The sequence below is a fragment of the Rutidosis leptorrhynchoides genome, chromosome 4, assembly GCF_046630445.1.
Source record: "Rutidosis leptorrhynchoides isolate AG116_Rl617_1_P2 chromosome 4, CSIRO_AGI_Rlap_v1, whole genome shotgun sequence".
Taxonomy (NCBI): domain Eukaryota; kingdom Viridiplantae; phylum Streptophyta; class Magnoliopsida; order Asterales; family Asteraceae; genus Rutidosis; species Rutidosis leptorrhynchoides.
In genome coordinates, this window is record NC_092336.1 from 581,835,450 (window position 1) to 581,907,538 (window position 72,089).

The 72,089-nt window shown below is 34.9% G+C and overlaps 2 protein-coding genes and 1 pseudogene across 2 annotated transcripts; 1 reads left to right on the plus strand and 2 right to left on the minus strand.

Annotated features, from left to right (window-relative positions):
- Positions 1 to 11,251: 11,251 nt before the first annotated feature.
- Positions 11,252 to 14,376, minus strand: LOC139842844 (triacylglycerol lipase 2-like; annotated as a pseudogene).
- A 29,130-nt stretch (positions 14,377 to 43,506) lies between these two features.
- LOC139845503 (E3 ubiquitin-protein ligase COP1-like) lies at positions 43,507 to 49,167 on the plus strand. Its single transcript, XM_071835756.1, has 13 exons — positions 43,507 to 43,868; positions 45,192 to 45,269; positions 45,538 to 45,693; positions 45,806 to 46,165; positions 46,329 to 46,486; positions 46,568 to 46,633; positions 47,136 to 47,214; positions 47,315 to 47,470; positions 47,626 to 47,724; positions 48,145 to 48,249; positions 48,338 to 48,517; positions 48,608 to 48,718; positions 48,822 to 49,167. The coding sequence occupies exons 1-13, from the start codon at positions 43,578 to 43,580 to the stop codon at positions 48,990 to 48,992; spliced, it is 2,010 nt and encodes a 669-aa protein (XP_071691857.1). The 5' UTR covers positions 43,507 to 43,577; the 3' UTR covers positions 48,993 to 49,167.
- Positions 49,168 to 49,414: 247 nt separating this feature from the next.
- On the minus strand, positions 49,415 to 51,321 carry LOC139845504 (1-aminocyclopropane-1-carboxylate oxidase 3-like). Its single transcript, XM_071835757.1, has 4 exons — positions 51,211 to 51,321; positions 50,407 to 50,633; positions 49,976 to 50,315; positions 49,415 to 49,902 (listed from the first exon to the last, which is right to left on the minus strand). The coding sequence occupies exons 1-4, from the start codon at positions 51,313 to 51,315 to the stop codon at positions 49,612 to 49,614; spliced, it is 963 nt and encodes a 320-aa protein (XP_071691858.1). The 5' UTR covers positions 51,316 to 51,321; the 3' UTR covers positions 49,415 to 49,611.
- Between the last annotated feature and the right edge of the window lie 20,768 nt (positions 51,322 to 72,089).

Here is a 72,089-nt window from a genome sequence, read left to right on the forward strand (position 1 = left end):
TTTCTGACTAGAAATGATAAGCACAACTTTTGACAAGCAGACATGGTCGAAGTCCAGACCCATTAATGCATCTAAACAACTATCAGTTAGACACACTAATGCAAGACCTGGTTCGCTAAGATCACCGCTCTGATACCACATGAAGCGACCCATCCTAATCCATAAGGATGACTACAATAACATATGATTACATCACGAGGTATTTGACCTCTATATGATACATTTTACAAATGTTGCATTTGTTTTTAAAAGACAACCTTTCATTACATCAAAAGTTGACAGCATGCATATCATTTCATAATATATCCAACTATAATTGACTTAATATTTGAGACGACCCGTCCCAATCCATTAGGACGAATACAATAACATATGATTACATCGCGAGGTATTTGACCTCTATATGATACATTTTACAACCATTCCATTCGTTTTTAAAAGACAACCTTTCATTACATTAAAAGTTGACAGGTATGCATACCATTTCATAATATCCAAACTATAAATGACCTAATCTGTCATTTACATAATAATAATCTCTAATGAACTTCAATGACTCGAATGCAATGTCTTTTGAAATATGTCATGAAGGACTCCAAGTAATATCCTTAAAATGAGTTAATGCACAGCGGAAGATTTCTTTCAAACCTGAGAATAAACATGCTTAAAAGTGTCAACCAAAAGGTTGGTGAGTTCATTAGTTTATCATAATCATTCATTTCCATCATTTTAATAGACCACAAGAATTTCATTTCCAGTTCTCATAAATATACGTCCCATGCATAGAGACAAAAATCATTCATATGGATTGAACACCTGGTAACCGACATTCACAATATGCATATAAGAATATCCCCATTATTCCGGGATCCTCCTTCGTACATGATATAAATTTCGAAGTACTAAAGCATCCGGTACTTTGGATGGGGCTTGTTGGGCCAGATAGATCTATCTTTAGAATTCGCGTCAATTATGGTGTATGTTCCCTAATTCTTAGATTACCAGACTAAATAAAAAGGGGCATATTCGATTTCGATAATTCAACCATAGAATGTAGTTTCATTTACTTGTGTCTATTTCGTAAAACAGTTATAAAAGCAGCGCATGTATTCTCAGCCCAAAAATATAAAAGGTAAAAAGGCAAATGAAACTCACGCATATAAGTATTGTAAAACAGTTAATAAAGTATTTGCATGTATTTTCAGCCCAAAAATGTAAAGAGTAAAAGGGGCAAATGAAACTCACCGTACTGTATTTTGTAGTAAAAATACATATAACATCAATGAACAAGTGTAAGGTTGGCCTCGGATTCACGAACCTATATTAATTATATATATTTATATGTTGATTAATATTTTCCTAATAATTTAGATTAAATCATAGTGTACCACAATCCTAATGCTCGAGTCTAATATGCAAAAGTTAACAAAAGTCAATTTGACTAGAAATGATTTCCAAAATTTATACATGATTATTATATAGTTTAAATATCGTCGTTTTTATATATTAAAATATTTTAAAAGATTTATTAGAGTAAATAATATAATTCATTTATTGATAAATAAAACTTTATTTAAAAATATACTTTTATATATCTTAAGTAATAAATTTATAAAGTTCATTTAACATCATAAAAGTATTACAATAGGTTTTATTAAAGTAGTTATATTATTTGTATTATATATTTATTTGATAAAATAATATTGATAATAATAACAAGTAAAAGTTGTATTATTTTGTAATATTAATTATTATTATTCTATAAAAAAAATATCAATATTTATATTTATTAAAAATGATATTATGATAAAATGATAATCCTAATTATAATAACTTTAATATTTACGATACTTTTTAATATTAACTTTAAAATAATAATTTTATTTAGAATGATAATAATAATAATATTTTATAATAACAATGACACTTTTATTAAAAGGATAATTTTTGTTAAAATAATATTTTTAATATTAACGATACTTTTAAAAATAATAGTAATGATAAGAATAATGAAAAACAGTAATTTTATCTAAATCACTATCTTACGATATTTTAATTTCGTCATGATACTCATAGTCATTATCTCCTAATTTATTCGTTTAATAGTTTTTAATCGTCTTTTATATCGTCTTTGTGTTAATGATAATAATAGTAATTATAATAATTAGGTGTTACTAATATTAGTTTTTAATCATAATAATACTAATGATAATAAATATTATGATAATATTAATGATAATTATAACGATAGTAATAATAATAAAAATAAAAATTTTTAATGATAATACTTTTTATTGATAATGATAAAAATAATAATAATAATAATAATAATAATAATAATAATAATAATAATAATAATAATAATAATAATAATAATTAGATAAAAATTAGAACGACGATAATAACGACGATAATAATAATCATTTTTAATAATAATACAAAAATTCAATTGACAATAACTTCTAATCCGTTCATCGAATCCATTCGATATCTAAATGAAAAGTTTATAGTTTTTCGCTAGCTTTCCAAGGACATGCATATCTTATACCTTATCTCAACCGTATGTGTAACTAATTCAAGATTCAATATAACCTATCTAAGGGCAATATCAAAAGTACAAACATGCATAATCCTATTTTCTCCAGCACTAGCCAGGGATACACTATTAATAAATAAAAGTTAAGTTATGAGTGCTCACGTATCAATATTGAGATTCAATATTGTAGGAAAGTACGTAGACGCAACGGAGATGATAAACACTAGATTGACCTCACGAGTATACCCATGAACATTTACCCATCACCTCCATAGTTATAACCCATAATTTCCTTAGCCATATCCCGCTCTCAAAACGTGTTTTGAAATAATTCGCGTGTACCCTTGTCGTAGTATTTTATGTAATATACTACTAATACTATTTTTAATACTACTAATAATAATATTTTAGATTAATAATAATAATAATCTTTATTAATAATAATAATAAATAAAATAAATAAGTATGTATATGTATATCAGAGAGTGAGATCGAGAGATTAGATAAATGAATTGCATTTGGACCGAAACGCGATTTTTAAAGGTAATTGGAGCTCACCTACCCACCCCATGCAAGTGCATGGGGTTTGTGTGTTAAAACCATGCAAGTGCATGGATCACTTTTCCAGCTCATATGCAAATTATCAAACTCGCTGCCGACACCTTTTTTACATACATTACACATATGTTACTTAAATTATATATTATTTAATATATATTATATTTAATCTTTAGAATTAATTAAATATTATATTATATTTACGCTCATGGTAAAAATATAATTTTTACAAAAATGACACGGTCGTGGTCTCACGACTCATGTACCACTTTTGGTTTTTCGAGCGCACTTTCATACGTTTAGAAAACCAGCCTTTTACGTTACGCGACGTGTACCCTTATTAATAATTTGACTTACTCATCAATAAATTTTCTTATAAAAAATGTAACTTATAAAATTTGAGCGTCGTGGTCATTTGCTTCTATAAATCAGTGACTCGTTGTTTACCAAAATATATTATTTTAAATTGGGACGTTTTATGACTAAGTTAAAAATATATATATGTTTTTATTTAAAATTGTAAGTTTGCACAATATATATATATTTATATATATATTTGAAATATTTATCAAATGATATAATATTTAGTCTTTCAAAACCAAATAGATTTCAAAGTTCGTTTTAACTCGTTTTTAAATAATAGTGGTTATTTTACTAAATAATGTTTTTAATATGAAAACTAAAGGGTTGCTTTATATAGGAACACGAGTTAATCAAGTAAAGTATATTTTTAAAATTTAAACGGAAATGATTACTAACTTTTGACTAATTCATGTTAATGACACTTTTGTAAATCACTTTTATCAAATATTCCGGATATCGTTAAAAAGGAAAGGTTTTCAAAATCAAAGTGGACCTCTTAACAGAGACTCGTAATCTTAATTCAATGTAACTGATAATTCAATCATTAAATCTTATCTTCTAATTTCATTGATAAACATATTGAAACAATTACGTCTATGTAAAATATTATACGTTTAATACTTTGTTAGTGTTTTCCAGTTTTACATATACACATATACATATATAATCACAACCGTTCATTTACTAGTTCGTGAATCGTCGGAGTTTGGTCGAGGTTAAATGAATGTATGAACATAGTTTAAAATTCTTGAGATTTAACTTAACAAACTTTGCTTATCGTGTCGGAAAAATATAAAGATTAAAGTTTAAATTTGGTCGGAAATTTCCGGGTCGTCACAGTACCTACCCGTTAAAGAAATTTTGTCCCCGAAATTTGATAGAGGTAGTCATGGTTAACAATGAGAATGTTATTATGACGAATATAAGCTGATACATCATGATTAGGAAATACGGATAAAATAATTCGACTTCCCGAAGCTTTTAAGTGAAGCTATCGTAAAAGAGTGAAATGAGAAAATAGATATTTGCTTTATCTTTTGACGTCATCACGGTTGACCTCCGGATTAAAGAAAATCTTTGTAATCTATACAAGATTTGATTTTTCGGCGATTAAGAAAATTAGGATCCGCTTTGATTTAATGCGATAATTCATCTTGGTTTCTTCGTCGGATATTTCACTATAAATTCACCCCCTTCATTTCCTCACAACTCACACCCTCTACTCTATCTCCCTCAACTCATATTTTAAAGCATTCCTTAATATGCTTCATCCAGTTCTGATTCTTGATATACTTCTAACCTTCATATCTGTCATTCTCCTCTTTCATCTACCACCGGAGGATTTTGTTTACTTCTACTATTACCTTGGGGTTATAGTATTGTTAATTCTCCCGTGCCTTTACGTTGCAATACGTATTGATATACACGGTTTGTAATTTCTGGTTGGTTGTCGGGTTTTATATCTCCTATTATATTTCGATGTCCCTGCTTCTGTCTCCCATAATCATTGTCATCTCCAGTTAATGCTTTCTTTTATTTGCTGTGATTTAGACCCCAAATTTCTGTTTCGGAGCTTTGTCCTTTCGTTTCTTCTTCTTGCGAGTAAGTACCGCTTATAATGGTCCATAATTCGCAGATATGTACTTTGGAATGAACATTGTTAATGTTCTATGAAGAAAATGGTAATGGTAATGGTACGATCTTGATTTGTTAAATTACCAGAATACCTGGGAAAAGAATGAATCATCAAGAAAAATATTTTTTCTTGATATAATAGAGGTTAATTAGAATATAATAATAATAATAATAATAATAATAATAATAATAATAATAATAATAATAATAATAATAATAATAATAATAATAATAATAATTATGATAGTATTAAAAAATGATAATAATAATAATAATTCTAATAATAATAATAATAATAATAATACTTATACTAATAATAATAACATACTAATACTAATAATAATAATAACAACAACAATAATAATAATAATAATAATAATAATAATAATAATAATAATAATAATAATAATAATAATAATAATAATAATAATAATAATAATAATAATAATAATAATAATAATAATAATAATAATAATAATAATGATAATCATGTTAATAACAATAATAATCATAATAATAATAATTATAACAAATAAAATGTAATGACTACCTTTAAGTGTGATTTCCAAGAAAAATTATGTCTCAGTCCAGAATCGAACCAGAGACCATTGCTAACCACGCAACACCCTAACCATCGAACCATATTCGCTTTTCTGTATAATACTCAAACCAATTTAATTATAACCCGTAATAGTTTGTTCCCTATTCTTCTTCACCTTAAATTCCAAAGTCGACCCAAGACCCAATCCAAATCAACACTAATAATACTCTAACTAACAGATTTTTGGTTCACCACTATAAATCGAAGTATTTGGTGTTAATCAATTGATTTAACAGATAAAAAAAATAGAATAAAAAAAAAAATGTTGTTGTGTTCATCACAGACTTAAACAACGATTTTAAGATGTATAAGGTTATAGACCCCGATTCCTACACGAAACATGTTGTAATCCGTTCCTAGAAACTATCTAAACTATTAATTAAGCATGAATTACAACAGAAAACTTGAATTTAATTGAAGAACATTCGTTGACTTTTTAAAACCAAACTTTGACTCCCAAAATTCCTTCTTGATACTAAAAATTAGGATTTGAATCTTTCCAGACAGTTTAAATAAATGATTTAGAGCTGAACTGCATCAACACTTTTTAAAATCAATAAAAAAATCGAGCTTTAATTAAAATTGAGGAAGAACAGGGTACGGTTCCTGCATTCTCAATTTCTGATTTAATTCCCTAGATTTAAAGGCTGTAAAGGGTATTTGTAATTGTTAATTGATAATGTGAATCATATGATATCCCATAACAACTTGTAAAGATCGTATTATATTATGAATTGCGTCGACAGAATCTGTGTTCAAGGACAGAAAAAAATTTAAAAAAAAAATAAAAAGGCGAAATGGATGGTTAACCGATTTTGTTGTTTATCTAAGTCTAAATTTGATATGTAACCAGTTAAGGGACACAAACAAAAATTTATCACAGTTGAGTGTGATGTGAAACCAAATTACGTATCCATTTGTATGTACCAGTATTTATGTGCATATATATATTTTGTATGTATTTTTATATATGTATACTGGTAATTTCGTAGATGTATATGTATTTATCTGATTATAACCTGTATTGTTAATCATATATCTGTATTAATGCTATTAATAATTATATACAATTTATAATAATAATAATAATATCAATAATCCTAATAATAATAATTATATTGATAATAATAATAAAAATGATTGTAATAATATTATTAATGATAATGATATTTTAGTAGTAATAATAATATAACAATTTATGGATCTCAAATCTTCATATTTATATATCATATAATAGTATTAATAATACTCATATAAATCTTATTATTAATATTAATATTAATAATAATAATAAAAGTAATAATATATCATCTATATTTTCTTGTAATTAATATTACATATCATTAAATTATGTAATATTACTAATTATATAATATGTATATAATAACATATATTGAAATGTTTACTTTTAATATAATTATATTATTTATGTGTTTGCATATTAAATATGAAAATATAATTGTCTTATATATATATATATATATATATATATATATATATATATATATATATATTTATTTATTTAAAATATTATGTTAACCGATAATAGAATTGGATATTGTATATTTCAACACATAATATCTATATCTTTTATATATTTTACAATATATTATAATAATTACGTATAGAAGTCATACACATACATATATTCAAACTACTATATATAATATTATGTTTTAAGATTTTAAGCAGATGATTAAATTAATTCTATATATTGAAGTGTAACGACCCGGATTTTTCCGATCGTTTTATACTTATGAGATTAATATTTACATAAAATAAACCTTACCAACATGATAAGCAATCCAAACTGGTGAGACTTATGTTTTTGAAAAGAGTTTCACACAACGTTTGACCGTCCAATTTGACCGATGATATCACGAACTATATAACACACGATAATTATACGATTATGTATATGTACATATCTATACATATTTAACATGATTTAAGGATGGTTTAACATTTCATTGTGAAATAACAACAATGAGTTATAAGTATACTTTGAGACCACTAACTTAAGTTTTCAAAACGATAACTATATGTAACGTTCTTTGACATATATACTTACAGTCTATAATGTGTTGGTGATCTATGTCACCAATATGATTTAAGTGTAATGGGATTAATTTGTAACCAAAATAATCTTGATAAATATCGAACAAGTTTGGGGAAGTGTGGAGTGCACACTTGTTTGAACTTATCTTGATTATGACGGGGGTTCGGGGGCAGCGCCCCCGATAAGCGGGGTCCAAGGGGTGGCAACCCCTGGCGGGGTCCAAGGGGTGGCAACCCCCTAGGGCTAACATTGCTTTATTAAAAATGTCTTAAAATTTTATTTTGGCCCGGTTTGACCCAAAAATAAAAGCCCAGTTTTGAGCCTCTTTTACAGTTATAAACCCGTCCATATTTGAATTCTCGTTCCGATTCCTCAAAATTTCTACAAGTATATCTAGGGTATATGTAACTGTATCATACCCAGCTTCTATACGTATTTACTATTGGTATATACCAACAATAAACTTCAATGATCAGCCACTAGACATGATGTTACATGTGGGAACCAGCCATTTAACCTCATGTGTGACTTTTGTGCAAGAAAACAAACTAAATCTCCTATATATCCATCCCATAATCATGCTATTTTGCACACACACACACACATACAATTCCATTTCCAATTTTCTTTCAAGTTAATTCACTCCCTAATCTCTCTTCATTTACCTACTCAAGAACGTATCAATATAGTCATCCGATTTCAAGGAGATTACTTCCAATCTTTCAACCCCACTCCACCACTCTTTTGATTCCAAGATTTTTCTTACCTTTTCCAGTAGCTTTGTCCAAGTAACTTGAGGTAGTAACCTTATTCATAACCTTATTCGATTCATATTTATATAGCTATCTTATTTTGTGTTGTAAAATTTTAACAACAAGAACATAGTTTGAGTGATTTCAAACTTGTTCGCAAACTAAATAGATCCTTCTAATTTGATTTTTAAAAACACTTCAAGACCTGTAATATATCATATTATGACAAAATCGGATTAATCATATCTTGGCTAATTAACATAATATTTAATATATATTTACTTATGATTTGATTTTATATATTTCAGGACCACCCGTAAACAACACGAGAAGATTAATCATAAGACCTCATGATTGTACGCAACACGTCATTTGACAACACGGTACTTTATGTACGCAACACGTCACTTGACAACATGGTACCATGGGTCGAGATTAATTCTGATCAATACGAATACGATGGGGTCTTTATTTATTTTATTTAAGCAACTAATTGTGGACCACTAACATCGGACTGCTAACTACGGACTAAGAAAATATTAAAAGTATTAAAAGTATATATATATATATATATATATATATATATATATATATATATATATATATATATATATATATATATATATATATATAAGAAAATATTAAAAGTATTAAAAGTATATATATATATATATATATATATATATATATATATATATATATATATATATATATATATATATATATATATATATGTAACGATTACTTAAAAAGAAAATATGTTGATATATTATATATATGGTTAGGTTCGTGATATCTATCGGAGACCAAGTCGAGTTAAATACCTTCAAGACAAAGGTGAGTATATAGTCCCACTTTTAAACTCTAAATATTTCGGGATGAGAATACATGCATTTTATGATTTACGTTATGGACACAAGTGATTAAAAATATATATTCTACGTTGAGTTGTACCACTGGCATACTTCCCTGTAACTTGGTAACTACTATTTACATGAGGTATTGTAAACGCGAATCCTGTTGATAGATCTATCGGGCCTGACAACCCCAACCGGACTGGACGACCAGTATTCAACGGTTGCACAGTACTTCGTTTCGGTGACTACACTTGGTACGGTGTAGTAAGATTTCATAATAAAGGGAATATGCGACGTTGATTAAATGTTAAGTATGGTTATCAAGTGCTCAACAACTTAGAATATTTTTATTAGAACGTTTATATATGAAATCTTGTGGTCTATATTTATAACGCTGCCGGCATTAAACCTATATCTCACCAACTTTATGTTGACGTTTTAAGCATGTTTATTCTCAGGTGATAACTAAAAGCTTCCACTGTAACATGTTGAATTTAAGCAAGATCTTGAGTATGCATATTTGTGTCAAAAATAAAACTGCATATCGGAGGATTTGTAATGTAAAATATGTTGGAAGTCGTATTGTTATTATCACATGTAAAGTTTGTAAGTCTAAGATTATCGCTAAACGATAATCATTATTAAGTTGTTTAAACCTTGTATTTGTAATAAAAGCTATGGTTTGTATTGTAAAAACGAATGCAGTTTTTGAAAAATGTCGCATATAGAGGTCAATACCTCGCGATGAAATCATATGTTATTGTATTCGTCCTTATGGTTAAGGTCGGGTTATGACATGAAGCAAATAAACTCAGAGTATATTATTTAATACTTTGTTACTGTTTTACCATATATATATATATATTTACATCTAAACATAAACTACTGTTCGTGAATCGTCGGAAATAGTCAAGGTCAAATGCTTTCCATATAAACAGTTCAAGATTTTGATATTCAATTAAATAGGCTTTACTTATCGTGTCGAAAGTAAATAAAGATCAAGTTTAAATTTGGTCGGAAATTCCCGAATCATCACAGTTGTATTTGGTATGTTTATCGCACGTGAAAAATATAAGGGGTCACTCTGAACACGTAACCCCAATGGATGATCCAATAGCCAAATTGATACGTGTCGTTAGTCTTTATGAAATCGTACAATATCGACCATGATCCATATATCGATATATCATCTGATTTATTATTCAACACTATTAATTAAAATGCATTCATAGTGAATAGACCGATCACCGATATGGCACGAGTTGAATGAATGTTAATTTAAATTTTAACAACAAAACCCAATATATGAGGTAGGGTTCCCCTATCAGAATAAAAAAAAAAAGTAAACCCTCTATCAGAGTGAAATACTCCAAGAGTAAAGAGAAATTCCCCTTTCAATGTTATATGGATATAAAAATTTGCTTTCGAATGACCTCCGGCCAGTAGGTATGTTAAAAAAAAGTGTGATATCCCTGAAAATGGTAGAATCATATTTTCATGAGTTTTAAACTTGTCTGAAAGGTCATTGAAATCACTTCTTAATTTGAATTTTAAATACAGCTTTAAAAGATGACAAGCACCTCAAATTGATTGATTTTAACACAACTTAACATCGGAAAGAAAGCAGTAGTGTGTGTTAATGATAAACTAAAAATGTTACTTCAACATCTTTGATTGTTACATTTCTGATAACATTACATCTCAAGGTCGTATTTATCGGTCTTCTATTGTTCAATTCTGTGATCCGGATGATCTATTTTTAATAATTCGATCGTAGCAATCTCAACTTGAATTGGTAGAAAAAATAGCGAATCTAACAATATTTAAAAAACTGGACAAATTTAAACTGCAAAAAAAAGATTCAAATCACTTTTTCTCATAGTGTTTTTCTCAATAACGTTTGAAAAAAGCCATAAGGGGTTCATACACAACTTGTTTAGCATCTGTTGCCATTACGAAATCTGCATGAGCATAACTATCTATAAATTGAACCACAATCTTGTCTCGATCGTGATCTTTGAGCGTTCTTAACAAATGCTTCACGTCTTCAACATCAGAAAGAGAATCAGCACCACCGTGACTGAGCAATAGTGGAATGTTTTTCGGTATGTTTGCCATGTTGTAAGCTGGAGGTGTAGATTGTCCATAATGTTTCTTATTTTGTTCTTCGTCTTTGTAATCATACATTTGGATCGTTCCTTCCCTTATCACTATCGAAAATTCCAAAAATGAACATATTTTGATATCGATAATATTGTATACAAATTTAGAGCGGAAAATTTAACTTACTTTGAGCTACATGCATCATGTTCTTTGTAGAACTTGCTTGTGGCTCGTGGTCTAGAAAAACGTCAACTATCGAAGGCTTCAAGCAACAGTTTTTCCCTAAATCAAGAAAGCGGTTAAATTCTCTAGTCTTACTGCTTTAGATGCCAAAAACAATACTTATATACTCGTATGATGTATACCTGTAAACGAGTTCAACAAATTAGTACAATCGATTCCTTCATGAGCACATATTTTCTTGAGAAACTTGGTTACCGTATCCCTGATCACATAAACATTAACAAATATGAATTAATATGCGACGAATTGAACCTATGTAATAACATACTAAATAGAGGTGAAAATTAGAGAGATTATGCTTGTTTGAAAGCCAACATAACTCCATAAGTGTACTAAAGATGCATAAAATCTTTTAAGCTGTTGTATTACAAAATCTTAAATTAGTAACATAGGTTTGATAATCATTTATGAAAAGGTAATATGTATAAAATCTGAAAAAGATTAAAAAACAAAAAAAAATTGTTTCTGAGTTAGCCAACCCAGCTCGTTTTCAGATGATAACCAGCCTACCCTGCCCAAGTTTAGCAGAACAAAAAAGTCACAATTCTCAACCTTTAGGGTTGAACTCGTGAATGCCCGACCATTTCAAAGCCTGTTACCGATGCAGGATATCAGATCGAATATCAAAAAAAATTATTAACATTTGATTAAAAGTAGAATAACTCTAATATTTACTTCAGCTATGAAGGTTTCAGCAGCAGTTCTGCCTAATGGTGATGTAATTTCTCCCACATAAGCAACGGGACTAAGCAATGCCGCTGACCTTAACATGCTTACAAGCTCCCCTTTTGATAATGCAGCCATTGCAGTCAAAGTACCCTACAAAAAATACACAAAAAGGGTCAAATCTTGATTTATCAACAGTCAAAGTAAATAGGCAACATTGTATATTTTGGCCTGAGTCTTACCAATGAGTGACCAACGTAATGCAGTTTTTGGCTCGTTTGACCATGAACATACTGAAATGTAGCTGGCAGATCATATGCAGCCAGCTCATCCCAACTCCAATCCCAATATGCCTAAAATTCATTGTTACCAATAATTTACTAAAGAACCGTTAGCATATTTATAAATATACTCAACGCCATGAGTACTCATGCTACTGTTCACAATGGCATGGGTGTAATTATACCTGGCAAACCAAACCCAAAGTGTTGAATTTGGGTCTAATGGGTTTTGCATATGGGTCAAACGGGTCGAGTTGTAAAGTTTCCAGTTATTGAAATTCACATCCCTAAAAATTGGTCCAATGAGTTTTTTTAAAACATATTGGGTCTTAGACAAAAAAAATAGAAATTGGTCGATCGGGTTCAAATCCACCAAGTTCAACAAATAGAGATGGGTCCAACGGGTCTTGTATATGAGTCCAACGGGTCGAGCTGTAAAATTTTGAACTTTAGTCGCACGATGTAAATTTTCAAAATAAAGTAAAAAATAATAAAATAATAAAAAAAATTGATAAAAAAAAAATGTAAAACTAAAATTTTATTGAATAAAATGGTTCTCGACCCGACCCGTTGGGTTTCGACCCACTCAGACCCAACCCAACCCGGGTCCCGACCCAACCCGTTTGACCCATTTAAATTCTGACCCATTTTGACCCATGACCCGTTTGGACCCAAACCCATTTGGGTCTCGATCCAACCCAACCCGTTTGCCAGGCATAGGTGTTATTATCCCCCTTCGGGAGAAAATCGGTCATTTTGCTTTCCTTTTTTTTGAAAAACATTTTTTATTCCTTTTTTTCCTTTCCTTTTACATTTTTTTTAATATTTAATCAACCGACCGTTAATTGTTCTTCCGTTAATCGACCAAAACCACCTCGTAACCAATAGTTAACTGTTTTTTTAAAACATTCAGTTGACCGACCGTTTACAGACCAAAACCACCTCGCACCGAAACTTGAATTTTTTATCCTCGTTATGCCCATTAGGCGAATATAATATGATCATATATATATTTTTTTGAAAGGCAAACGCACACCTAACTCGAGTTTTTACACGAACATATACATATTATCCACCCTAGGACTAGAACCCATGACCTCAAGGTCAGATGGGCACCCAATACAGCGAGGCTAATGACCCTTTGGTAATATACTAATATGGTTAGATATATGCAAAGCCATAAACAAACAACGATAACCTCATCTTCAGGCTTGAGAGATACATGACCACGGCTATATTTGGTTCCTCGTGAACTAACGATCCACATGTCAAACCCATTATCAGCTAACACTAAAGCCAACGACTGATCTGGGGGGCTTAACAGCCATGTTATACCGTCCTAGTTCATCATTCATCGTAAAGATTACAGGTAAGTTAAAAGAATAAACTAAACATAAATACAAGAATGTCAATAAGAAATTCACAAACCATTAAGAGACCATGTTGTAAAAGAACTGGGACCCGATTGTCCTTCGGACCACCTGCTCGTCCCAATGGTATTCTTTGTAAACTTAGTACATAACCATCTTTTGTTGTCACTTTGTGTTCTTCACAATTGTAGCCACGTGGCTGCACCATTACATTGCATATACCATCAGCGTTAGAAGCTGCAACAACTGCACTTGTTTCATTGAATGAGAAATATGTTCGGTTCGCAAAAGCAGATGAAGAAAACAGAATGAAACCACATGTGATTATTGTGAAAATTAAACTGTTGGCCATCTAAGATGGTTTTCTTGCATGTGACTAAAAGTAGAATAATCTTTGTATATTTTTATATGATTAGAAGAATATTACAAACAAAAATAAGTATCTATGAATATAAATATAATTACTACTAAAAGGACAAAAAGAACATCTCGGATGAGTTTATGCAATCAAGGTGTTGGATTATAGAATAATATATAGGATTCATCATTCATTCATTAAGGTTCTTGTTTCTAACTTTATGGATAAAGGTTATGAGTTACGGTTCATCTGTTTTTTGCATAGGAGTGTTAAAGATGACACATACTGGCAAAAATTCCACACAAACCATCATATGCGGAGTCCATATAAAGCAAGGCTCCAAGAGTTTAAGGTGCAAAATTCGGTTTATCTGAATAAACTAAATGGGCATATAACTAGTATACAGACAGTACTCAAACATATATAATATAATTCCAGTATGAATTAATGCAGAATAACACTAAATTTTATACTTACACTTCATGAGATGCAATAGAACTTTCTTCAAATGAATGTATCATCAGTTATACAAAAAAAAAAAAAAAAAAAAAAAAAAAAGATCGGTCGTTTATTAAAATAGCACTAAACTGGTTTCTTTGTGACTAAAACGTACATATCAAGTCATCACTTTTTTTTTTTTTTTTTCGAAAGGCAAAAACACACTCCCAACATTATTTTTTACACGAATGTAAATATATTGTCCTCACATGACTTGAACCCATCATATGAAGTCATCACATAATTACAGTCTTTAAATCATGATACGAGATCAAAGAACAAATGTTTGATGTTTGCCATAGATCAGTCCTCGTATCAAACTCAAAACATTCATCTGTTTGACGTAGTTTTCTCAAACCATGATTAAAAACATAACAAAGAGATAGACGTATACAAAATTAAGAATAATCAAAAATCAATTCCAAATATCAATATCAATATTAATATTAATAACTGTAATAATCAAATATGGTTAAATCAAAAATACTTACGTAAGAACAAAATAGATAAAAGAGATTGGAACCAAGGCTCAAGAAGAAAATAGTTATAAAGTTTTTAATTGGACCGACTATCAATATTTACCAAAGCGTATGTATATAAGACGTAGAAGTGAGCATGACCTCTGACATCTTAAATATGATCGGGCGGTTGACTTATGATCCCGTTAGTGACATTAAGGGGCGGATCTAGTTAAGGACGGGAGGGGGCACCTGCCCCAGTGGCCAAAAAATTTTCATTGTTTATAAAACAAACTTTCATTTACCTATTTACGTTTATTCCTTTTCTTTTTTGGCAAATTTTTTTAATTAAATAAGATTTTTCACTGAGTTGTCAAAAATCCACAATTACATTATAGGTCAAATAGACTTATAGTGTACCTTGTCCAAATGACCTGATGAAAAAATAGTCACAACGGGCAATCTACAAAGCGGAAACAAACCCGTTTGACCAACACTTTCCCGACCCGTATGAACCCGTGAGGAAACTAACAAACAAGCTATATCAAATCCAACCCAATTCAGTCCCCAAATCTGTTCCAAATCAGTAGCCAAACAATAATCAAGCACACACTAAATACACGCGACTTTTTACGTGAAAAACCCCTCAAAATCGAGAGTAAAAACCACGGGACTCGTAAGCCACTTAATGTTCCACTATCATCAACAAGAGAGCAATACAATAATCCTTCTCTAGCTCAACTAGAGGTATACAACATCATCATACTCTTGAACAACAATAATCAACAAGTATATGAAGAAATTAAAGACAAAAGATGAACAACACTACCAATAAACTGCCCTCTGTTCCAGCAGCAAGAACACGAGCTACAGACCTCTTTAGACAAATTCAACGGTTGAAAATGTTGGCACTGATGTCAGGAAGACACAGCCCAAAAATGAAGAAGATTCAACGGTCGGATCTCCGGGGATCGTCGATTTTCTGGCCTGCTGTCACTGTAGACGGAAATGGAGTTTCACTCTTTTTCTTGATCTATCTCTCTGATCTCTCTTGATAAATACAGCTGCAAACAATTAACATATTAATGCCCCCAGATGTTGACCAGGTCAAACTTCATCTTGGGCCTATTTTGTTGGGCTTGGGCTTCCTCATAAATGGAAAACTTAAATAAAACCCAACAAATCTCCCCCTTTCCAATTATGAGGAATGGATCGCCATCCCGGCGATCGAGCAACATACCTTGAGCTTCTCACTTGCTAAAGCCTTTGTGAACATGTCGGAACCATTATAATCGGTATGAACTTTATCAAGTTCAAACGAACCATCTTCAAGACGTCTCTAATCCAATGATACCGCACATCTATATGTTTTGTCCGCTTATGATACATAGAATTTCTAGTCAAATGAATCGCACTCTCATTATCACAAAGAACCACATATCGTGATTGCTTAAACCCAATGTCTTGTAGAAACTTTTTCATCCACAATAGTTCTTTGCACGCTTCTGTTGCTACCATATACTCAGCCTCGGTTGTAGACAATGCAACACACTTTTGTAACCTTGATTGCCATGAAACTGCTCCCCCTGCGAAAGTCATCATATATCCAGAAGTGGATTTCATGTTATCTTTGTTTCCTGCCATATCTGAGTCTGTATAACCAACAAGCATCGGCTTTCCATTTCCAAATGTGATACCTAATTTTGAAGTACCTCGTAAGTATCTCATAATCCATTTAACTGCTTCCCAATGCTTGTAACAACCCAAACCATACCGCGTATAAAACCCCGTTAAATTTCATGACAAAAATTTTTTTTTTGCTGACTGACCCAGTTGCGCGGCGCGCCAACAGGTTGCGCGGCGCGCAGAACCTGTCTGGCAGCCCGCTGTCCCGTTTTACTTAAAATGCCAAAATGTTTGACCCGTTCCCGACGTTTTTAGCCAAAACGCTTTTAACCATGAATTCATACTTATAAAACTAACACGTTTAATTAATAAAATTAAGTTTACGAAGCGGGTCCCACAACGACCCATTTTACCACCTTAAGTACCGAAATACAATATTTGACCAAAAGACTTTATTGCAATACAAAGCCGAGCATGGCGATTGGGGATACGCTACCCAATCCTAAATGATCCAAAAGCAAGTCACTAAAGCAACTATGCACGTCTTCTAGTCCTCGCGCTTACCCGAGCCACCATATCCGCATGCGATCTATAAAAAGAGTCAACAACGAGAGGGTAAGCTAATGCTTAGTGAATGATAACATACTACATACATATATATGTATAAAATGAATACGCCACACAAACAAATACCGCATACCGGGGCATCCAAGTATAAAGCATCTACACTAAGCATACCGTACGATCTAAGCAACGAGCTAAAGATACAACACAAAAGATAGTCCATCAACGACAAAGTAAACATCGCCAAATAGCTACACCCGGAGGGTTAGCTACAACACAACAACACATTAATATATATATAACAATATAAACGAACAAGGTTAATCCCTTAACCTCAAACACACGAACATTGGCCGAACAACCCGAGCCTTGTGAATTCGCACAACCCGAAATTCACTTCTCAACCATAAGATGACCGAACAACCCGAGTCATCATGAATCCGCACTACCCGAGATTCATTACCTCCAATAAGGTGACCGAACAACCCGAGTCACCATGAATCCGCACTACCCGAGATTCATTTCACAATACTAAAACCCACGGTCACGGGATTATAAAATCCACCACACAACCATATCAACCCTTCGTCATTAGGGTTATAACAACCAAATCACAACCAAGTGTGATAACGTGCACACAAACGTGTACTTCGCCAAAGATGGTCAACCAAGACGCACAAACGTGCCAATTGGACTCATACACAAGTCCTTCAAATCCACCTATATGTGAAGTGAGCTCTATAACCGAGAATCACTTCACCCGACCCGCACCCATCCTACACATACATATGCATATAGGATATTATCACTCACCTGAAGTCTTGAAGAAAGCTTCCAAGTAAACCGCAACTCGCCAATGGAAAATACCTATTCCATTATCACAAATACCACAACACAATTAGATTGGATTCACAAATTAACCCAATTCGTCACTTAGTGCCATTTCGACCCAAATGCACTTCCAAGCACAAACCGTACCCAAACCAACCAATAATCACTAACACAAGTGAGAATGGTCATAATATGCCAATTAAACCCGAACTCAAGTGTTAAACACGTGTCATACCCATTTTGACACTTAAACCCTAATTTTTGACCCATAAAGGCCAAAATCTCATCCTTTACAAGTTTTGACACCAAAACACATTTAACTCGGTTCTATACTTCAACTTAATCCATTTTAAGTTTATAAACCTCATTAAATCGCCAATCGGGTCATAGTCACCACCAAACCCTAATTTGACCCAAAGTCAAAGTTAGTCAACCAAACAACCTCCAATGGGTTCCAATACTTCCATAATCGCTAACTAAAGTGATTAAACTAAATTTCAAGTTCCAAACATGGCCAATTGTTCACCAACCCAAAATCCACCAACAATTAACAATAAACCCGATTACTAGCATCACTAAACCCATTTCATCACCTAAAAGGGTATTACAACAAATTAACTCAAAACCCTAACTTGAATATCAAATCAAATAGATGAAATTCGGAGTTTGAGCTTACCAATACTATCACCGCGTAGCCGAGAACGAAAGGAACAACTTTAAAACCCGAGACTTTGATCGATTCGAGCTTCTTCTTCCCCAAAACCTCAAATCTCTCTCTAGACCTCTCTCTCTCTCTCTAAGAATGGATGAGGATGATGAATGGATGTGAAATGATCCAAAGTTGGATCTAAACCAACTGATAATGCCCACAAATCCGGCCCCATGTGAAATTACCCAAATACCCTTCATTTAAAATAAATAAAACAAGATAGGTTCTGTCAGCGCGTTTGCGCGGCGCGCGGCCGCTTTGCGCGGCGCGCAGATTGACAGATTCAGCTCTTTTCCAATTTTAATATATATAAATATTCAACGAAGCCCGATCTCATATGCCTTTAATAAACAAGTATACAAAATAAATATTCGGGTCTTACAACTCTCCCCCACTTAAACTCGATCACGTCCTCGTGATCCTCATCACTTAACCAAACAGACCTCACCCTACGGTCCTCGACATAAGTCTCAATCCGACTTCCTAAGCAATTCTTTCCAACGAATCGCCTTCCACAACTAAATCGTCACCCGCGACTTCTCAAGTCCACAATCCGAGCACTAAAACCATGCTCCTACCCTAACATCGGGAAAACTCAACTAACCTCGTACCGAGATATCATTCCCTTAGCGTACTATTACCGAGTACAACGCTCAAAGCAACCAAGCCTCAACCTAGGGTCAACAACCCGAAACGATGAAACCGAACCAAACGAATCCTTACGGATATCACCTAATCATTAAACATCCCTTGTAGTGCGCAATACGACCAATACGCAACTACCGTAACAATACAATCCAACGGTTAGAAACCGATAGCGCCCAAAACGGCTATGGGAACGCAAATCCCAAGGGGTACGAAATCATCTATCGTCACACCCGTAACAAACATGTGAGCGAAATACGGCTATCGCACCACTAATCATACCACATGGTCCTCACGACCCCACCATCGACGCATAAAACGACCGATAGTTCCCACAACATGGTCCTCACGACCCCACCATTGGTGTATCAAACAACCAATAGATTACAACTCAACATGGCCGAAACAACCCGAGCCAAAACACATATGGAGGATGGTTGAAACAACCCGAACCTTAGTGAATTCGCACAACCCGAAATCCACCAACCCAATCCATATATCTCACAACGACATGACCGCAAAACCCGAGTCATCGTGAATACGCGCAAACCGATATTCACTACTACCGCCACATAGTATAACCGAGGATGGCCGTACAACCCGAACCTTAGTGAATCCGAACTACCCGACATTCACTACCTCAAACTATGAGCCCAACCAACAGGGACATTCGTACTACCCGAAATATTGTGAATACGAACAACCCGATATTCACGTCCCACAACACAACCCTCTTGATGAAGTCAGCGGACCCCGAAGGTCATGCTCCACCAATCTCAATATCGGATGAAGTCAGCGGACCCGAAGATCATGCTTCACCGATCTCAATACCGGATGAAGTCAGCGGACCCGAAGATCATGCTTCACCGATCTCAACACCACGCTCATGACGAAGTCAGCGGACCCTAAAGATCATGCTCCATCAATCACGTACTCCCATGATGAAGTCAGCGGACCCTAAAGATCATGCTCCATCACGCAACCATACTATAATGAAGTCAGCGGACCCCGAAAGTCATGCTTCATTAATCATCAATACCACGATGAAGTCAGCGGACCCTAAAGATCATGCTTCATCAACTACATACCATAATCGAGCAAGAACCACCTATATCAAACATAGGCACCGAACAAGAATTCTCCAAAAGAGAACCCGACACACACCTTCCTTAACCGAAGGATTTCACCTTGCTCACCAAACACGTCCATTATCTCTCAACGAGATTTACCACATTACCGCCTCGGTGGGATTCCAATCCAAACCATAAGTACAATTTATCCGAAATCGCACTCTACCACGAATCGACCCAAAACTAGGTCTCGGTAAAAAAATTCCAGATCTACCAAAATCATCATCCGAAATATCACACTAACACTTTCCTCGCGCAGGAGTGCGACTCCCCCACTTGGAAACACGTTCCTATATCACAACTCGTACACCCGTACGATGCTACCAAAGGTAGACTTTACCAACAATTGGGTACACACGACCCATCACCACACCTTGCTCTAACCTTGAGCACACGAAGGATTTCAATCAATCCTTAAACATTTCGAACGAAAAGTGTACCACGATTACACAAACCATACCCTCGCAATTATCCAATTGCTTTAGTTTGTCAAGTTTCACCTAGTCACTCATGTACCTACGGGTTTCTCCCGGTACCCTAAGTACAATGTAACCACAACACAATCGGAGTCGACACCACGCTAGTAGGTATAAAAGAGGCACCTAATGTCGCGTCATAAAGACTCCATTACCAACACACATCGAGATTTTAAACACTCGGCCTCAAAGGTTCCAATCACCCGACGAACCTCATGGTTCATCACTTCAACACCAAAAGCGAACACGCGCTAAACAATCGAACACCAAAACCATTTCCGTGGCTTGGTAGTAACATTCCCCAAATACTAAGGAATGCTTGGTTACACCAAGTCTTACGCCCTTCGTCCAACAACCAAACATCACCATAGGGTACTTCCGTTAGGAACGTCACCCTTAACCATAACATGCAAATCACTATGCAATTAACAAGTCCGAACATAAACGCCACATAAATAAATATTCAAAGACATATTTATCAAAACGAAACGTACCTCAACGTCTCCTTGCGGCATTCGCCGCCGCCAACTCGGGACAATCCGGCTTGCGATGTCCCTCTTTATGACAATAGTAGCACATTCCGCCTTCACTTCTCGGCATCGTGCATTCCCACAACTTGTGACCCCTAATGCCACAATTGAAACATCTAGGCGCACGAGATTCCACCGCGCCCTTTACCACTTTACTCGTACTCGCACTCGGACCCTTAGTCCTCTTACTCGGAGCACCATAAGAAACAACCCTTCCCTCACTTGAAGGTTCGCCCTTTTTCGATCGCGTATAAGACTCGAAACCTCTAGCCACCGCAAATAACTCCGCAAACGACTTCGCGTAACCCCGGCTAATTTTGCTTTTCAAGTCATCGCTCAAAGTTCGATAGAAATCCTCCATCAACAAACGATCGTTCCCCAAATATTCCGGGCAAAAACGAGCCTTCGCCATAAAAGTCGTCTTTAAAGTATTCAAGTCCATAGAACCCTGTTGCAAATTTCGCAACTCACAACGCAATTCCGATAAATCGGCTGAAGTTCGGAACTCCTCGAAGAATTCCTCCTTAAATTCGTCCCACGATAACGTCATAAACGTTTCACCACCGACAAGATCAATCTTGCCATCCAACCAATCCTTCGCCCTACCCCGCAACAAACTAGTAGCGAGTCTCGTCTTTTTCTCGGGAGGGCATTCCATAGTACGAAAACACCCTTCGACATCCGAAACCCAAGTCGTACTCACCAAAGGATCCGGTTTCCCATCATACATCGGGGGTCTAGTCCTCATGAAGCTCTTAAGACAACGCTCCATTTCACCCCTATTTTGGAATTCGGAATACTTCCCATCCATTTCTTCTCGAAACGCTCTCATTTGCTCCGCAACGGCGGCCGCAACTCTAGCGTTAAATTCCGTGTCATTCGTCTCGGTCTCGTTTCGCGTCGTCATTCTAAAGAATGCAAAACGATTAGTCCACGCACGTATAAAACGACACTCACAACACCACCCCATCTTGCTAAACACTCGTCGTACATCACTTGTTAGACACGATTTGCACCCGTAATAAGGTCTGCAAGTTCTTATTACGCACGCACGCCGCATCGACTCGTTAGTACAACGACCGCCTCGCTCGATGCTATAAACAAACACAAACAAAATTCTACGCGATAGAAGCACACGCGAGAATTACCCCACAACACAAATAATATATTAATAATATCCGCATTACTAATATAAACGTTAGTCAACCTATAAACAAGGCACTAACTAAACCCGTTCCTGACCCGTAATCCTACAAGTCCCGCAACAAATTACGCGCACACAAAAGTCTAAGTCTAGGCACTTATCTCAAGTCACCTAAATCCCTTAGACCATGCTCTGATACCACTTGTAACAACCCAAACCATACCGCGTATAAAACCCCGTTAAATTTCATGACAAAAAAAATTTTTTTGCTGACTGACCCAGTTGCGCGGCGCGCAGAACCTGTCTGGCAGCCCGCTGTCCCGTTTTACTTAAAATGCCAAAATGTTTGACCCGTTCCCGACGTTTTTAGCCAAAACGCTTTTAACCATGAATTCATACATATAAAACTAACACGTTTAATTAATAAAATTAAGTTTACGAAGCGGGTCCCACAACGACCCATTTTACCACCTTAAGTACCGAAATACAATATTTGACCAAAAGACTTTATTGCAATACAAAGCCGAGCATGGCGATTGGGGATACGCTACCCAATCCTAAATGATCCAAAAGCAAGTCACTAAAGCAACTATGCACGTCTTCTAGTCCTCGCGCTTACCCGAGCCACCATATCCGCATGCGATCTATAAAAAGAGTCAACAACGAGAGGGTAAGCTAATGCTTAGTGAATGATAACATACTACATACATATATATGTATAAAATGAATACGCCACACAAACAAATACCGCATACCGGGGCATCCAAGTATAAAGCATCTACACTAAGCATACCGTACGATCTAAGCAACGAGCTAAAGATACAACACAAAAGATAGTCCATCAACGACAAAGTAAACATCGCCAAATAGCTACACCCGGAGGGTTAGCTACAACACAACAACACATTAATATATATATAACAATATAAACGAACAAGGTTAATCCCTTAACCTCAAACACACGAACATTGGCCGAACAACCCGAGCCTTGTGAATTCGCACAGCCCGAAATTCACTTCTCAACCATAAGATGACCGAACAACCCGAGTCATCATGAATCCGCACTACCCGAGATTCATTACCTCCAATAAGGTGACCGAACAACCCGAGTCACCATGAATCCGCACTACCCGAGATTCATTTCACAATACTAAAACCCACGGTCACGGGATTATAAAATCCACCACACAACCATATCAACCCTTCGCCATTAGGGTTATAACAACCAAATCACAACCAAGTGTGATAACGTGCACACAAACGTGTACTTCGCCAAAGATGGTCAACCAAGACGCACAAACGTGCCAATTGGACTCATACACAAGTCTTTCAAATCCACCTATATGTGAAGTGAGCTCTATAACCGAGAATCACTTCACCCGACCCGCACCCATCCTACACATACATATGCATATAGGATATTATCACTCACCTGAAGTCTTGAAGAAAGCTTCCAAGTAAACCGCAACTCGCCAATGGAAAATATGTAACATCCCGTGTTTTTCCGTTAAATTTAATTTTAACACCGTCTTTTTTTTTAAAAACATAATCTTTCGTATTTAAATTAATAGTTTCCGTGAGTAACGTTCATTATATTTCCGCTATTTAATTTTGACATCACACATTTACTCGAGCGTTTTAAAAATATTCGATCGGTTAAATCCCGCACCCGCTTTGAAACTCGAGGGACCGGAGTTGCCAAATGGGCAAACTAGTTGACTAGGTCAACTAGTCAACCCATTTCACCACCATTCAATCCCTCCATCTCTCTCTTTTTCTCTCTAGCAAGAACACACACAAACCCCAACTTCATAGAATCATCATCTAAATTCGGGATTGGAAGCAAACTTCAAAATAAATTACATATTTGGAATCCTCTCTTCATCCTCTACAATTTGATACCAACTTCATCTCGTTTGGGTAACATTTCTAAAACTCTAGATTTCTCTAAATTCGTGTTTTTAATTTGAAATGGTGTTAGTTAGTGTCTATGGCTCAAGTCTAACATGAATATATGTTTGGTTTGCTCGATTTGTTGTTTTTGGAGTAACTAGCATGAACTTGAAATGGGTGTGCTTAATCCTTGATTTTGGGATGAGTTAATGTTGTTAGATTGTTAAAGTGCATGTTTTAATTGTGTTACTAGTATCACTAGCTTCGTTTTGATGCGTAGGTTGATTAAGAAAACTTCAAAAACCCGATTAATGATTTTGTGATGTTTGACTAGGGTTTGATAGTTCTTGACATGAACTTTTGGATGCTTAAATGCCATGGAATGTTAATTGTTAGTGTTTAGTAGTAATGTATGCTTCATTACCTTCAAAACGGCATATCGTATGTGTAAATTGGATTCCCGAATCATAAAATACGTTTTACGAACTTGAAACTTTGAAAATAAACCTTTCTTGATCAATTGACGAGTTTTCGGTTATTGTAAATGATGTTTTTGTGTGATGATTTGTGTTTAGTTGTGTTCCTTGTCAAAAGAGCTTTCCAACGGTATAAGATACGTCTTCTAATTGTTTGCGGTTTGCGTTTTGCGTTTGTTTGAAGTTTTACCAAGTCTTGAACATTTGTAACTGACAGACACCAGACCACGACCAAGGCCGCGGCGCGGCAACCCTGGTCGCGGCGCGACATAAGCCGCGTCCAGCTTCTGTCCAACTTTTCCATTTTATGAAAAATGTTTGCTATGCTATGGACCTCCGATTCACATGTAACTTGTTCTAACATGCTTATATATGATTAAAAACCTCAGAAAAATAGTTCGGGGTCCGACCCGAACGCGTTGACTTTTTCGTTGACTTTGACCAAGTTTGACTTTTAGTCAAACTTAACCAAACTTTTATACAATCATTCTAACATGCTTTTATACTTGTTTCTTGTATGAAACTTGACAACGTGATTCACATGCTATACTTAATCGAGTCGTAACGAGCCATAGGACTAATTGAACACGTTTCACCCGACCTTGTGTCGTAATCGGTTAATTGACACAACTTACTTGTTTAGGTCAAGGCTAAGCAACTTTCATGCATACGTTACTTTGTGAAGTACTTTTATACTCGTGCACTCGAGGTGAGATCATAGTCCCACCTTTTCAACAACTTTTTATACTTTTAAATTGTGGGCTGAGAAACATATACTTTGTTACATTTTGTACTACTTACTTTTATACTTTGAACACAAGTACAAGGAAAACAAACATTCTACAGCGAGTTTAGAACGAAAATCCTCAATTCGATTATCATTAGTTACACTTGCCGGGTGTAAGCGAGAACTTATGTTATATGGCCATATGGGTTGACAACCCTCATCTTTGACGGTTCGCTACCGTCTACGGATGAAATATATTTTCGAGAATCAGTGTTTGTTCTAGCACTAAGTGATGGGGTATACAATGGAAGGAATGTTAAGCTTTGATAATTGGGTGCTCGCGAACCAACTTTTGGAATGCAACTTTTGGATGATCAATTTATGGAAATACTAAATCTTGTGGTTCAAAATATAACATTTACTAATACACCTATGATTTCACCAACGTTTTTCGTTGACAGTTTTCTATATGTTTCTCAGGTTCATACTTGGCTACTTGATACATGCTTCCGCACTCTTTGATTACTTGATTGGAGTCAACCATGCATACATACGCTAGGGATAGCACTTTTGGATTCAAACTTTTGTTTACATACTTACGCTATTTATAGCAACTGTGTTTTTAAACTAATTATGTCGCAAGTTATTTCATTTATACTTTATGACTTTTGTAAACTTAGACTTGTTGTCGAACGGTTTTGTAAACTAAACTTGCAAGTCTTGTACCTTTCAAATGAATGCGACATAATTTTGGTCAAACGAGTCTCATATAGGGACTACGACCACGCAACGGGACCTAAGTTAACGGCGCCGTCAATAACGGTTTTGGTCGGGTCGTTACAGGTGGTATCAGAGCGTTGGTTGTAGGGAACTAGGACGTGCATTAGTGTGTCTAACAGAGTCGTTAGGACGCATTAGTGAGTCTAGACTACAACCGGATAGTTAGCATTTGCATTCTGACATACATTTGCTATAGATAGCACTTACTTGACTACTTGTGCATTATACTTGAATCATTCTTAGGCAAACTTTTTAATGGTACCCAACCTTCATCGTACGAACTCGTATTCCGCCACTTTTTGGTAACACACGTAAATTCATGATTCATACACGTATGGATGACGACGACTTCATTAGTCATACTTGTTCGGGAACTCTGTCTCCCGGATTGTTATTTGCCACCGTTTCAACTTACTATCGGTTCTCCACTGGTGTTTCTTACTATCTACTTTTTGGTGTTACTACCATCACTACTCTAGGTGAGTATCGTCATCACCATTTATCGCTACGGTTGCGTGCTACTCGTTATCATGACTCGTTACTCTTTTCATACCTGAGTACAATATCGTCTGACTCGAACCGATTTGACGTTAACAATCATTTATACACTTCCCGCGGGGAAACGCTTCTTTAGAGTTGTAGAAACTATTTCGATTTAATACGAGTCACGTTTGAGACGTCGTTACATTTTGTTCATTTTAGATTTTCGCGATGACACGAACTTGAATCTATGGAGTGATGTGGGAATGGAGGTATGAGTTAGCATAATATAACTACACTCGATCAACGTAGTTATATTACGGTAAGACATACCAAAGTTCTAGTGACGCGTGATGGTGGTTAGACTCGATCAACCTAAACACCACCATGTGCCATGTACATGACTTCATCTTTTCAGGTTTGGACATCCGAAAACTCCGAGAATATTTATAACAACCATACCGAGGACACACCTTCAATTATTGTCAAATTATATTTATGCTTCCAAATGAATTACCGATTCCATTCGACTTCAACCGTATGTCACACGGGTATACTAGCTCGTCCTCGCGCAGTCTTATTGACTAACTACAATTTACTCGTTATGCTCACATCGGGGCGGAAACTTCTTTTGCATCACCCTCGTACTTCCGGTTCAAGAGGTCCTTATTCTAAATTCCCAATGGAGAGAGACTCTCCACGTTATACTAGTATTCACCTCGAGGGTGAATAGTTCCGACGAACGTTTTTCTTTCAGAAACCGAGGAGAACTTGCCCCGACGAACATTTTTGGAAACCGATAAATCTTCCGCGACGCGAATTTTCTTGAGAAACTTGTCCTAGCTAACGTTTTCAATTCCTAGCAAACTTGTTCAATATGCCTTAGGGAAATGTACCTCGTTTCGGATCGAGATCCTCGTTTCACTTCTAGATTTTGGAGTACCTTACAAAAAGCCTCGGGACCGCGTTTAGACATGAGCACCGCGTACCATCCACAACCCGACGGACCGAACAAACATGCGATTTAAACCTTGGAAACCATAATACAAGTTTGTATTACCAACTTCAAATTTAATTGAGAAAAGTATTTTCCTTTAACCGAATCCTCGTACTACAATGATTTTCATTCGAGTTTTAACGTCACTCCTTTTGAAACCACATGTGACCGGAAACGTCATTCTCCTTTGTCGAACCAAGTAAACGATGATCAATTCACTGGGGCCGAGGTTATTCATGAGCAACCGAGAAAATTTGTTCATATTCAGGTAAAACCCTACGCGACTCGTACTCACCAAGAGCTACGCCGATGTTAGACGTAAACATTTCAAATTCCGCTTGGGAAACCGCGTCACGTTAAGAGTCGCACCTTGGAAAGGTACAATCCGTTTCGGGAAACGTAGGAAGCTAAATCCGCGATATTTTGATCCTTTAAATTCTTGGGGTGTTTTGGACCCGTCGCTAGCCGTTTAGACTTTTCCGACTCATTTTGGGTCTCCGTTTATCCTACATTCGATGTATCAACTCAGACGTGTTTTGCGAAACGAGAACTTGTTATCTCCTTTGATGAACTCACTATCGACGATAACCCTCACTTCCTAGGAGGACCGGTTGAAACCATAAATCGTGAAGCCAAACCTTAAAACAACACATGATCCCGACCGTCAAAATTCGTTGAAATACCTTAGAACGTACTTCTCCCTCATTCGTAGAATTGGCAACACAAGATCTCGAGGAAGATTCAACGACTACTACTTCCAACTAAATTTCGGGACGAAATTTCTTTTGAGGTGTGGATAATGTAACATCCCGTGTTTTTCCGTTAAATTTAATTTTAACACCGTCTTTTTTTTTTAAAAACATAATCTTTCGTATTTAAATTAATAGTTTCCGTGAGTAACGTTCATTATATTTCCGCTATTTAATTTTGACATCACACATTTACTCGAGCGTTTTAAAAATATTCGATCGGTTAAATCCCGCACCCGCTTTGAAACTCGAGGGACCGGAGTTGCCAAATGGGCAAACTAGTTGACTAGGTCAACTAGTCAACCCATTTCACCACCATTCAATCCCTCCATCTCTCTCTTTTTCTCTCTAGCAAGAACACACACAAACCCCAACTTCATAGAATCATCATCTAAATTCGGGATTGGAAGCAAACTTCAAAACAAATTACATATTTGGAATCCTCTCTTCATCCTCTACAATTTGATACCAACTTCATCTCGTTTGGGTAACATTTCTAAAACTCTAGATTTCTCTAAATTCGTGTTTTTAATTTGAAATGGTGTTAGTTAGTGTCTATGGCTCAAGTCTAACATGAATATATGTTTGGTTTGCTCGATTTGTTGTTTTTGGAGTAACTAGCATGAACTTGAAATGGGTGTGCTTAATCCTTGATTTTGGGATGAGTTAATGTTGTTAGATTGTTAAAGTGCATGTTTTAATTGTGTTACTAGTATCACTAGCTTCGTTTTGATGCGTAGGTTGATTAAGAAAACTTCAAAAACCCGATTAATGATTTTGTGATGTTTGACTAGGGTTTGATAGTTCTTGACATGAACTTTTGGATGCTTAAATGCCATGGAATGTTAATTGTTAGTGTTTAGTAGTAATGTATGCTTCATTACCTTCAAAACGGCATATCGTATGTGTAAATTGGATTCCCGAATCATAAAATACGTTTTACGAACTTGAAACTTTGAAAATAAACCTTTCTTGATCAATTGACGAGTTTTCGGTTATTGTAAATGATGTTTTTGTGTGATGATTTGTGTTTAGTTGTGTTCCTTGTCAAAAGAGCTTTCCAACGGTATAAGATACGTCTTCTAATTGTTTGCGGTTTGCGTTTTGCGTTTGTTTGAAGTTTTACCAAGTCTTGAACATTTGTAACTGACAGACACCAGACCACGACCAAGGCCGCGGCGCGGCAACCCTGGTCGCGGCGCGACATAAGCCGCGTCCAGCTTCTGTCCAACTTTTCCATTTTATGAAAAATGTTTGCTATGCTATGGACCTCCGATTCACATGTAACTTGTTCTAACATGCTTATATATGATTAAAAACCTCAGAAAAATAGTTCGGGGTCCGACCCGAACGCGTTGACTTTTTCGTTGACTTTGACCAAGTTTGACTTTTAGTCAAACTTAACCAAACTTTTATACAATCATTCTAACATGCTTTTATACTTGTTTCTTGTATGAAACTTGACAACGTGATTCACATGCTATACTTAATCGAGTCGTAACGAGCCATAGGACTAATTGAACACGTTTCACCCGACCTTGTGTCGTAATCGGTTAATTGACACAACTTACTTGTTTAGGTCAAGGCTAAGCAACTTTCATGCATACGTTACTTTGTGAAGTACTTTTATACTCGTGCACTCGAGGTGAGATCATAGTCCCACCTTTTCAACAACTTTTTATACTTTTAAATTGTGGGCTGAGAAACATATACTTTGTTACATTTTGTACTACTTACTTTTATACTTTGAACACAAGTACAAGGAAAACAAACATTCTACAGCGAGTTTAGAACGAAAATCCTCAATTCGATTATCATTAGTTACACTTGCCGGGTGTAAGCGAGAACTTATGTTATATGGCCATATGGGTTGACAACCCTCATCTTTGACGGTTCGCTACCGTCTACGGATGAAATATATTTTCGAGAATCAGTGTTTGTTCTAGCACTAAGTGATGGGGTATACAATGGAAGGAATGTTAAGCTTTGATAATTGGGTGCTCGCGAACCAACTTTTGGAATGCAACTTTTGGATGATCAATTTATGGAAATACTAAATCTTGTGGTTCAAAATATAACATTTACTAATACACCTATGATTTCACCAACGTTTTTCGTTGACAGTTTTCTATATGTTTCTCAGGTTCATACTTGGCTACTTGATACATGCTTCCGCACTCTTTGATTACTTGATTGGAGTCAACCATGCATACATACGCTAGGGATAGCACTTTTGGATTCAAACTTTTGTTTACATACTTACGCTATTTATAGCAACTGTGTTTTTAAACTAATTATGTCGCAAGTTATTTCATTTATACTTTATGACTTTTGTAAACTTAGACTTGTTGTCGAACGGTTTTGTAAACTAAACTTGCAAGTCTTGTACCTTTCAAATGAATGCGACATAATTTTGGTCAAACGAGTCTCATATAGGGACTACGACCACGCAACGGGACCTAAGTTAACGGCGCCGTCAATAACGGTTTTGGTCGGGTCGTTACAAAATACCTATTCCATTATCACAAATACCACAACACAATTAGATTGGATTCACAAATTAACCCAATTCGTCACTTAGTGCCATTTCGACCCAAATGCACTTCCAAGCACAAACCGTACCCAAACCAACCAATAATCACTAACACAAGTGAGAATGGTCATAATATGCCAATTAAACCCGAACTCAAGTGTTAAACACGTGTCATACCCATTTTGACACTTAAACCCTAATTTTGACCCATAAAGGCCAAAATCTCATCCTTTACAAGTTTTGACACCAAAACACATTTAACTCGGTTCTATACTTCAACTTAATCCATTTTAAGTTTATAAACCTCATTAAATCGCCAATCGGGTCATAGTCACCACCAAACCCTAATTTGACCCAAAGTCAAAGTTAGTCAACCAAACAACCTCCAATGGGTTCCAATACTTCCATAATCGCTAACTAAAGTGATTAAACTAAATTTCAAGTTCCAAACATGGCCAATTGTTCACCAACCCAAAATCCACCAACAATTAACAATAAACCCGATTACTAGCATCACTAAACCCATTTCATCACCTAAAAGGGTATTACAACAAATTAACTCAAAACCCTAACTTGAATATCAAATCAAATAGATGAAATTCGGAGTTTGAGCTTACCAATACTATCACCGCGTAGCCGAGAACGAAAGGAACAACTTTAAAACCCGAGACTTTGATCGATTCGAGCTTCTTCTTCCCCAAAACCTCAAATCTCTCTCTAGACCCCTCTCTCTCTCTCTAAGAATGGATGAGGATGATGAATGGATGTGAAATGATCCAAAGTTGGATCTAAACCAACTGATAATGCCCACAAATCCGGCCCCATGTGAAATTACCCAAATACCCTTCATTTAAAATAAATAAAACAAGATAGGTTCTGTCAGCGCGTTTGCGCGGCGCGCGGCCGCTTTGCGCGGCGCGCAGATTGACAGATTCAGCTCTTTTCTAATTTTAATATATATAAATATTCAACGAAGCCCGATCTCATATGCCTTTAATAAACAAGTATACAAAATAAATATTCGGGTCTTACAATGCTTCTTACCCGGATTTGACATAAACCGACAAACAACACCTACCGCATGAGCTATATCAGGCCTAGTACACACCATAGCATACATCAAGCTACCAACCGCTGAAGCATATGGAACTTTATCCATCTCCTCAACATCCTCCTTTGAAGAAGGGCAATCTCTATCTGTTAGCTTAAAGTTGTTAGTAAGAGGGGAACTAACCACTTTAGCATTCTCCATGTTGAATCTACTAAGCACCTTTTCAATGTATTGCTCTTGTGATATATGTAACGTCTTAGCACCTCTATCTCTAGAAATCCGAATGCCAAGAATCTGTTTTGCTGGCCCCAAATCTTTCATAGCAAAGGACTTGCTCAATTCTCGCTTCAACTGCGCAATTCTTTTAATATTTTTACCAACAATCAACATATCATCAACGTATAACAACAATATGATGAAATCATCATCACCAAACCTCTGAAAGAAAACACAATGATCTGAAGTTGTCTTTCGGTAGCCTTGCTTTCCTATAACCGACTCAAACTTCTTATACCACTGTCTCGGTGCTTGCTTCAACCCATATAGACTTTTCTGAAGTCTACAAACATAATTTTCTTTACCCTTAACCCGAAAACCTTCAGGTTGCATCATGTAGATTTTCTTATCCAAATCACCGTGAAGAAAAGCAGTCTTGACATCCATCTGTTCAACCTCAAGATCAAGACTAGCAGCTAACCCAAGAACCACTCGAATAGATCCCATCTTCACGACTGGAGAGAAAATCTCATCAAAATCAATACCCTTTTTCTGGCTGAATCCTTTAACAACTAACCTAGCTTTGTACCTTGATTGTGAAGTAAGCTCATCTGTCTTCACTTTGAACACCCATTTGTTTCTCAAAGCTCTCTTGCCTTTAGGTAACTTCACCAACTCATAAGTATTATTCTCATGTAAGGAATTCATTTCATCTTGCATGGCTTCACCCCACTCTTTCTTATGCTCATCTTTCATTGCTTCTGAATAACATTCTGGCTCTCCCCCATCAGTAACTAATACATACTCATCAGCAGAATATCTAACAGAAGGATGACGGTCTCAAGTAGACCGCCTAAGTGGGACAAATGGGGGCACATCTGGTACTGGAATCTCTACCTGCTCCGGAGCATCACCAACATCAGTACCATGTTCATCATTCTGAACATCATCTCCAACATGTTGTGGAGTAAATGGATCCAAATCAACGAGATCAGTACTAGGTTGAGGAACTGAATCTGTCTTCTCAACATCTTTTAACATCTGGTCTTCTGTAAAAACAACATCTCGGCTTCGTACAAGTTTCTTCTGAACTGGATCATATAACCTGTACCCAAAATCATCTTCACCATAGCCGAGGAATACACATGGCTTAGTCTTCATATCAAGCTTTGACCTCTCATCTTTGGGAACATGAACAAAAGCTTTACATCCAAAAACTCGTAAATGGCGGTAAGAACCATCTTTGTCGCTCCAAACCCTGTTAGGAACATCAAAACGCAAAGGAACACAAGGGGTTAGATTAATAATATGAACTGCCGTATTTAAAGCCTCACCCCAAAAGGAATCGGACAACCCTGCATGTGAAAGCAAACATCTAACTCTCTCAACCAAAGTTCTGTTCATCCTCTCTGCTAAGCCATTCAACTGAGGTGTCTTTGGTGGATTCTTTTGATGCCGAATACCATTCTCCTTACAGTAAGCATCAAATCTGCCAATGTATTCACCGCCATTATCAGTCCGAATACACTTGAGTTTCTTCCCCGTTTGCCTTTCAACTAGTGCATGAAATTCCTTAAACTTCTCAAACACTTGATCTTTTGACTTTAAGGTGTAAACCCACACCTTCCTGGAATGATCATCAATGAATGTAACAAAGTAGGAACATCCACCAAGTGTTCTAGTCTTCATAGGCCCACAAACATCCGAATGAACTAGATCAAGTATTTTCTCCATTTGAAAAGAAGAATGACTCTTAAACACAACTCTGGTCTGTTTCCCTGCCAAACAGTGAGAACACTTACTCAAATCAATACCACTAACACCCGACAACACATTCTTCTTGAACAAGATAGACATCCCCTTTTCACTCATGTGGCCAAGTCTTTTATGCCACAACTCAGTAGAATCAACATTGTCCACCGCGTTAACAATGTTCTGGATGATCTTCGGACGCGTGATGTATAATCTTGAGTCTTTCTTGCCTCTTCCCACTATCATAGAACCAAGAGTTAGTTTCCAAATACCATTACCAAAACCGTTATAATAACCATCATCATCAAGAATGCCTGTTGAAATAACATTAAGTCTCATATCCGGAACATGTTTTACATTATGCAAAACTAACTCCATTCCCGTGTCAAATTTCAAACAAACATCTCCAATACCAACGATCTTTGATAACCCGGCATTACCCATCCTAGCAAATCCATAGTCACCTGGAGTGTAAGATGAGAAGTGATCTCTACAAATTGCAACATGACATGTAGCACCACTATCAACAATCCAACTCGTGTCATCATGAGTAAGATTGATCATATCATAATCAATACAAACAAAGAACTCATCTGTGATAGCGTTAACTTCAACCTTATCATCATCACCACCATCACTTTTCTTTTGTTTATTCTTGTCATATGCCTTTTTCTTCTCATTCTTCAACTTTGGACAATACCACTTTGTGTGCCCCTTTTCATGACAATTATAACACTCAACATTAGCAAATTTACCTTTGCGTGAGCTGCTACGATGATTGCCTCTTTTACCCTGACCTCTACTATGACTTCTCCCCCGCGTTTCTGTGACCAAGATATCTGACTGTGAAGAGGAACCTTGTGACTTTCTTCTCATCTCTTCATTCAAAATACTACCCTTAGCCAATTCCATGGTGATAGTACCATTCGGTGCAGAGTTGGACAAAGATGTCCTAAAAGTCTCCCAAGAGTCCGGTAATGTACCAAGTAACCAGAGACCCTGAATCTCATCCTCAAACTTGATACCCATACCTGCAAGCTGATTTATAATACCCTGATATGCGTTTAGGTGATCTGTAATAGGAGTCCCATCATGATACTTCAAAGCCATCATCTGTTTAATTAAGAACAACTTGTTATTCCCAGTCTTTCGCTCATATAACTGCTCAAGCTTTTTCCATAAGGCTTTAGCATCAGTCTCCCCAGTAATATGATTCACAACATTATCATCAACCCACTGCCGAATATACCCACATACTTGTCTATGCAAAATTTTCCATTGAGCATCAGATTTTTCCTCAGGTTTATCCTCAGTAAAAACAGGCAAATAATAATCTTTCACATAAAGAAGATCCTCTATCTTGCCTTTCCAAACATGATAATTTGAACCATTTAAACTAATCATTTTACTTGTATTAGCTTCCATCTTTCACACAAGTCAAATCAAATAACCTAGCTCTTGATACCAATTTGATGAAAAAATAGTCACAACGGACAATCTACAAAGCGGAAACAAACTCGTTTGACCAACACTTTCCCGACCCGTATGAACCCGTGAGGAAACTAACAAACAAGCTATATCAAATCCAACCCAATTCAGTCCCCAAATCTGTTCCAAATCAGTAGCCAAACAATAATCAAGCACACACTAAATACACGCGACTTTTTACGTGGAAAACCCCTCAAAATCGAGAGTAAAAACCACGGGACTCGTAAGCCACTTAATGTTCCACTATCATCAACAAGAGAGCAATACAATAATCCTTCTCTAGCTCAACTAGAGGTATACAACTTCATCATACTCTTGAACAACAATAATCAACAAGTATATGAAGAAATTAAAGACAAAAGATGAACAACACTACCAATAAACTGCCCTCTGTTCCAGCAGCAAGAACACGAGCTACAGACCTCTTTAGACAAATTCAACGGTTGAAAATGTTGGCACTGATGTCAGGAAGACACAGCCCAAAAATGAAGAAGATTCAACGGTCGGATCTCCAGGGATCGTCGATTTTCTGGCCTGCTGTCACTGTAGACGGAAATGGAGTTTCACTCTTTTTCTTGATCTATCTCTCTGATCTCTCTTGATAAATACAGTTGCAAACAATTAACATATTAATGGCCCCAGATGCTGACCAGGTCAAACTTCATCTTGGGCCTATTTTGTTGGGCTTGGGCTTCCTCATAAATGGAAAACTTAAATAAAACCCAACATGACCAAGCCATACATAAAACTAATATTTGGCATACAAGCCTAAACTCACACATTAGCCTATTAAACATTACAAAAACCAAAAAGATGTCAAACACAAAAAATACGGTATAAATAAGAGCACTCCCAACAGTCCATCCCTCCCACCCGCCCACAGCACCGCCCACCTGAACGCTGATGGCAGCGTGGCGTCCAGGTATCCGCCCAGGGGGCCGCCCAGGGGGCCGCCCAGGTTTTCGTCCGATTGAATGCCTTTTTCAGATTTGTCGCTGGACGGAGGACCGGAGGAGTATGGTGGAGGAGTATGGTAAAATGTGTGGTACTTTTTGCTTCTTTACTTGTATATTTAATTAATTAATAAATGTAGTGGGTCCCAAATTATTTGAGGAGTATGGTAAAATGTGTGGTAGTTTTTGCTTATTTCCTGTAAGACCATGAACAATGTAATAAAAGATGGTCTATCGATTCAACATGATTCACACACCGTCCACATTGGTCATTCTCCCCATCTCTTAAACAATATAAATATTTCAAAACCGTTTTAACCAGAGTACCTCTATGTATTACTAACCAATGAAACATTGCCATTTGGGAAAAACATGATTATTCCAAACCATTTCAATCCCCGTATCCTTATTTTATAGCCATTGTTTGTCGAGTGTAACTGTGGGCTATGATGTAAACATATGATTCTAGCTCAGTATCGTTATGTTTCTTCTTTTGTGAGAACTATTTGTATTCTTTTGGGTTTATTTATATATATAATTGCCGTTCAAAAAAAAAAAAAAAAAAAAAAATTTCAAACCACTCAACTTCTACATCCAGACAACTGTCACTGAATATTTCAAAACATGCCCATTTTCCTTGCAACCATTATAAGTGCCAACATCAAAATTCCATGTAATTGATGTCTCTAACACAACACCATTATTAATACCACATCAATATTATTAAAATCCTACTGACAACTCAAACCTTCACCAACAGTAGCATTATTATGGCAAACGTCACCAATCCATTGACTTTCATCATCATAATCGGGTTTGAGCACAAAGGGAGCAATCAAGACAAGTAACCATCCTCATACTTTGGGCTTGTTGGGTTTTTCACTACTATCATACATTCCTTCCAAAAATTCGCCAAAATACCTCTATATCTCTAGCTTTAGACTTATTATTAGGATCTAGTAACTTACCACTAACCTTTGTTGGTTTACGAGGATAGCCACACGACTTACTAACTTGTGAATCATCATCATCATCTGAGAAATCATTCTCTACATAGTTCACTTCATCATTCAAATCCCTTGACTTGAATTTTTTCTTTTTGTGACCCTTGGAAACAGAGGCGAAGCCAGGATTCACGTATAGGAGATGCATTTCACAAAAGTTAAATAATAACATAAAATTTTCATACATACATCGTAATTATGAGATATTTAAGGATGCCTGTGTATATTATTTGGGGATATTGACAACTAATATACAATTTTTATACACACTATAATTCATTTATTTGAAGAGTTGGTGTTGGTTAATAGGATTTGAATGCCGGATAAACCTTTGAATCGTGTAGTCACTTTCGCGATAAAGTATTTCGACCCTATACATGATTGCCTTAGGGTTACACGAAATCTTTATTCGGGATAAGACAAAGGCACAACTCCAATATAGGCAATTAAAATTGAAGTCAAGAACATAGATAATTTGTATATTGTGGATGATCAATTTTCCATCATCTTGAAATGGGAGACAAATACTCTTATTTATAGATTATGAAAGGTTATACATTTTGGCTCAAAAGTACCATGAATGGTCACACCTTTTGGCTAAAAGGTGTCCATGAATGGTTATAACTTTTAATGAAAAGGTGCCATGAATGGTTATAACTTTTAATGAAAAGGTGTCATGAATGGTTACACCATTCCATGAAATCTTACACCATTTCATTAAGGTTTACACCATTTCATGAATAGTTGTGTCTTTTGGCCAAAAAGACACCAACTAACAAACACAACCTTTCAATTATATGACTCTAGTTAGCTTAAACAAGCGTGTACTCCACACTCTCCTAACTTGTTATAGAGCTTAACTAGAAATCCATTTGTCTCAAGTAAATCACCTTATCACACAAAATGTCTGATGACACTAAAATCACCAACAATCCCCCCCATTTTAGTGTAATCTTTAGATTTACTTAATAACTTGAACAAACACACAAACTAATGCGTAAATGGAAATGTTCGTGAAGAATTGAATTTCCACTTAGTATATTATTTACGAGAATTCGAAAATCAGGGTGTTCGTGAAGAATTGAACCCTTCAATTCATTTGAAAACTATAAAATAATATACACATCAGTTTCTTACATTTCTCTAATGTTCATCTTGACGCTTTTATAAGCCATGCGTCCATATCCTTTCATGAGTATATAGGAAGCCAAGTCCAAGCTTCTTTGAAGCGGCAAAACTTCATACTCACATAGGTAACTCTTTTCCATCTTGCACCCGCATATGCAATTTTTCAAAAGAACTATTAAGAAGTTAAACTTCAACCTAACTCCACTTACGGGTCTAAACACATACTTTGGGATCAGTATATTTATGTGTTTCAATCTTCAGAAAGTAAGCTTACCTCATTGAATTCAGCTCCTAGCGTTGTACTAGAAGGGAATTGGGCGTCTCACTTTGGAAGATCTGGTTGGACTTCAATCCCACATCATTAGCCTAATTTGTGCGCGCTTTCGGCTAATGTTTTGTCCAGTGATTTAGTCAAACTTTGTTGTGACCCAACAAAATTCACATACATCACTCCATTCGTAATCAACTCACGAAACGTGATATGTCTAAGGCATAAGTATCTAGATTTTCCCTTGTACATTTGACTATATGCCTTAGTCATAGGACATCCCATACCTAGGGATCTAATTGGACTTTACTCTCATTCACTTCGACTTCAATCAATTTTCTTTTGCAATCCTTTAACCAAGGATTTACCAAATTCTTATTTTACCATAAGAAACTCGTGTACACTCATTTATTCATTGATTGATTAGTCGACATCAAGTCCAACATTTTCACAACTCATCAATGTAAACCTATAATTTATACACTCTTGATAATGTATCCTCATTATCATTATGTGCAAATTATTACCATTACATTGGATAGTAAGATTATAATTAACAAAACATACATTAGTCAATGCACTTCTAAATCAAGAAGAAAGACATCAAGGTATAGTGTCTCAATAATTCAACATTATTGTCTTGATTAAAATAATTCATTTGCACAATTGTGGAATCCAACAACAACTTGTGGATACACAATCTTTTCCACCAAGAACAAACTTGTATCAACATGGTCATATTCATTATGAACCAAACCATAATGCAAAGGTTTTACAAGTATTATACAGTAATACTTAGATCTCAATCACATTTTTCAATATATATCACATGTTATTGTGAATCTGATCATAAAACAAAAGGATATGTAGCAACACCCTTTTAGTTTTATCATTGTAACCCACATAATCAAAATTACAAATTTTATATATTACACAGACTTTAAACCAAGTCAATATATTCCATGCCAAAACCTATTTGATCAGACAACCAAATAGAATATAGAGGGTTACAGTAAAATGGTAATGTCCCAACTACTACGCCTTTGTATAAGTTGTACCACCATTGTCCATTGCAATCCTTTCTATTGTCAAAATTGACAATTAATATAGTTTCCATGTCTCATAACTGACCAAAGTTATAATCGACATCCACAATAAATTTATTTGCAAAGTAGTTGCAACCTTAACAAATAATTGCCAAGATCATATCCGTTGGTTACGAATTTTAACCATTGCGACTATCAACTGTCACAACTATATCGTTAAACAACCAAATAAAATAAAATAAAATAACATCATATGATATGGATTTAGAACATGCGTATCCTTAAACACCAACTTTCGTTGGACCGTTAACCGACATTTGTTGCAATATACGTATAACAGTTGCTTTATAGACTTTAAAGCGATAGTCAAAGAATTCATTCATACATTTCGGATGAATACGTATATATACAGTTATACACCCTATTTTAGTTACACCAAAATAGAAACCGTTTGCAAAATATTACTCCAAAGTATCCAAAGTAATTCATGCAATTAATAATATAATGCAATATTTATTCGTGATCCCTTTACCGATTTTTAGAAAAAGAAAACGAAAGTCAAACAAAACCAGATTTCTGGGTTTACCAACCATGTAATTACCCACCAATTAATTGACACGGATACCAAGCAATTATCATATCCCATTAGTCCTTGGTAACCGACAACATGCAAACCCACACCATCATTCAACCATTCAACACAAATAATTTTTAATCTGTTAAATTTTACATGCAATTTAAGAATCTGTTAAATTTTACGTGCAATTTAAGAATCATAAATTGCATATTCATGTGCATATATATAGAATTATGCAAACTTCCAAATGATTGAATTGATGGTACATCCCTCCAAATAGACAAATATAAATATAAATATAAATATATACTATTATATACAAGATCTTTAAATGTGTCTACGTATTAATCGTCAAACTCATATCTACATTCAAAGATCTGTGTTTCATGCATGTTCTATTTATGTCAATTATGGCATAAAATTAAACAAGATGGATAGAAAATGCGTACTCGTAAGTTGATAGTTCTACCGTTGAATAAGTCTCCAGTCTGATCCCTTCCAAGATGGATCCATATTCGTTCAAACAATTCGGCAAATAAAGCCATCTGGCTTTGTCTTTGGACGAGAACAAGAAAGCAAATCAACAATATTTACTTTATTTTCCCTTTCGCAACAACCACGAAAATTACAAAATAACCATTACTTTCAAGTTTTCGGTTGACCCTTTTCTCACTGCCTCATCATTATTCAACACAAATATTTTTGTGTTACATTTCTTCCGTTCACAATTCTTAAGGAAGAAAAGAAATTATATACAGAATATAATATTGTATAACTTAATGATGCAAACAAAAGGAGTTGATCATGTATTTTCCAATATACAATTTACTGTAATTGGTATAACCCGAGATCCATGCACTTGCATTCATCAGAGGGTTCCATAATATATTATTTCCACGCCTATGTCTTTTCCAGATTCATCAAAGGTTCATCACCACGAATTACTTTATCGCTTTGTTGGTTAATAGGATTTGAATGCCGGATAAACCTTTGAATCGTGTAGTCACTTTCGCGATAAAGTATTTCGACCCTATACATGATTGCCTTAGGGTTACACGAAATCTTTATTCGGGATAAGACAAAGGCACAACTCCAATATAGGCAATTAAAATTGAAGTCAAGAACATAGATAATTTGTATATTGTGGATGATCAATTTTCCATCATCTTGAAATGGGAGACAAATACTCTTATTTATAGATTATGAAAGGTTATACATTTTGGCTCAAAAGTACCATGAATGGTCACACCTTTTGGCTAAAAGGTGTCCATGAATGGTTATAACTTTTAATGAAAAGGTGCCATGAATGGTTATAACTTTTAATGAAAAGGTGTCATGAATGGTTACACCATTCCATGAAATCTTACACCATTTCATTAAGGTTTACACCATTTCATGAATAGTTGTGTCTTTTGGCCAAAAAGACACCAACTAACAAACACAACCTTTCAATTATATGACTCTAGTTAGCTTAAACAAGCGTGTACTCCACACTCTCCTAACTTGTTATAGAGCTTAACTAGAAATCCATTTGTCTCAAGTAAATCACCTTATCACACAAAATGTCTGATGACACTAAAATCACCAACAGTTGGGGGATGCAAAGTATCCACATGCATTCCCATGTCTCCGCATCTGCTTAGAAAGGTTAGGATGTGTTGCAACACTGTTATCTTTTTTGAACGATATTTTAGATTTCAAAGCATTCTTTTAATATAAGGCACATGTCGATCTAAAATCAAGGGTGGGGTAACGACGTGCATCCTATTTTTCATGTGTAAATCTCGCTGAATGGAAAAAAGTAGCATAGTTTAGTTTTTTCACATTGAAATTAGAATTGGGGTTCGACTGACCAGGCTCATTTACCTTTGACCCATTCGATGTGGACTTATCTGCAAAAGGTGGGCCGTTTGGTTCTTTGTTGAGGTAACTTTATTCAGTAAGTACACACGTAAGGTCCTCCTCAGACACCTTAAAAGTAATATCTAAGTTTACATTAAGACAATCAAAAACCCTTTTTTTTAAAATAGCAGTCAACATTCATCTTTTCAAGCAAAGATATCTTAAAAAAGTTACCTGGTCGATGTCATCCCTAGTTGGGAGCACTCTTAGAAAAATACCAATAATTCTAATTGAATAATTCTAATTGTGTATTTTTAGTTGAGATAATAGAATAGAATGAATAGGGAATAGGGAAAGTAATTTAAATAAGAGAAGAATTGAATGGAGAGGGAGTAATTTAAAGGAGAAAAAAGAATAGTACAGCTGGCACTAATCGGATGCTGACGTGAACCAATCAGGATACGCTAGGTCACGTGGCCCAGCACGGGCCTGAAATTCGATTACAGTAGGCCACATCCTCCCCTCATCCCTTCCTTTTTTTTCTTTCTTTAGTCAATCTTCGTCTACAAGTTTCCATTTCGATCCCAATTCGAATCGCCGATTCAAATACATACATATATAACGATGGAAGAAGGATCAACTGGAGCTTTAATTCCGGCTGTAAGGTCAGAGCTGAAAACTGGTTCTTCCGATGAAGTTCCGGCCGAACTCATCGCCGGACCGTTGGAACCGACGGATAAGGAGCTATTATGCCCTATCTGTATGCAAATAATAAAGGACGCGTTTCTGACATCATGTGGACATAGTTTCTGTTACATGTGTATCATAACTCACCTTGATAATAAGAGTGATTGCCCTTGCTGTGCATCTTCACTTACTGCAAATCAGCTTTACCCTAATTTTCTGCTTGATAAGGTTTACTCTATTTATTTTTAGATTAGTACAGTAATAGTAATGAATTATGGTGATGACATTTATTATAAATTCCTGTTAGTAATTGAAATTTTGAATTGGATCTAATGAGGCATAGTTAGGTCTGCTGCATTAATTGTATACTTTTGTGAGTTATGTCTTTGAGTAGTGTACGTTTTAGTACTTTTATTACATCTTTGTAGCATTACAGTAAATTTAGGTTTGGTCAAAATTAATTAGAAGTACAGGCAATTGCTTTAGTTATACTATTGGAATTTTGGTATATGGTACAGCAGTAAAATTCCCCCGACTAGTCGGGATTTTGAAGTAGTCCGACTAGCCCCAACTAGTATCCGACTTGACCATTTTATCGGGTCAAATTTTCAGAAGTATAATTTAGTCCGTAAAGGTAGGTTAGGTCAAAATTAATTAGAAGTACTGGCATTTGCTTTACTTATGCTATTGGAAACTTGGATATTTTATGCCGTAAAAGTCCCCGATTAGTCAGAATTTGAAGTAATCTCAACTTGGCCGATTTATTCTGTCAAAATATTTTTAAATGTCCAATTTAGTGTGTAAATAAAAGTCGGATTTATTAGTTCAGAGTTGAATTTATTCGGTCAAAATTGGTTAAAGTAGGTCAAATGTGGTTAAAGTCAAATTTGGTCAACGTCTCTCTGATTTTGCCCATTAGTCTCTACAAGGTCGTGACCGACTAGTCCCCGACTAGGTACTTTTACAACCTTGCTTTTAGGTATGTTTGAGATCTAGTCTATGAGAGCTTATGCCTTGTAGGAGATTAAGCTTGTGTATTTTAAAAGCTAATCCGGAAGCCTTGTTTGGTATGGAAAAATGTAAGAGCTCATTAAATAAGCTAATTGAAGTAACTTATTTTGAAATTATAGAACTTATGGAAATTGTATCTGCCTATATACCCTTTTCTAACTGTTTGAGTTTTCCTTTTGTGTCCTTTTATGCCAATCTACATTTTTAAGATCCAATAAGCTTCCCAAACAATTATATAAGAAAAGTATGAACCCCAACCTTCAGCTATAAGCATAAGTTTCAACAACCAACTACTTTTGCTAAACACATCCATTATCTTACTTCTGCTTGTTAAAGTCTAGTTTTAGTTTTTAATGGCTGTCTTTTTGCTTGTTAAAGTTTGGTCTCTTAGGTAGTTCTAAGCGTACATGGTACTTGATAAGTGCCTAGATTAGCTGCATAATCTTTTATGTGATTCTATAATTAAAAATGGTTTGTCCTTTGAAAGGATTTTTATTCATAATGCAGCTTATTGTTAAAGGTTTTCTGTACCAAATGTAGCTATTGAAGAAGACTTCCGCTTCTCAAGTATCAAAAAGTGCATCCCCGTTAGAACAATTTCGCCAAACATTACTTCAGGTAAGTGCTCATTACCAAGTATGATCACTATACCTCAGATGCTTTCTGATGAGATAAATCTTTTTTTTAAATACTGGGAATCACTCTAAACTTTATTTCTATTCTCTATGTACCGTGTATTAAAATATGAAATGATTATAAATCTCACAGATAAAACCAAGAAAAGCTGTCATCTTTTTATACAGCTAAAGGTTGCTAATACATATATGAATTTTAATTCCCGTTCTTTTGCATTGCTATCGTGACACTTTTTTTGATCCTTAGACAGGGTTATGAAGTGTCGGTGAAGGAACTGGATACATTATTATCACTACTCTCTGAGAAAAAAAGAAAACTAGAGCAGGAAGAAGCTGAGAAAAATATGCAAAATCTTCTTGATTTCCTGCAGTGTTTAAGAAAAAGAAAAATTGATGAACTTAATGAGGTTTGTCTTATGAATGATCTCACATGCACTTTCGGATGTTGTTTAACTATCCTTCAATAAATGTTTTCTTGAAATATATGATCATGTTAATGGATTACAATCTCGTTTGTAGGTGCAAACTGACGTCCAGTATATTAAAGAGGACATTAGTTTGGTGGAGAGACGTAGGATTGAGTTGTATAGAGCGAGAGATAGATATATGATGAAAATGCAGATGCATGCCGGTGAATTAACGGGATCAAAATCTTGGTCATCTTCATCAATAGATAAAGAGAATAGCAATTTTATGTTTGCATCTGGGAAAAAATGTGGAGGCGTTCCTACAAGTGATTTGCAGTATATGAACGCAGATGGAAAATCTCAAGCTAGTTCAATTGGAACTCAGAGGAAAGAAGCTTCAAGTGGATTGAGTTCACAACATACTAGTCAATCAAGTCTCGCTGTTATGCGGAAGATACGTGTTAAGTCACAGGTCAGTCGTTTAATTGCTTATTTACTTGTAGCGTAATACATATTTTCACCTGTAAAGTCTGGCTATTGGGAACAAACGTATTGATCTATTTGCTATGAACTCGTCAGTTTTAAGTACAAATGTATAACATTATTGACTATCAACTGTTTAACATTGTATGTAGTTCAATGACCTGCAACAATGTTACTTGCAAAAGCGACGTCAGTTAATGAACCGAAAACAGAATCATGATAAAAATGATGTTAATGTCGAGCAAAGCGAAGGTTATAGTTCAGGACTGTCAGATTTTCAGTCTGTACTGTCTACTTTTACTCAATACAGGTATTTATGATCATTTCTATGTTTTAATTTGAGCTTAAAAAATATCACTAAAACTTTTGTATACCTTTTTTTCTCACACAGTCGACTAAGGGTGATTGCTGAACTTAGGCATGGAGAGCTTTTCCATTCAGCCAACATTGTATCTAGGTATGACCGGCTTTTATTCTACTTTTTCAGAGTCATGGGTACGGGTACCAAGTAAGATTTGAAAGCTTGTTCTTTTGGTAACATTGATCATATATGCTCTTAACTATAGTTGGCAATTGAGACCCATTATCTCAAATTTGGGTCAAATGGGTCAAACTTTTCGGGTCAATTGGGTCTTGAAATAAATTAGGTCTGGCAATGTAAACCAAAACTTAAAAAAAATGTCCATTGAGTTTTTCTCCAACCTATTGGGTCTTATACAAACTATAAAGAACGGGTCAAATGGGTATCAAATCCTAAAGTTCAATAAATAGAGACTAGTCAAATGGGTTTTGTAAATGGGTCGAGCATAACAAGTTTCATCCGTCAATCATTAACACAAACCGACCCAACCTGACCCATTTGCCAGGTATACTCCTAACATATATTCACCATATACAACTATCATGATGGTGTCCTGCTTTACAACACGCTGAAATTTGCATTATGTGCTTTACCACAGCATTGAGTTTGATTGTGATGATGAAATGTTTGCTACTGCTGGAGTTTCAAGGCGTATAAAGGTCTTTGACTTCTCGACGGTAAGCTTTTCCTTTGCATTATTAGTGTGAAATGCAAGTTATTTGTTTAGCGTTTGGATGTTTGTGATTGAAAAGACCTTGTATTACACGTTACTTTCAGGTTGTTAATGAACCCCCTGAAGCACACTGTCCTGTGGTGGAGATTCCCACACGATCAAAGCTTAGTTGCTTGAGCTGGAACAAGCATACAAAAAACCATATAGCAAGTAGTGATTATGAAGGAACAGTTATTGTCTGGGATGTTAATACTAGACAGGTAACTGGATGCTGGTTACTAATGTATTTCAATTCTGTTATATAAAATTCAACACATGTCATATTGCTTGCACTTCTGAATCTCTTGTATAAATAAGTAGTACAACCTCTCAGTTAAGATTTTTATTTTTACATTCGTTAATTTGACTTATTCAGAGTGTGATGGAGTATGAAGAGCATGAGAAACGGGTATGGAGCGTTGATTTTTCAGCCGTAGAACCATCAATGCTTGTGTCCGGTAGTGATGACTGTAAGGTACTGTTACACATATTACTCCTTACAAGCTTAAATTTCTTATAAATTTGTTTTATTGCTTTTTCGTTGAGTGATCTGTATTTGAAACACACTAAACTATGGAGTGTTACATTGTTTGTTTGTTTATCTGAAGTAAGGAGTTAGAGTTGGTGCATAATTTCTGCTTAATTTGATTTGTTTTTGAACAGATAAAATGACAGTAAATTTTCAAAGTTAATCTTTAATCTGGATCTATCAACTCTACTATGTAACTGATTATTTTTAACCACGCAATTAACAAACTCTGCTTAGAATTACAAGTACAATATAGTATTAATAGCTGAAAAGAAACTATCGTAGACACCAACATGAACATTGAAACTCAAAAGATAAGATTCAGCTTTTTAACTAATAGATTGCCTCTTGGATCTGGATTCACAGGTGAAAGTTTGGTGCACGAAGCAAGAATCGAGTGCTATTAACATTGATATGAAAGCAAACATATGTTGTGTTAAGTACAATCCTGGGTCGAGCACTCACATAGCGGTAACCTTCTTTTCTTTTATAAAAAGTAAAACATGCTGTATATGTTTTATATCTAGGAAAACAAAATTTGTAATATTGGAACATGCAGGTTGGCTCAGTTGACCATCATATCCATTACTATGATTTGAGAAATACTAGGCATCCTATTCATATATTCAGTGGCCATCAAAAAACTGTTTCGTATGTGAAATTCTTATCCAATGACGAGCTTGCCTCTGCATCTACAGACAGTACCTTACGTTTATGGGACGTGAAGCGAAATTTACCCGTGAGCTACTTTTCACGCGACTTTTTCCACTCAGCCTATATATAATTTCCATTGTTTTTAACACTTTATATCATTATTTAATGTTTTCAGGTTCGTACCTTCAGAGGTCACACAAATGAGAAGAATTTTGTGGGTCTCTCAGTAAATAATGACTTTCTTGCTTGTGGCAGTGAAACAAATGAAGTATATGGCTATCATAAGGTAATAGAAGTTGAGTGTTACTTTCTTTGATCACAAGTATATATAATATATAATATATATAACAATGAAGTATAACAATGGAAGTTTAATTAATGGTTTCCAGGCAATCTCGAAGCCATTAACATGGCATAGATTTGGTACGCCAAATGTGGAGGATAGTGATGATGAAGCAGGATCTTACTTTATCAGTGCTGTATGCTGGAAGAGCGACAGTCCAACTATGTTAGCTGCCAACAGTCTCGGCACTATCAAAGTTCTTGTTCTTGCACCTTAGAAGACCTTAACCCTTAATCTAATCCTTAAAGAAAACAAGGTTGTGACGGGATCAATATTGGATATGAGACATTGAAAAGCAAATAGAAATACATTCATCCTAATGCTTTTCATATGTACATACTCAGTTCTTCTGTAGAAAGAGAATAGTTTGTAGCAACTACACACCATTTTGATTGTAATGTATGTAGGAATAATTTTGACTGTAATGTTGTTAGTGTGGTAAATTATATGTATTTTTGTGATTACGTGAGCTAAATTAGTAACAGAGACTGTAAAATTGATACATAGTTACGTACCAACGTGCAAATGGTTATCGCTGTTATTTTGACTACATGAGAATCACTGCTAAATGGGTCAAACAGGTAAAATGCAAATAATACAAGACATCAAGTGTGTTATATCAGCAAATCATTAACTAGATAAGGGTGCTTTAATTGACAGAATAATAATTATTATATGCTCCAAGGTATTAAATAAGAACGAAAAAGGGAAATGCTACGCTTTTAATCACTCTGCATGAGATGCTAGCTAGCCATATTAAGCACACTTAACCTATTAAGATGAGTACAGTAATGTTGTTACAATGCAATACCCAACACCAATAGGACACTTGACCTTCAAGCTGTTGCAACAGGACCAGGTGTACTGTTTGCTTCTGCAGCCTTCATGGCTTCAAACCTTGGTTCTTTTGCCTGGAACTTCACTCCAGCATATAGCTTCATGTAATCCTCAAATACAAATTTCGGGTAAACTTGTTCCTTTTCTGTTTCTTTTTTCACCAACGCCGTTGCTGGATAGATCACAGCATCATCCCCTGGGTTGTAAAAGGATGCAATTGACATTCTTGTCCCATCTGTTTGCGCTAAAACTCTGTGCATCACACTCTTATACTTCCCATTCGTAATCACCTGTGATCCATATATAAAACATTAAACCATATATTCAGATTGTCTATTTTAATAATGAATTTTATTTTTTTACCTCAATCTGGTCACCAAGGTTGATGACAATTGAATGGCGCATGGGTGGAACGCCAATCCATTCGCCATCCTTGAGGAGCTGGAGCCCACTAACTTGATCGTCTTGAAACAGCAAAATGATGCCACCAGCATCGGTATGCGCTCTGAGTCCCTTGATCAAATCCGGGGTAGGGCATGGTGGGTAGTTGCTAACTTTGGTTCCGAAATTTGGACCTTTTGACTTTGACCCATAAAACGCCTTCTTTAGGTATCCTTTTTCTAATCCAAGATTCTCACATAACAAGTCTAGAAGTTCCTCGGCTAATTTTTCTAGTTTACAAGCAAAATCTCTCATTACATCCCTGCATAATCATGGCAACAAAACACAATTAGCACATAAAAAAGGTGATTAACTTAGTAAATGATATTTATACGTGTAATTATCTTGTTTACTTGTATTCGTCATTAAGATCAGGGATTTCAGAGATGTTGGAGGTAGGGAGATGACGCAGGAAGAAAGTGCTCTCCCAATCCAAATTATCAACTTCTGACGTAACGCCATTTAATGCTTTGGCTGCCACCATTTCGTTAAACCTTAACTCCATACACTTCTTGTAATGATTTTTGGTCAATTTTTCGACAGTGTCCAGTAACTCATGTGAAATTCCATGGTTCACCAACTACATGCATAAACAATATATAAAAGTTGTGATCATTAATTAAGGTGTTAAGTACCATTGGAGAAACCAAAATTTTTTTTTTTCACCGGGGAGATTTTTTTTTATAAAAACCGTTCGTTCACATTCACTGCAACTTTTTTTCTTCCATTCTTCCTTGAAAATAAACCTTCTGTGTCATGGCTTTTGAGTTGGGGCAAAATATGGACGCTTTTGGAAAAAAAAATAAAAATATATGAGGTCTTTTATGCGTGAAAAAAATCCACGGGGAGCAAAATAAAAAAATCCAAAATTTTAAGCCTAAAACTTCAAATCCACTGGGGTAAGGTGCACTGCCGCTTAGTATTTTTGCCCCTCGTGTTAACTAATAAATAAGTTTATATATAGCAAGTAATAAACTTTTATAAAGTAATTCATTTCTTTTGCAAATGAACTGAGTTGGCTTGAAGCATATGAGAACATTTTGGCTGGTTCTTAGTGCTTTTGATCTGTTGTAGAGTAAAAAAAGACAATTCAACTTGAATAAATTTGAAGTAAACGGGTATAAATCGCGAAGTTCAGTAAATATGAAGCGATATACCTCAAAGAATCCCCATTTTTCACAAGCTTCATGAATCATGTTCATGGTGGCTCCTCTCTCTTCACCATTAAGCTTCTCCATGTTGATCAAAGGAAAGTTTGCCATCTCTTTTTTTACAGATTATGAATTATGATTGATCTTTCTTCTAATCGATCACCCTTTTGTTATGTGTTATTGTGATAACTTTTGTGAAGAATGTGAAATGTTTGCCTTCTCATTTATAGGAGATTCATATTAATCTATTAAGATAAACAATGCATGCTGATGTAAGGTGGTGTAAATTTAGAATGAAAAAAATGATAGTTTTATAATACGGAGTAATTATTTACATGATATGGCCAATCTTTTCGACTCTTAGGAGCACTTGCTTTTACTTAACATGTTCATATTTTAATAGAATTGTTGTGTTATTGATCAACTACTTAAATCTCGACTACCGACATCAATGGAATCAGTGTATTATACTCGTAATAATTGTTAGTAGGAAGCTCAAGTTGGGATGAGATCATTCACCCTAAATGGAGATAATGTGTATCCGTTATATTGAAATGGAAAATAAATAAATTATTGCATTAATTGAGTAATAAATAAAGACTCTGTATTGTTGTGATTTGTAGAATGAGAAGTGATCCGTACATAACCAATTTCTTGCTGTAGACAACTAAACATGTTTTATGATGTTGTACACCACAATAATTCAAAGCATTCAAAACATGTTTGGTTGTGTATGGCTAAAAACTGGTTGTGTACGAATTACCCTTACCGAAAAGGAAGCAATGCACAATTTGATTGTTAAATATAGTTTAAAAAATATATAGTGGTCCATTTTGAAAAAATGAATGATCTATGATGTAAGGCATACCTTTATACATAGACATTCCATGCTCTTTCTATCTTGGCCTTTGTTAACACATTGTTAAACAATAATAATGTTAAGTTTTGGTTAGAAATAGGGGCCTACTTACGGGCGGCTAAATATTGCTCCACGTACACGATGGCTGCTAAAGCTTATTATATATAGGGGTGTAGTTTTTTTACTGTATTTTTTCATTTGTACATTAAACATTTTATGCAACGTGTAATTATAATACTTTGTCTGCTAATTCTTTTGGTTAAAATCGATATTTTGAACTCCTAGTTGTATTATAAGTTTGTTAATTTATGTATGATATAATCTATGAACCTTACAATTGGTGACAAGATGATGATATCAGTATTAGCTTTGAAAGTTAGGATTAGACCTCAATTTGGAACAAGCCAACCTTTAGATGAAGTTATTTGCACGCAAACTTTGATTTGATACATAATTTATTTATTTTTATTTTTAATAAGAAGACAATGAACTCGTACACCCACTTCGAATTTATATATTTTTATAGGAATTGAAAATATACATATATGACCCCTATGGACTCTCAACTTTATATTTAAAGCAATATTGACCATTGTTAGATATATAATAAGATACCTTATAACCAGGACTTGTCCTACACAAATTTGAAAATGAAAGAAGTTTATCAAAAACCTAACCATCTTAATAATCTAAAATTAATAAATTAATCATGATGTAGATAGTTAAAAGGGTTAGTGTCACAAATAGACTATATACTTTCCGTTTTATTCCACTGTAAGTTATATAACCCAAAAAATTTCACTGTTCCATTGTAGGTTATATACCCCAAAAAAACTTTCACTGTAGGCTATATACTTTGAAAAAATGTATTAATATAAACGATTATACTTTTGTAACCCGCAGTCAAAACACTGGATGACATGTCATTTGAGTTGGCGTTGAGTTGTCTTGCCACATTGGATTTTCATTTCCATATCATTTTTTATTTAATTTAACATTTTTTTTATCATACTAATGCATATAAATTTGAATCTAATGTCACTTCATTAAACACGCTTTTTAAAATCATTAATATGCGCCGCCAGATGGAGTACCATTCGGCGGCGCATAACCTTCGGTTTCAGATTGTGCTGAAATTCTCGAGATCACCCTAAAGCGACCCTAACATCAAGACTCCTGGATAGTGTCTTGACATTCGAGGTCGTCAGGATGCCGAAAAAGACATTTTACTCATTTTTAATGTTCTCTTTGAACGTTTTCAATTTATATCTTATTATTAGTTTTATGTATGCATGACTTAACATGGTATATATCGTTTTAAGGCCTGTTATTTCACTCGCAATGTAATTATGTATAATCGGTATAAATTTGAATCTAATGTCACTTAATTAAACACGTTTTTTTAAATCACTAATATGCGCCGCCAGATGGAGTACCATTTGGCGGCGGATAACCTTCGGTTTCAGATTGTGCTGAAATTCTCAAGATCACCTTAAAACGGCCGAACGAGCAAGACTCTATGAACTTTCTTGCCATTCTAGATCGTCAAGATTCCGAAAAAGACATCTTTCCTAGCAAAATCGCACCACGTGTAGTGACCCGAACTTTTCCATGTTTATATATATTAAATGAAATTGTTATTTACATGATTAAGTGTTTTCAACATGTTAAGCAATCAAACTTGTTAAGACTTGATTAATTTAAATAGGTTTCATATAGACAATTGACCACCGAAGTTGACCGGTAATTCACGAACGTTAAAACTTGTAAAAACTATATGATGACATATATATGATTATATATATAGTTAACATGATATTATGATAAGTAAGTATCTCATTAGTTATTTTAACAATGAGTTATATACATAAAATTGAGTTTATTGAATTAGGAAACTCGAAACGACATATATGTAACGATTATCGTTGTAACAACATTTAACTGTATATATATCATGCTAAGATATATTAATATATCATAATATCATAATAATGTAATAATTTAACATCTCTTTAGATATAATAAACAATGGGTTAACAACATTTAACAAGATCGTTAACCTAAAGGTTTCAAAACAACATTTACATGTAACGACTAACGATGACTTAACGACTCAATTAAAATGTATATACATGTAGTGTTTTAATATGTATTCATACACTTTTGAAAGACTTCAAGACACTTATCAAAATACTTCTACTTAACAAAATTGCTTACAATTACATCCTCGTTCAGTTTCATCAACAATTCTACCCGTATGCACCCGTATTCGTACTCGTACAATACACAGCTTTTAGATGTATGTACGATTGGTACATACACTCCAATGATCAGCTCTTAGCAGCCCATGTGAGTCACCTAACACATGTGGGAACCATCATTTGGCAACTAGCATCAAATATCTCATAAAATTACAAAAATATTGGTAATCATTCATGACTTATTTACATGTAAATAAAATTACACATCCTTTATATCTAATCCATATATTAACGACCAAAAGCACCTACAAACACTTTCATTCTTCAATTTTCTTCATTTAATTGATCTCTCTCAAGTCCTATCTTCAAGTTCTAAGTGTTCTTCATAAATTCCATAAGTTCTAGTTTCATAAAATCAAGAATACTTCCAAGTTTGCTAGCTTACTTCCAATCTTGTAAAGTGATCATCTAACCTCAAGAAATCTTTCTTATTTACAATAAGATATCTTTCTAATACAAGATAATACTCATATTCAAACTTTGATTCAATTTCTATAACTATAACAATCTTATTTCGAGTGGAAATCTTACTTGAACTTGTTTTCGTGTCATGATTCTGCTTCAAGAACTTTCAAGCCATCCAAGGATCCTTTGAAGCTAGATCTATTTTTCTCATTTTCAGTAGGTTTATCCACAAAACCTGAGGTAGTAATGATGTTCATAACATCATTCGATTCATATATATAAAACTACCTTATTCGAATGTTTAAACTTGAAATCACTAGAACATAGTTTAGTTAATTCTAAACTTGTTCGCAAACAAAAGTTAATCCTTCTAACTTGACTTTTAAAATCAACTAGACACATTTTCTATATCTATATGATATGCTAACTTAATGATTTAAAACCTGGAAACAGGAAAAACACCGTAAAACCGAACATACGCCGTCGTAGTAACACCGCGGGCTGTTTTGTGTTTGATAATATAAAACTATGATAAGCTTTGATTTAAAAGTTTTTCTTCTGGGAAAATGATTTTCCTTATGGACATGAAACTATATCCAAAAATCATGGTTAAACTCAAAGTGGAAGTATGTTTTTCAAAATGGTCATCAAGACGTCGTTCTTTCGACTGAAATGACTACCTCTTACAAAAACGACTTGTAACTTATATTTCTGACTATAAACCTATACTTTTTCTGTTTAGATTCATAAAATAGAGTTCAATATGAAACCATAGCAATTTGATTCACTCAAAACGGATTTAAAACGAAGAAGTTATGGGTAAAACAATATTGGATTTTTTTTTATTGTTGTAGCTACGGAAAATATTGTAACAATTCTATACAATCATATCCTAGCTAACTTATATTGTATTATACATGTATTCTAATATATTATGTAATCTTGGGATACCATAGACACGTATGCAAATGTTTTGACATATCATATCGACCCATGTATATATATTATTTGGAACAACCATAGACACTCTATATGCAGTAATATTTGAGTTAGCTATACAGAGTTGAGGTTGATTCCAAAAATATATATACTTTGAGTTGTGATCTAGCCTAAGACATGTATACACTAGGTCGTGGATTGATTCAAGATAATATATATATCAATTTATTTCTGTACATCTAACTATGGACAACTAGTTGTAGGTTACTAACGAGGACAGCTGACTTAATAAACTTAAAACATCAAAATGTATTAAAAATATTGTAAATATATTTTGAACATACTTTGATATATATATATGTATATATTTGTTATAGGTTCGTGAATTGACCAGTGGCCAAGTCTTACTCCCGACGAAGTAAAAATCTGTGAAAGTGAGTTATAGTCCCACTTTTAAAATCTAATATTTTGGGATGAGAATACATGCAGTTTTATAAATGTTTTACGAAATAGACACAAGTAAATGAAACTACATTATATGGGTGAATGATCGAAGCCGAATATGCCCCTTTTGCATGGTGGCCTAAGAATTAGTAAACCGATCTACTAATTGACGCGAATCCTAAAGATAGATCTATTGGGCCTAACGAACCCCATCCAAAGTACCGGATGCTTTAGTACTTCGAATTCGTTTTTATCATGTCCGAAGGATTTCCTGGAATGATACGGAATATTCTTATATGCATCTTGTTAATGTCGGTTACCATGTGTTCACCATATGAATGATTTTTATCTCTATGTATGGGATGTATATTGAAATATGAAATCTTGTGGTCTATTATTATGATTTGATAATATATAGGTTAAACCTATAAATCACCAACATTTTTGTTGACGTTTTCAGCATGTTTATTCTCAGGTGATTATTAAGAGCTTACGCTGTTGCATACTAAAATAAGGACAAGATTTGGAGTCCATGCTTGTATGATATTATGTAAAAACTGCATTCAAGAAACTTATTTTTGATGTAATATATTCTTATTGTAAACCATTATGTAATGGTTGTGTGTAAACGGTATATTTTAGATTATCATTATTTGATAATCTACGTAATTCTTTTTAAACCTTTATAGATAAAATAAAGGTTATGGTTGTTTTTAAAAATGAATGCAGTCTTTGAAAAACGTCTCATATAGAGGTCAAAATGAAATGTCCCGTTCTTATTGATTAAAAACGTTCCATATTAATTGATTTCGTTGCGTGGTTTTGACCTCTATATGAGACGTTTTTCAAAGACTGCATTCATTTTTAAAACAAACCATAACCTTTATTTCATAAATAAAGGTTTAAAAAGCTTTACGTAGATTATCAAATAATGATAATCTAAAATATCCTGTTTACACACGACCATTACATAATGGTTTACAATACAAATATGTTACATCGAAATCAGTTTCTTGAATGCAGTTTTTACACAATATCATACAAACATGGACTCCAAATCTTGTCCTTATTTTAGTATGCAACAGCGGAAGCTCTTAGTATTCACCTGAGAATAAACATGCTTTAAACGTCAACAAAAATGTTGGTGAGTTATAAGTTTAACCTATATATATCAAATCGTAACAATAGACCACAAGATTTCATATTTCAATACACATCCCATACATAGAGATAAAAATCATTCATATGGTGAACACCTGGTAACCGACATTAACAAGATGCATATATAAGAATATCCCCATCATTCCGGGACACCCTTCGGATATGATATAAATTTCGAAGTACTAAAGCATCCGGTACTTTGGATGGGGTTTGTTAGGCCCAATAGATCTATCTTTAGGATTCGCGTCAATTAGGGTGTCTGTTCCCTAATTCTTAGATTACCAGACTTAATAAAAAGGGGCATATTCGATTTCGATAATTCAACCATAGAATGTAGTTTCACGTACTTGTGTCTATTTTGTAAATCATTTATAAAACCTGCATGTATTCTCATCCCAAAAATATTAGATTTTAAAAGTGGGACTATAACTCACTTTCACAGATTTTTACTTCGTCGGGAAGTAAGACTTGGCCACTGGTTGATTCACGAACCTATAACAATATATACATATATATCAAAGTGTGTTCAAAATATATTTACAACACTTTTAATATATTTTGATGTTTTAAGTTTATTAAGTCAGCTGTCCTCGTTAGTAACCTACAACTAGTTGTCCACAGTTGGATGTACAGAAATAAATCGATAAATATTATCTTGAATCAATCCACGACCCAGTGTATACGTATCTCAGTATTGATCACAACTCAAACTATATATATTTTGGAATCAACCTCAACCCTGTATAGCTAACTCCAACATTCACATATAGAGTGTCTATGGTTGTTTCGAAATATATATAGATGTGTCGACATGATAGGTCGAAACATTGTATACGTGTCTATGGTATCTCAAGATTACATAATATACAATACAAGTTGATAAAGTTATGGTTGGAATAGATTTGTTACCAATTTTCACGTAGCTAAAATGAGAAAAATTATCCAATCTTGTTTTACCCATAACTTCTTCATTTTAAATCCGTTTTGAGTGAATCAAATTGCTATGGTTTCATATTGAACTCTATTTTATGAATCTAAATAGAAAAAGTATAGGTTTATAGTCGAAAAAATAAGTTACAAGTCATTTTTGTAAAGGTAGTCATTTCAGTCAAAAGAACGACGTCTAGATGACCATTTTAGAAAACATACTTCCACTTTGAGTTTAACCATAATTTTTGGATGTAGTTTCATGTTCATAATAAAAATCATTTTCTCAGAATAACAACTTTTAAATCAAAGTTTATCATAGTTTTTAATTAACTAACCCAAAACAGCCCGCGGGGTTACTACGACGGCGTAAATCCGGTTTTACGGTGTTTTTCGTGTTTCCAGGTTTTAAATCATTAAGTTAGCATATCATATAGATATAGAACATGTGTTTAGTTGATTTTAAAAGTCAAGTTAGAAGGATTAACTTTTGTTTGCGAACAAGTTTAGAATTAACTAAACTATGTTCTAGTGATTACAAGTTTAAACCTTCGAATAAGATAGCTTTATATGTATGAATTGAATGATGTTATGAACATCATTACTACCTTAAGTTCCTTGGATAAACCTACTGGAAAAGAGAAAAATAGATCTAGCTTCAAAGGATCCTTGAATGGCTTGAAAGTTCTTGAAGCAGAATCATGACACGAAAACAATTTCAAGTAAGATTTCCACTCGAAATAAGATTGTTATAGTTATAGAAATTGAATTAAAGTTTGAATATAATTATTACCTTGTATTAGAAAGATAACCTACTGTAATTTACAAAGGTTTCTTGATCTTGGATGATTACTTGGAATGGATTTAGAAAACTTGGAAGTAAACTTGCAATCTTGGAAGTATTCTTGATTTTATGAAACTAGAACTTTTGGAATTTATGAAGAACACTTAGAACTTGAAGATAGAACTTGAGAGAGATCAATTAGATGAATAAAATTGAAGAATGAAAGTGTTTGTAGGTGTTTTTGGTCTTTGGTGTATGGATTAGATATAAAGGATATGTAATTTTGTTTTCATGTAAATAAGTCATGAATGATTACTCATATTTTTGTAATTTTATGAGATATTTCATGCTAGTTGCCAAATGATGGTTCCCACATGTGTTAGGTGACTCACATGGGCTGCTAAGAGCTGATAATTGGAGTGTATATACCAATAGTACATACATCTAAAAGCTGTGTATTGTACGAGTACGAATACGGGTGCATACGAGTAGAATTGTTGATGAAACTGAACGAGGATGTAATTGTAAGCATTTTTGTTAAGTAGAAGTATTTTGATAAGTGTATTGAAGTCTTTCAAAAGTGTATAAATACATATTAAAACACTACATGTATATACATTTTAACTGAGTCGTTAAGTCATCGTTAGTCGTTACATGTAAGTGTTGTTTTGAAACCTTTAGGTTAACGATCTTGTTAAATGTTGTTAACCCAATATTTATAATATCAAATGAGATTTTAAATTATTATATTATCATGATATTATCATGTATGAATATCTCTTAATATGATATATATACATTAAATGTCTTTACAACGATAATCGTTACATATATGTCTCGTTTAAAAATCATTAAGTTAGTAGTCTTGTTTTTACATATGTAGTTCATTGTTAATATACTTAATGATATGTTTACTTATCATAGTATCATGTTAACTATATATATATCCATATATATGTCATCATATAGTTTTTACCAGTTTTAACGTTCGTGAATCACCGGTCAACTTGGGTGGTCAATTGTCTATATGAAACATATTTCAATTAATCAAGTCTTAACAAGTTTGATTGCTTAACATGTTGGAAACATTTAATCATGTAAATATCAATCTCAATTAATATATATAAACATGGAAAAGTTCGGGTCACTACAGTACCTACCCGTTAAATAAATTTCGTCCCGAAATTTTAAGCTGTTGGAGGTGTTGACGAATCTTCTGGAAATAGATGCGGGTATTTCTTCTTCATCTGATCTTCACACTCCCAGGTGAACTCGGGTCCTCTACTAGCATTCCCTCGAACCTTAACAATTGGTATCTTGTTTTGCTTAAGTCTTTTAACCTCACGATCCATTATTTCAACGGGTTCTTCGATGAATTGAAGTTTTTCGTTGATTTGGATTTCATCTAACGGAATAGTGAGATCTTCTTTAGCAAAACATTTCTTCAAATTCGAGACGTGGAAAGTGTTATGTACAGTCGTGAGTTGTTGAGGTAACTCAAGTCGGTAAGCTACTGGTCCGACACGATCAATAATCTTGAATGGTCCAATATACCTTGGATTTAATTTCCCTCGTTTACCAAATCGAACAACGCCTTTCCAAGGTGCAACTTTAAGCATGACCATCTCTCCAATTTCAAATTCTATATCTTTTCTTTTAATGTCAGCGTAACTCTTTTGTCGACTTTGGGCGGTTTTCAACCGTTGTTGAATTTGGATGATCTTCTCGGTAGTTTCTTGTATAATCTCCGGACCCGTAATCTGTCTATCCCCCACTTCACTCCAACAAATCGGAGACCTGCACTTTCTACCATAAAGTGCTTCAAAAGGCGCCATCTCAATGCTTGAATGGTAGCTGTTGTTGTAGGAAAATTCTGCTAACGGTAGATGTCGATCCCAACTATTTCTGAAATCAATAACACATGCTCGTAGCATGTCTTCAAGCGTTTGTATCGTCCTTTCGCTCTGCCCATCAGTTTGTGGATGATAGGCAGTACTCATGTCTAGACGAGTTCATAATGCTTGCTGTAATGTCTGCCAGAATCTTGAAATAAATCTGCCATCCCTATCAGAGATAATAGAGATTGGTATTCCATGTCTGGAGACGACTTCCTTCAAATACAGTCGTGCTAACTTCTCCATCTTGTCATCTTCTCTTATTGGCAGGAAGTGTGCTGATTTGGTGAGACGATCAACTATTACCCAAATAGTATCAAAACCACTTGCAGTCCTTGGCAATTTAGTGATAAAATCCATGGTAATGTTTTCCCATTTCTATTCCGGAATTTCGGGTTGTTGAAGTAGACCTGATGGTTTCTGATGCTCAGCTTTGACCTTAGAACACGTCAAACATTCTCCTACGTATTTAGCAACATCAGCTTTCATACCCGGCCACCAAAAATGTTTCTTGAGATCCTTGTACATCTTCCCCGTTCCAGGATGTATTGAGTATCTGGTTTTATGAGCTTCTCTAAGTACCATTTCTCTCATATCTCCAAATTTTGGTACCCAAATCCTTTCAGCCCTATACCGGGTTCCGTCTTCCCGAATATTAAGATGCTTCTCCGATCCTTTGGGTATTTCATCCTTTAAATTTCCCTCTTTTAAAACTCCTTGTTGCGCCTCCTTTATTTGAGTAGTAAGGTTATTATGAATCATTATATTCATAGATTTTACTCGAATGGGTTCTCTGTCCTTCCTGCTCAAGGCATCGGCTACCACATTTGCCTTCCCCGGGTGGTAACGAATCTCAAAGTCGTAATCATTCAATAATTCAATCCACCTACGCTGCCTCATATTCAGTTGTTTCTGATTAAATATGTGTTGAAGACTTTTGTGGTCGGTATATATAATACTTTTGACCCCATATAAGTAGTGCCTCCAAGTCTTTAATGCAAAAACAACCGCGCCTAATTCCAAATCATGCGTCGTATAATTTTGTTCGTGAATCTTCAATTGTCTAGACGCATAAGCAATCACCTTTGTTCGTTGCATTAATACACAACCGAGACCTTGCTTTGATGCGTCACAATAAATCACAAAATCATCATTCCCTTCAGGCAATGACAATATAGGTGCCGTAGTTAGCTTTTTCTTCAATAACTGGAACGCTTTCTCTTGTTCATCCTTCCATTCAAATTTCTTCCCTTTATGCGTTAATGCAGTAAAGGGTTTTGCTATTCTGGAAAAGTCTTGGATGAACCTTCTGTAGTAACCAGCTAGTCCTAAAAACTGGCGTATGTGTTTCGGAGTTTTCGGGGTTTCCCACTTTTCAACAGTTTCTATCTTTGCCGGATCCACCTTAATACCTTCTTTGTTCACTATGTGACCAAGGAATTGAACTTCTTCCAACCAAAATGCACACTTTAAAAACTTAGCGTACAATTCTTCCTTCCTCAATACTTCTAACACCTTTCTCAAATGTTCACCGTGTTCTTGGTCATTCTTTGAGTAAATAAGTATGTCATCAATGAAAACAATGACAAACTTGTCAAGGTATGGTCCACACACTTGGTTCATAAGGTCCATGAACACAGCTGGTGCATTAGTTAAACCAAACGGCATGACCATAAACTCGTAATGACCGTAACGTGTTCTGAAAGCAGTCTTTGGAATATCATCTTCTTTCACCCGCATTTGATGATACCCGGAACGTAAGTCAATCTTTGAATAAACAGACGAGCCTTGTAGTTGATCAAATAAGTCGTCGATTCTCGGTAGTGGGTAGCGGTTCTTGATGGTAAGTTTGTTCAACTCTCGGTAGTCGATACACAATCTGAATGTACCATCTTTCTTCTTGACAAACAAAACAGGAGCTCCCCACGGTGATGTGCTTGGTCGAATGAAACCACGCTCTAAAAGTTCTTGTAATTGGCTTTGCAGTTCTTTCATCTCGCTGGGTGCGAGTCTGTATGGAGCACGAGCTATTGGTGCAGCTCCTGGTACAAGATCTATTTGAAATTCAACGGATCGATGTGGGGGTAATCCCGGTAATTCTTTCGGAAATACATCGGGAAATTCTTTTACAATGGGAACATCATTGATGCTCTATTCTTCAGTTTGTACTTTCTCGACGCGTGCTAGAACAGCATAGCAACCTTTTCTTATTAGTTTTTGTGTCTTCAAATTACTAATAAGATGTAGCTTCGTGTTGCCCTTTTCTCCGTACACCATTAAGCATTTTCCTTTTTCTCGTATAATGCGAATTGCATTTTTGTAACAAACGATCTCCGCTTTCACTTCTTTCAACCAGTCCATACCGATTATTACATCAAAACTCCCTAACTCTACTGGTATCAAATCAATCTTAAATGTTTCGCTAACCAGTTTAATTTCTCGATTCCGACATATATTATCTGCTGAAATTAATTTACCATTTGCTAATTCGAGTAAAAATTTACTATCCAAAGGCGTCAATGGACAACTTAATTTAGCACAAAAATCTCTACTCATATAGCTTCTATCCACACCCGAATCAAATTAAACGTAAGCAGATTTATTGTCAATAAGAAACGTACCCGTAACAAGCTCCGGGTCTTCCTGTGCCTCTGCCGCATTAATATTGAAAACTCTTTCGCGGCCTTGTCCATTCGTGTTTTCCTGGTTCGGGAAATTTCTAATAATGTGGCCAGGTTTTCCACATTTATAACAAACTACATTGGCATAACTTGCTCCGACACTACTTGCTCCGCCATTACTCGTTCCGACACCATTTGTTCCTTTCGTTCTATTAACCCCTGGTCCATAGACCTCACACTTCGCCGTGCTATGACCATTTCTTTTACACTTGTTGCAAAATTTGGTGCAGAACCCCGAGTGATACTTTTCACACCTTTGGCATAGCTGCTTCTGATTGTTGTTGTTGTTGCGGTTATTATTGTTGTTGGGATGATTGTTGTAGTTGCTGTTGTTGTTGTTGTTGTTGTTGTTGTTGGGCCGTTTGTTGTAGTTGCGATTGATGTTGCGATTGTTGGGATAATTGTTGCGATTATTGTTGTAATTGCTGTTGTTGTTGTATTGGTGATTCTTATCACCGTTTTCCTCCCACTTTCTTTTGACTTGCTTCACATTGGCCTCTTCAGCAGTCTGTTCTTTAATTCTTTCTTCAATCTGGTTCACTATTTTGTGAGCCATTCTACATGCCTGTTGTATGGAGGCGGGCTCGTGTGAACTTATATCTTCTTGGATTCTTTCCGGTAATCCTTTCACAAACGCGTCGATCTTCTCTTCCTCATCTTCGAATGCTCCCGGACACAATAGGCACAATTCTGTGAATCGTCTTTCGTACGTGGTAATATCAAATCCTTGGGTTCGTAACCCTCTAAGTTCTGTCTTGAGCTTATTGACCTCGGTTCTGGGACGGTATTTCTCGTTCATCAAGTGCTTGAATGCTGACCACGGTAGTGCGTACGCATCGTCGTGTCCCACTTGCTCTAGATAGGTATTCCACCATGTTAACGCAGAACCTGTGAAGGTATGCGTAGCGTACTTCACTTTGTCCTCTTCAGTACACTTACTTATGGCAAACACCGATTCGACCTTCTCGGTCCACCGTTTCAATCCGATCGGTCCTTCGGTTCCATCAAATTCCAAAGGTTTGCAGGCAGTGAATTCTTTGTAGGTGCATCCTACACGATTTCCTGTACTGCTAGATCCAAGGTTATTGTTGGTATGTAGCGCAGCCTGTACTGCGGCTATGTTTGAAGCTAGAAAAGTACGGAATTCCTCTTCATTCATATTCACGGTGTGTCGAGTAGTCGGTGCCATTTCCTTCAAAATAGTCAAATGGAACAAGTTAATCATACAGAATATTAAGAGTAGTTAATAGTATTTCGTAGCATAATATGAACTCATTTATAAAAGCTTTTTCTTCATATTAGCATTTTATAAGTTTAAATTCGGGTAGTACCTACCCGTTAAGTTCATACTTAGTAGCTAATATACAATTCAACTACTACAATTCTATATGAAAAACTGATTATAATAATATTTCGCGTTCAAACTTTTACACAATATTTTACAAACTTACAATACCGCCTATTTTACATATAGCATGAAATATAGCAGACAATAAATTTGATACAAGATGGTTGTGAAGATAATTCTAGCTAGTACACAAGTCGTTCAGCAAAGGCAATAAAGACACGTAATTCATACGTCCAGAAACAAGTCATGCATTCTGGTTTTACTAGGATTACTTCCCATCCTTGGTCTTGTGGAACATAACCGTTATGGCCGTTGATAAGACAGCGTGTTGTAACGTCGTCAAAGGGACGAGGGTTACGTAATGACCAACAGTCTCGTAATAACCTAAAAACCTCATTTCTTACCCCAATTACCGACTCCGTCACTTGAGGGAACGTTTTGTTTAATAGCTGTAGCCCAATGTTCTTTTTCTCACTTTGGTGAGAAGCGAACAATACTAACCCGTAAGCATAGCATGCTTCTTTATGTTGCATGTTAGCCGCTTTTTCTAAATCATGAAGTCCTATATTCGGATACATTGAGTCAAAATAATTTCTTAACCCGTTACGTAAAATAGCATTTGGGTTCCCCGCAATATATGCGTCAAAGTAAACACATCGTAACTTATGGGTTTCCCAATGTGATATCCCCCATCTTTCAAACAAAAGTCTCTTATAAACCAAGACATTCTTGGAACGTTCTTCGAATGTCTTACAAACTGATCTCGCCTTAAATAGTTGTGCCGAGGAATTCTGACCGACTCTAGACAAGATTTCATCAATCATGTCTCTGGGTAGGTCTCTTAAAATATTGGGTTGTCTATCCATTTTGTGTTTTTAAACTGTAAAATAGACAAGAGTTAGATTCATAAAAAAATACTTATTAATACAAGCAATTTTTACATATATCATAAAGCATAAGCACACTATATTACATATATTACACCACACGAATACAACTATCTTATTCCGACTCGCTCGTTTCTTCTTCTTCGGTTTTGGTTCGTTTTGCCAAGTTTCTAGGGGTATATGATGTTCCCCTAATACTAGCTGTCGTTTTCCACAACGGTTTAGAAAAACCTGGTGGTTTAGAGGTTCCCGGGTCATTGTTACAACTTAAGGACTTCGGGGGTTGACGATACATATAAAGTTCATCGGGGTTGGAATTAGATTTCTCTATTTTTATGCTCTTTCCCTTATTATTTTCTTTTGCCTTTTTAAATTCAGTTGGGGTAATTTCTATAACATCATCGGAATTCTCGTCGGAATCCGATTCATCGGAGAATTGGTAATCCTCTCAATATTTTGCTTCCTTGGCGGAAACACCATTGACCATAATTAACCTTGGTCGGTTGGTTGAGGATTTTCTTTTACTTAACCGTTTTATTATTTCCCCCACCGGTTCTATTTCTTCATCCGGTTCCGATTCTTCTTCCGGTTCCGACTCTTCTTCCGGTTCCTCTTCGGGAACTTGTGAATCAGTCCACGAATCATTCCAATTTACATTTGACTCTTCATTATTATTAGGTGAGTCAATGGGACTTGTTCTAGAGGTAGACATCTATCACATAATATCAAACACGTTAAGAGATTAATATATCACATAATATTCACATGTTAAAAATATATAGTTTCCAACATAATTTGTTAAGCAATCATTTTTCAAGTAAACACGGTCAAAGTCCAGACTCACTAATGCATCCTAACAAACTCGATAAGACACACTAATGCAAAATTCTGGTTCTCTAAGACCAACGCTCTGATACCAACTGAAATGTCCCGTTCTTATTGATTAAAAACGTTCCATATTAATTGATTTCGTTGCGAGGTTTTGACCTCTATATGAGACGTTTTTCAAAGACTGCATTCATTTTTAAAACAAACCATAACCTTTATTTCATAAATAAAGGTTTAAAAAGCTTTACGTAGATTATCAAATAATGATAATCTAAAATATCCTGTTTACACACGACCATTACATAATGGTTTACAATACAAATATGTTACATCGAAATCAGTTTCTTGAATGCAGTTTTTACACAATATCATACAAACATGGACTCCAAATCTTGTCCTTATTTTAGTATGCAACAGCGGAAGCTCTTAGTATTCACCTGAGAATAAACATGCTTTAAACGTCAACAAAAATGTTGGTGAGTTATAAGTTTAACCTATATATATCAAATCGTAACAATAGACCACAAGATTTCATATTTCAATACACATCCCATACATAGAGATAAAAATCATTCATATGGTGAACACCTGGTAACCGACATTAACAAGATGCATATATAAGAATATCCCCATCATTCCGGGACACCCTTCGGATATGATATAAATTTCGAAGTACTAAAGCATCCGGTACTTTGGATGGGGTTTGTTAGGCCCAATAGATCTATCTTTAGGATTCGCGTCAATTAGGGTGTCTGTTCCCTAATTCTTAGATTACCAGACTTAATAAAAAGGGGCATATTCGATTTCGATAATTCAACCATAGAATGTAGTTTCACGTACTTGTGTCTATTTTGTAAATCATTTATAAAACCTGCATGTATTCTCATCCCAAAAATATTAGATTTTAAAAGTGGGACTATAACTCACTTTCACAGATTTTTACTTCGTCGGGAAGTAAGACTTGGCCACTGGTTGATTCACGAACCTATAACAATATATACATATATATCAAAGTGTGTTCAAAATATATTTACAACACTTTTAATATATTTTGATGTTTTAAGTTTATTAAGTCAGCTGTCCTCGTTAGTAACCTACAACTAGTTGTCCACAGTTGGATGTACAGAAATAAATCGATAAATATTATCTTGAATCAATCCACGACCCAGTGTATACGTATCTCAGTATTGATCACAACTCAAACTATATATATTTTGGAATCAACCTCAACCCTGTATAGCTAACTCCAACATTCACATATAGAGTGTCTATGGTTGTTTCGAAATATATATAGATGTGTCGACATGATAGGTCGAAACATTGTATACGTGTCTATGGTATCTCAAGATTACATAATATACAATACAAGTTGATAAAGTTATGGTTGGAATAGATTTGTTACCAATTTTCACGTAGCTAAAATGAGAAAAATTATCCAATCTTGTTTTACCCATAACTTCTTCATTTTAAATCCGTTTTGAGTGAATCAAATTGCTATGGTTTCATATTGAACTCTATTTTATGAATCTAAATAGAAAAAGTATAGGTTTATAGTCGAAAAAATAAGTTACAAGTCATTTTTGTAAAGGTAGTCATTTCAGTCAAAAGAACGACGTCTAGATGACCATTTTAGAAAACATACTTCCACTTTGAGTTTAACCATAATTTTTGGATGTAGTTTCATGTTCATAATAAAAATCATTTTCTCAGAATAACAACTTTTAAATCAAAGTTTATCATAGTTTTTAATTAACTAACCCAAAACAGCCCGCGGGGTTACTACGACGGCGTAAATCCGGTTTTACGGTGTTTTTCGTGTTTCCAGGTTTTAAATCATTAAGTTAGCATATCATATAGATATAGAACATGTGTTTAGTTGATTTTAAAAGTCAAGTTAGAAGGATTAACTTTTGTTTGCGAACAAGTTTAGAATTAACTAAACTATGTTCTAGTGATTACAAGTTTAAACCTTCGAATAAGATAGCTTTATATGTATGAATCGAATGATGTTATGAACATCATTACTACCTTAAGTTCCTTGGATAAACCTACTGGAAAATATAAAAATAGATCTAGCTTCAAAGGATCCTTGGATGGCTTGAAAGTTCTTGAAGCAGAATCATGACACGAAAACAATTTCAAGTAAGATTTCCACTCGAAATAAGATTGTTATAGTTATAGAAATTGAATTAAAGTTTGAATATGATTATTACCTTGTATTAGAAAGATAACCTACTGTAATTTACAAAGGTTTCTTGATCTTGGATGATTACTTGGAATGAATTTAGAAAACTTGGAAGTAAACTTGCAATCTTGGAAGTATTCTTGATTTTATGAAACTAGAACTTTTGGAATTTATGAAGAACACTTAGAACTTGAAGATAGAACTTGAGAGAGATCAATTAGATGAAGAAAATTGAAGAATGAAAGTGTTTGTAGGTGTTTTTGGTCATTGGTGTATGGATTAGATATAAAGGATATGTAATTTTGTTTTCATGTAAATAAGTCATGAATGATTACTCATATTTTTGTAATTTTATGAGATATTTCATGCTAGTTGCCAAATGATGGTTCCCACATGTGTTAGGTGACTCACATGGGCTGCTAAGAGCTGATCATTGGAGTGTATATACCAATAGTACATACATCTAAAAGCTGTGTATTGTACGAGTACGAATACGGGTGCATACGAGTAGAATTATTGATGAAACTGAACGAGGATGTAATTGTAAGCATTTTTGTTAAGTAGAAGTATTTTGATAAGTGTATTGAAGTCTTTCAAAAGTGTATAAATACATATTAAAACACTACACGTATATACATTTTAACTGAGTCGTTAAGTCATCGTTAGTCGTTACATGTAAGTGTTGTTTTGAAACCTTTAGGTTAACGATCTTGTTAAATGTTGTTAACCCAATATTTATAATATCAAATGAGATTTTAAATTATTATATTATCATGATATTATCATGTATGAATATCTCTTAATATGATATATATACATTAAATGTCTTTACAACGATAATCGTTACATATATGTCTCGTTTAAAAATCATTAAGTTAGTAGTCTTGTTTTTACATATGTAGTTCATTGTTAATATACTTAATGATATGTTTACTTATCATAGTATCATGTTAACTATATATATATCCATATATATGTCATCATATAGTTTTTACCAGTTTTAACGTTCGTGAATCACCGGTCAACTTGGGTGGTCAATTGTCTATATGAAACATATTTCAATTAATCAAGTCTTAACAAGTTTGATTGCTTAACATGTTGGAAACATTTAATCATGTAAATATCAATCTCAATTAATATATATAAACATGGAAAAGTTTGGGTCACTACACAAAACCTCGCGACGAAATCAATTAATATGGAACGTTTATAATCAATATGAACGGGACATTTCATCACCACGCATCAAACACCACTGACGGTTCGTGGTGCTTGGTGTTTTGTGTCTTTAACCAAAATGTTAGATTTATCGTATCTTTTGACTCGTAGCTCTGATTTAGTCACCGTTTTTTTTCAAATCGAGTATTTTTTCGGGATCTATCCGTTGGCAAACTGCCGTAGGCGGTTTGTCCCAAATAATTTTCAAAACGAGACCTCGAAACGGCAGTATGCCACAAGTATTTTTCGAAACGAGTCCTCGAAAACCTTCAATTTTGCATTTTTTCAATTTTGACCGTTTTGAATTTCATTCATATTATTCCTTTTGTGTATGCATGACTTAGCATGGTACATATTGTTTTAAGGCCTATTATTTCTCTCGCAATGTAATTATGTATAACACATATAAATTTGAATCTAATGTCATTTCATTAAACACGCTTTTTAAATCATTAATATGCGCCGCCAGATGGAGTACCATTTGGCAGCGCATAACCTTCGGTTTCAGATTGTGCTGAAATTCTTGAGATCACCCTAAAACGACCCTAACATCAAGACTCCTGGATAGTGTCTCGACATTCGAGGTTGTCAGGATGCCGAAAAAAGATATTTTTCTCATTTTTAATGTTCTCTTTAAACGTTTTCAATTTATATCTTATTATTAGTTTTGTGTATGCATGACTTAGCATGGTATATATCGTTTTAAGGCATGTTATTTCACTCGCAATGCAATTATGTATAACGGGTATAAATTTGAATCTAATGTCACTTCATTAAACACATTTTTTTTAAATCACTAGTATGCGCCGCCAGATGGAGTATCATTTGGTGGCGCATAACCTTCGGTTTCAGATTGTGTTGAAATTCTTAAGATCACCTTAAAACGGCCGAGCGAGCAAGACTCTATGAACTTGCTTGCCATTCGAGGTCGTCAAGATTCTGAAAAAGAAATCTTTCCTCGCAAAATCGCTCCACACATCAAACACCACCAACATTTCGTGGTGCTTGGTGTTTTGTATCTTTGGCCAAAATGTTACATCTATCGTATCTTTTGACTCATAGCTCCGATTTATTCACCTTTTTTTTAAATCGTGTATTTTTTCGGGATCTATCCGTTGGCTAACTGCCGTAGGCGGTTTGTCCCCAATATTTATCAAAACGAGTCCTCGAAAGCCTTCAATTTTGCCTTTTTCTGATTTTGACCGTTTTGAATTTCATTCATAGTATTCCTTTTGTGTATGCATGACTTATCATGGTACATATTGTTTTAAGGCCTATTATTTCACTCGCAATGTAATTATGTATAACGCATATAAATTTGAATCTAATGTCACTTCATTAAACACGCTTTTTTAAATCATTAATATGCGCCACCAGATGGAGTACCATTCGGCGGTGCATAACCTTCGGTTTCAAATTGTGCTGAAATTCTCGAGATCACCCTAAAATGACCCTAACATCTAGACTCCTGGATAGTGTCTTGCATTCAAGGTCGTCAGGATGTCGAAAAAGATATTTTACTCTTTTTAATGTTCTCTTTGAACTTTTTTAATTTATATCTTATTATTAGTTTTGTGTATGCATGACTTAGCATGGTATATATCGTTTTATGGCCTGTTATTTCACTCGCAATGTAATTATGTATAACGGGTATAAATTTGAATATAATTTCAATCACTAATATGTGCCGCCAGTTGGAGTACCATTTGGCGGCGGATAACCTTCGGTTTCAGATTGTGCTGAAATTCTCAAGATCACCTTAAAACGACCGAACGAGCAAGACTCTATGAACTTGCTTTCCATTCGGTGTCGTCTAGATTCCGAAAAAGACATATTTCCTCGCAAAATCGCACCACACATCAAACACCACCGACGGTTCGTGGTGCTTCGTGTTTTGTCTTTGGCCAAAATGTTAGATCTATCGTATCTTTTAACTCGTAGTTCCGATTTAGTCACCGGTTTTTTTCAAATCGTGTATTTTTTTGGGATCTATCCGTTAGCAAACTGCCGTAGGGGATTTGTCTCAAATATTTTTCGAAAAGAGACCTCCAAAGCCTTTAATT

What these genes read in the sequence shown, in the direction of transcription:
- LOC139845503 (XM_071835756.1), top strand. Translation starts at nt 43,578, where the DNA reads ATGGAAGAAGGATCAACTGGAGCTTTAATTCCGGCTGTAAGGTCAGAG. An exon ending in TTCGCCAAACATTACTTCAG is followed by an intron (nt 45,270 to 45,537) that starts GTAAGTGCTCAT and finishes ATCCTTAGACAG; the next exon opens with GGTTATGAAGTGTCGGTGAA. An exon ending in TCTACTTTTACTCAATACAG is followed by an intron (nt 46,487 to 46,567) that starts GTATTTATGATC and finishes TTTCTCACACAG; the next exon opens with TCGACTAAGGGTGATTGCTG.
- LOC139845504 (XM_071835757.1), bottom strand. Translation starts at nt 51,315, where the DNA reads ATGGCAAACTTTCCTTTGATCAACATGGAGAAGCTTAATGGTGAAGAG. An exon ending in AAAAATGGGGATTCTTTGAG is followed by an intron (nt 50,634 to 51,210) that starts GTATATCGCTTC and finishes TTATGCATGTAG; the next exon opens with TTGGTGAACCATGGAATTTC. An exon ending in GATCTTAATGACGAATACAA is followed by an intron (nt 50,316 to 50,406) that starts GTAAACAAGATA and finishes ATGATTATGCAG; the next exon opens with GGATGTAATGAGAGATTTTG.